Source organism: Miscanthus floridulus, chromosome 1, assembly GCF_019320115.1.
Source record: "Miscanthus floridulus cultivar M001 chromosome 1, ASM1932011v1, whole genome shotgun sequence".
NCBI classification, from domain to species: domain Eukaryota; kingdom Viridiplantae; phylum Streptophyta; class Magnoliopsida; order Poales; family Poaceae; genus Miscanthus; species Miscanthus floridulus.
The window spans coordinates 201,991,749-202,060,392 of NC_089580.1; the positions used below are offsets into that span (position 1 = coordinate 201,991,749).

Consider the following 68,644-nt stretch of genomic DNA (forward strand, 5'->3'; position numbering starts at 1 on the left):
GGACCAGCTCGTTCGTTCTACTCTATGCGTGGTCTGGTCTATAAAGAATCTAGTAGCTGTGACTGTGAGCTGTGTGTGGAACAACGAGGTGGCGGCTGTCCTATCCTTTATTTATCTGGCCCCCATGCAAGGTTGGCGGCGGTTGAGTTGAGTAGCCATGGCCGCAGCATGACGTGCATCCAACCCTGAACTTCTTTAGCAATATTTTTTGATGAATAAATAATATTTTTTTCTCATAATAAATTAGCATAAACTAAATTTTAGCGAAACGAATAACATTTCATACGACAGACAACCGGACTTAATTTGGCGATTTTATACATACACCAATGCAAATTCGTGTGAAATCAAAAGGACTCGTCGGATTACTTATATGTTGAACATTTAATTTCATACAACATTTCATAACGGGCGAGCTGTAACATTGACTCTTCTGCAGCTAAAAGTTACCACAACGTAACTGTTGCTCGTCTGCTCCTAGCAGACCTGCGTCTTGATGAATGGATCAAGCATCTCGATGATGCATATGCAGATGCAAACCGGCCCCACCACTATCTCACTCACATCGATCGATCGCCTCGCCTGCCTGGAACAGGCCATCGATGGCTCCGTTCGCTTCGGTAAAAAAAAAGCCGAAAATACTATTCCAGCTAAAAAAAAAATAAATAAAAAATACGAATTATAAGAGAAACGAACAAGGCCTATCACTACTTCCCTTGTTTATTAAGCCACCTTGGTAGCTGTCTAGTTAGTTAAACAAACACTACTACATAAAGTAGTTGGTAATAATATAATAAGAGATATGCTTTTTTTTATAATAAGAGATGTGCTTTGTTGTTGTTGCTTAGAAAACCAAGTATACTTTGTTGAGATGCTCTCTCTACATATACGATATACCCTAGCAGACCTTTATTTGCTCGACTTCCTCTATATATCGACCAGACGACCACCTAGCAGCAGCTAACTGTTTGAGCCATCCCCCTCCTCGTGCCAGACTGCCCAGCCACCACACCATTCTTTCTCTAGCTCTCTAAGCTAGCGTACGTCGTGTCTTAGGAGTAGCTTGGAGGCTCACCTGCTGCTGATTGAGAGGAGGAGACCCATCTGAATCTGACTGAATTCAGCACCACCAGCTAGCTAGCAGAGATAGATGGCGGCGGAGGAGGCCAAGAAGGTGGAGGTGGAGGCCACCAAGGACATCGCTGAGGAGAAGGCCGTCGTGCCGCTGCCGCCCCCGCCCGCCAAGCTTGCCGACGACGACTCCAAGGCCATCGTCGCTGTTGTCAAGGGTACGTAACTAGCTACAGTACCATCCTTGTTCGTTCCTTCTCGTTCATCCCGACAATACGATTTCTTTTATGTCTGCTGCTTTGCACTAGCTGCTAGTAGAATATCTTTTTCTACAAAAAAGAAAAGGTAGGAGCTTTGTTGGAAATCTCCCCAAACCAAACTTTACAAAGATCATGCAGGGAGCAATTTTTACCTGACCATTCTTCGTCTAGCCGACTAGGTTGAGAGAGGGGAATTCCAGAAAAGCAGATCGATTAGTTTGGCTGTTTGGGGACAATAAGTTCCCTTTATTTCCACCGTACTGCTTTTGAAGTAAAAATGAGACAAACCAAATAAGAAGTTAACATAAGAGTGTTGCTGCATATGCTCGTAAATTTTAATTTCTTTGGCAACATGGATCAGTTTTCTTCACAAACTGCAAACCAAGATCATTCAAATTAATGTGATGCCTAGAGGATCGGAGGTAGGAGAAGCAGCACCATCAACCGAGCACTGAGCACTGAGAACCAAATAAGCCTTTTCTTCTGAAAATTTCTGATACGACTGCTCTTTTATTTGCCAGACGCTGCTGAGAAACCTGCAACTATTGGAGGTTCAACTGAAAGAGGTAACCAACAAAAACAAAAAGGATGCTCATCAAAATTCTCAGTTTATTTAGCGAACAAAGAAAAAACAAGAATTCTAGCTGGTTCAAACTCATTACACTCATCTCGCTCCATTCATTCCCTTTTTCTTCAGATGCTTATCTCGCGAAAATTGTATCCGAGAAGAGATTGACTCTGATCACCGCCTGGGAGGAGAGCGAGAAGGCGAGAGCCGAGAACAGGTAAAAGGTCTCTCTGAGCTATATTTATTTGGGAGTTGCTTAAAAGTAAGCATCGAGCTATATATGTTTAACTGTCAGCTGCTTAAATAAAAGCAATAAAAATGGATCAAATCACCAGTGATGCGTGCTACTCGAACGGGCACATCACTCCGTTTCGTTTCGATGGGTGAGAGATACCATCCCACTATATCTTACGACGCACTCAAAGCACGATGAAACGAAAGCACACCTTTCGATCGTCTCCGCCGCATGCAGGGAGGATCGATGCAACTGACCTCTCAACCACACCAACAGCATCAGCTCGTACTTTGTGTCTGCAACTAACTCACTTGCTTCGTTTGCCTGCAATGCAATGGTCCATGACAACAGGGCCGCCAAGAAGCTTGCCTTCATCACGTCGTGGGAGAACGCGAAGAAAGCAGAGATGGAGGCCGAGCTGAAAAAGATCGAGGTGAGCTGAAAAGAGGGAGGTGGACGATGACAAGTCACCTATTAGCTAGTATTGCTGCAGGTGCAGCAGAGTTTGTTATGGTGGAAAGCAGAGTCGTTAGTTAGTAACTGACGACGACGTGCATGGCAATTGGCAGGAGCAACTTGAGAAGAAGAAGGCGGCGTACGAGGAGAAGCTGAAGAACAAGCTGGCGATGCTGCACAAGACGGCGGAGGAGAGGAGGGCGCAGACGGAGGCCAAGCGCGGGGAGGAGATCATCCTGGCGGAGGAGATGGCCGCCAAGTACCGCACCAAGGGCGAGGCACCCACCAAGCTCTTCGGCCTCTTGAAAGCCTAAAGAAATGACGATGTGATATACGTATGCTGGGAACAACTGTTGCTTGTAGATGTGGTGGAATGCGTGTTTTTGGCGGTGTGTTCATGCATGTGTATGTATCTGAAATGCCCTTGGTGTGTGCGTGGTTGTTTCTGTTGTATTGGGAGGCTTTGCTTGACATCTGGTGGTGCAGTCTGTAAAGGAATTGTGTATAATTAAGCATAGGAGGAGTGCAGTGCCGTGGAGAACTGGAGATGGATACCTTTTGTTCTTTCTTCTCAATTCTTATGATGCGAGTTTTGTCAGTTTGAGAAACTGGTTATGCGTTTCGCATCCGGCAGATGTAGTCTTCTGCTGTATTTTCTTTGTTGGATGGAAAGACGCCACAGGAAAGGCAATGTCCTCTCTGAAGACTTCATGCAAAATTCTGCGAATTGGGAACCTGTATTTTCATCAGGCGTCCTGTTTCTTGCTCCTAATCTTCAAGTGCACTACGGAAACATTTAGAGAAGAACTTTCTTTTTCCTTTTGAAACGGTCGCCAGCAGATCTACCGAACTTGTACTGATGTAAGAGGGATCAAAAGGCACTGTGCAAAGGAGGACTCGAGTAAAAAAAGGAAAAACAACAACAAAGGGCATTTAGAGAAAAACTTGCTGAAACATAAGTAGGTGTGCTCACTGAGCATATGTCACCAGCTAGCCTGCAGAGAAACAGTGAGAAAACACTCACCCTGTTCGGCTGGGGCTGAAACGATAGTATACGATCGTGGATTATTACTACTGGTTGGTTTGGTGTGAGAGAAAAATACTGTTCTGGCTGAAAATTTACGATCATTTATGACCAAACGAACAGACTGACTAATGGCAGACCAAATAAACAATTCCATCAGGCCTAATCTGAAAGCAAGAGGGAGGCAAACCTAGGGAAGGAAAGCCCCCTACGCAGAAGTGGAGAACTAAATGACTTATTCAAATGATATCCCCACACATTGCTCACTCTGGGAAAAATTCATTGCCAAAACAATGAGTTTCCAAACTAACCCTCAAAGTGGATAGAAAATTTATTACTCCCAGTGGCTTGATATTTTTTTTTCGAGGCCAGCGGCTTCATAATTTGATGCATTCTGTCGGTGCAGAAAGTGACCAACTAGTAAATATTTGTAGTTTTGCTGTACGTTGTGATCGGAGGTGGCCTAGCACTCAATGACACAGGATTTATACTGGTTCAGGCAACGTGCCCTACGTCCAGTCGGGGTCGGTCGGCGACTTTATTCCTGAGCCCAGGTGCTCAAAGTCTGTAGTGGGGGTACAAACGAGAAGGAGGAAGAAGGGGGTGTACAAGAGGTTCGGTCGGCTCCGACCGGAAGGGTCGCGGTCGGAACTTGGTGGTCCTACGGTTGTAAGGGGCTGATGTCGTTCTAGTGAGTCTGGTCTTGAAGAAGTCGATCTCCCCTGATTGGAGGGAGCACATCCCCTTTTATAGATGAAGGAGATGGCTCTTTATAGGTGAGAGGGAGAGAGTACAGATATTTCTAAGTCTTGCTGCCTACGGTGATGAAAACTGGATAATGGTTGAAGCCTCCCAATACTGTTGATGTCGCTATAGGATGTTAGATGTGCACGGGGGGTCGAGATATCTTCTTCGGAAAGGATGGACGCCGGTACCTGCAGAATACTTCTGGATGCCTAGTGGCATGTGAGGAGCTGTGCTATGTTCACTCGGTATGGCAAATCCTGGAGCCCATACCGCAATCGATGTCCAGAGACACGCGGAGGGCTTACCATATGGGAGTTTCTAGCGGCCTCTACAATACTTTGTGTCAGGGTGGCTGCAGAGCACTGCTTCGTGCAGGGTATGGTCCCTGGTACAGTGGTGTTGACTTGCGAGCCATGCCTTGCCTTTCTCCGCACGCCTTCTGGTTCTTTCCGAGCGGGCGTCCCCGGTCGGATGGTCCCCAGTCGGTTCTGGCGCACCAGTCGGAGAAGAGAGGTGAGCAGGCTTCCCGCGAGCCCCAGTCGTGGGGTCGGAGTCACGAGGTCGGAGTCCGAGGCGGTCCTCGGGTCAGGCTTTCCGAGTGGAGGCCGTGCGGAGGCAGCCGGGGCCTGACGCTAGCGCTCCAATCGGAGAGGCCGTTCGGAGCTGGCCTGAGCTTGAGCTAGTGCTCCGGTCGGAGAGATGGGCCGAAGGCGGCCTGGGCCTAAAGCGAGTGCTCCGGTCTGTTGGTTTTAGACTTTCGGGCCGGTCCAAAAGAAAGAAAGGCTGTTTTCCTAGGGCGAGCCCTGGCGTGGAAGCCGGTCCCCGAGGGACCCCGGGTTTATGAACCCGACAGGAGCCCCCGAGCCCTCGAGCGATTCGAACAGAATCGTTTGGGGGATTTTTGTCTTGCCAGCGGGTATGGGCGACCGCACCCACGGGTGTAGCCCCCCGAGCCCCAGGTGGTTTAGGCTGAATCGGTTGGGGTGTTGTCTCAGCAGGCATTTATGCATGTTTTTTAGTTTAAGACGGAATTTTGTTTAACCATGGCGTCGTTGTGCAGCCGAGGTGTTTTTAAGCGCGGGGATTGGATTGAGACAGAACTTAACGATCCCAGCGTCGGTGCGCACCGAGGATCGGATGAGAAAGTTTTTAGTTTTTGAAACAAGCCCTGGTGTCGGTGCGCGCCGTGAACGGAAATAACTTAGTTTCAGGCGCAACAGAGTTCGATCTTTGGCGTCGGTGCGCGCCGTGGGATCGGGTAAGGTGGAGTCATGAGTAGACCCAGGCATCGGTGCTCGTCGTGGATCGAAAGAGTTAGTTTTAGTTAGTGAAGCCATCTGAAGCCGTTACGCGAGTTAAGGAGTCGCGGTCCCAAGAGCCGTAGCCGGATGTCGCCGATCCTGTCGACGCGAGTTAAGGAGTCACGGTCCCAAGCCGTAGCGGATGTCGCCTATCCTATCGACGCGAGTTAAGAAGTCGCGGTCCCTAGCCATAGCCAGATGTCGCCTATCCTGTCGACGCGAATTTGGAGTCACGGTCCCATGGCGTTTAAACCCCCGAGCCTTGTCGGCCCTTCGTGGGGGTTGTGAGTCGTTTTTACGCTACCCCATCCGGTTCCTCACAATCGGAGGGGCTGAGTTTCATCGCCTGTCCCGATCACTCAGGCTCGAAGACTAGCTCGGTGAGCTCGCTAACGGGTGTGATCGAGTGGAATCCAGGTCCATCGTTCGTGATGGGGTCGGCATAGCCCTCTTGTGGCATTCCACTACTCCTTTACCTATAGCCCGATAGATGTCTAGGTTGTTCCATAGACTGACCCGGGTGGCCTGACAGCCTCCCCTCGATGGAGATTCTGTGGGCCTAAGGGGTTCAGGATCGAACGAGAAGGTTGAGATAACCCGGTTTGCCAAACCGAGCGAAGGCCGCACGGTGCTTATCTACGGTTTTCTCCCCTGGCTCTGTTTGGTTGCTCATGTCGAATGAGGAAAGCCACCGCTTCGTGGCGCAACACGGAGCATTTTGGTGCATTTCGTCGCACGTGCGATGCTTAGTTCCCGAGCCCTTGGGCGGTTCATGCCCTAACCGTCCGGGGGGTTCAGGCGTATGAGATAAATGCGCGTATGGATGTATGAATGATTTGTAATAAAATAGAGGGGCTTTGATGGTGTTTTACCTTGAAGACTGGAGCGACAGGGTTCGAAGAGCTCCAGTTGGAAACTCTCATCCGAAACCTGCGCTTGTCAATCGTGGATTAACTCTCGTGTGAACAGTTTTATATTTAATGAACACATGCTCACCTTAATGGCCTGAGAGACAAGGTTTAGAGAGCTTCAGTCAGAAATGTCCGACCAAGACCCGTGCTCGTCATTCGAGACGAAGTCGACATGGCCCGCATGGGGCATCCCTTTGCTTCCTTCCTGTATCTCAGGTGCTTGTCCTGAGTGAATTGATCGACTCAGGAGGCCGGTTGATCTATCCTGGGTGACTTGATCAACTCAGGGAGGTCTGATGGTCTCTTCTGGCGAAGATTCCTCGCTCTTCCTTCTTCTTTCTCACCGAGAGTGCCTGTACGCTGCGGCAGTTCCTAGTTGAGAGGAAGAGTGAGCGAGGGGGAGGACTTACGGATCCTTTTGCAAACCTGGAGCGTGATGTCGGATTGGAGGTGAATGTCGCCCCGGTCTTAGCCGAGCCAGATGCCACGTCGTTGGGAAGTGAGCAGCTCGAGCCTTTGTCGGTTGCACCATCGTCGGATGTCGCCAGGCCACCCTAGTAGCATGTAAAAATAATAGTAGTTTAGTGGAAGCGGATAGTTTTAAATTTGTGGGGGAAGCCCCCGTATAAAACGTTCGTGTGCTTAACAGTTTATAATGGTATTTTGTTTTCTGTGATGGAGTCATTCCGTTCGGGGAAGCTTATTCCCTTCTATTCCTTAGTTTCTCCTTAGCATAATTTTGTTTTAAATTTCTTTCTATTTCATACCTACCCGTTTGTTCCGTAGGTCGCAACTTTGCGAACCCGGGGCGTGGCCCACGAGGCTCGCCCGGTTGTAGCCGTAGGAAAGGCGGGGTGCAATCAATCAGAATGTTCTAAAGCAAAGTTACGTAAGGTAAAACAAAGAAATAAACTACCCCCTCTTTAGGGTAGGAAGGAATTTTCCATACAATAGTAAACAAAATAGAGAGGTAGTACTCAATATTTGTATATTTATAGAGCCCTCGAGCGACCCGGGTTGAAAGCGTTCGGGCGAGGGCGCTCTTACAGGAGCATGTGCTTTAATTGAAGGTGTTTAGACCGGTTTCTAAGGGGAAAACGACGTAGATGTTCAATGTTCCAAGTGTTGTTGAGAACATTGCTGTTGTTGTCCTCTAGTCGGTAGGTGCCCGGTCGGATTACTTCAGTTACCGTATAGGGTCCTTCCTAGGGTGGAGAGAGCTTGTGTTTTTCCTTTGTAGATTGGGTCCTTCGTAGCACGAGATCACCAACTTCGAGAATCCTTCCTCTGATCTTCCTTTCGTGGTACCTGCGGAGGGTCTATTGATAGCGAGCGGAGCGGATGACGGTTGTCTCATAGGCCTCTTCGAGCAGATCGACTGTGTCTTGTTGAGCTACCGAGGCTCGGTCACGATCGAAAGCTTTTACTCTCGGTGCGCTGTGGTTGAGGTCGGAGGGCAACACAGCTTCCGCTCCGTAGGCCAGGAAGAAAGGTGTGAATCTTATGGATCGGTTTGAGGTCATTCTTAGGCTCCAGAGGATCGCTGGGACCTCTGCAACCCATCGCCCGGCGTGTTTGTTGAGTCGGTCGAAGATGCGCGTTTTGAGTCCTTGGAGGACCATGCCGTTGGTGCGTTCGACCTGACCGTTAGTTCATGGATGTCCGATCGAAGCCCAATCGATTCTGATGTCGTATCCATTGCTAAAGTCTTGGAACTTCTTCCCGGTAAAGTTAGTCTCGTGGTCAGTGATAATATAGTTAGGAATGCCGAATCGGTAGATGATGTCAAAGGAAGAATTTGACCGCCTCTTTCGAGCGGAGATTGGTGATGGGCTTGGCCTCTATCCATTTGGTAAACTTGTCGACTACTATGAGTAGGTGAGTAAAACCGCCTAGACCTTTCTTAAGAGGTCCTACCATGTCGAGGCCATAGACCATGAATGGCTAGGTGATTGGGATGGTTTGGAGCTCTTGTGCTGGTAAATGGGTTTGCCGAGCGTAGAACTGGCATCCTTCGCACCTATGGACGACCTCCTCTGCATCTCATAGTGCGGTGGGCCAGTAAAAACCTTGGCGAAAGGTTTTTCTGACCAGGGACCTTGGGGCCACATAATGCCCGCAGATCCTGGAATGGACCTCGAGGAGGATCTATTTTCCCCGGCTGGCGAGGACGCACTTCATGAGTACTCCTGATAGACTCCGTTTGTAGAGTTCGTTACCGAGCACGATGAAGGTCTTGGCGCGTCAAGCGATTCATCAAGCTTTGGTTCTTTTAGGTGGGAGAACCTCCTTGAGGAGGTAGGTGAGTAGCGGTGCTCGCCAATCGGTTTGATCGAGTGCTAATACAACGACGTCCGCAGGTGACGTCATTATAGAGGTACTGGGGTCAGAGCCCTCAAGCGCCGGCTAGCTGTTGGGGTGCGTCTAGGTCAAACCTTCCAGGATGCGGACAGACGGCTCGTGGGCGTCGTTGATGAAGACTACGTTCGGGGGCAGATCTCGCCTGGCAGCCAGTTTTACGAGGAAATCGGCGGCGTCGTTGTCCCTTCGAGGGACGTGATGCAGTTCGATTCCCTAGAATTTGTCCTCGAGCTTACGCACCTCTTGGCAGTATGCTGTCATGAGGGGACTTTTGCAGGAGGATTCCTTCATGACCTGATCAATGACTAGTTTCGAGTCACCGTGGACGTAGAGTCGCGTAGCACCGAGCTCGATAGCGATGCGTAGTCCGTTGATAAGGGCCTCATTTTCTACAGTGTTGTTTGAAGCAGAAAAGTGGAGGTGGATGGCGTAGCGGAGCCTACTCCCATCTAGGAAGATCAGAACCACTCCAGCCCCCGAGCCAGGTGCCATTATGGACTCATCGAAGTACATTGTCTAGTACTCGTGGGAGACGTCCTGGGCCGGTAGCTGGACCTCCGTCCATTCGGCGACAAAGTCCGTGAGAGCCTGAGACTTAATCGTGGTGTGGGGGTATACCTGATGTCATGGCCCATGAGTTCAAGGGCCCACTTAGAGATTCGTCCCACGGTGTCACGATTGCGGATGATGTCTCTGAGTGGGTATGAAGTGATGATTGTGACTTCGTGGTTGGTGAAGTAGTGTAGGAGCTTCCTAGTGGCCATTAACACGGTGTACAGGAGTTTCTGCACCTAGGGGTATTGGACCTTGGGGTCGGTAAGCACTTCTCCGATGAAGTATACAGGTCGCTGCACTTTGAGCTGGTGTCCTGGTTCCTCCCTCTCTACGACCAGGGCGACGCTCACCACATGGTTACTTGTCGTGGTGTAGAGGAAGAGGGGTTCTCCCTGCTTGGGAGTGACAAGGACTGGGGCCGTCGTTAGGAACATTTTGAGGCTTTCGAGAGCCTGCTGGGCTTCCTCAGTCCAGACGAAGGCGTCCGTCTTTTTGAGGAGCTTGTAGAGCGGCATCCCCCGTTCACCGAGCCAGGAGATAAAGCGGCTTAAGGCAGCTAGGCAATCGGTGAGTCTCTGCACACCCTTGACGTTGCGTATGGGGCCCATGTTGGAGATGGCCACGATCTTTTCGGGGTTGGCTTCGATGCCGTGCTTGGATACAATGTATCCCAGCAGTTTTCCCTTTGGAACCCTGAAAACACATTTTTCGGGATTCAGCTTGATGTTGAACCTTCGGAGGTTTATGAATGTCATGGCCAAGTTTATGATCAGGTCGCAAGCTTGAGCCGTTTTGACCACTATGTCATCAACATAGACGGCAATCATTGGTTTTGGCCGCTCGGCCTGATCGGGCTGGTCAAGCGGGTCGATTTGGTCGGCGAAGCATTGCTGCATGCACCTTTGGTAGGTGGCACCAGCGTTCTTTAGGCCGAAAGGCATGGTTATGTAGCAATACGAACCATATGGGGTGATGAACGAGGTTACGAGCTGATCGGACTCTTTCATCGTGATCTGGTGATAGCCTAAGTAGGCATCCAGAAAGGAGAGGATTTCGTAACCCGAGGTAGAGTCAATTATCTGGTCTATGCGTGGTAATGGGAAATGATCCTTTGGGCACGCTTTGTTGAGTCCAGTATAATCGACGCATATTCTCCACTTCCCGGTCTTTTTTCTGACCAGGATAGGATTGGCAAGCCAGTCGGAATGGAAGACCTCCCTGATGAACCCGGCTGCCAGGAGTTTGGCGATTTCCTCACCTATGGCCCTACGCCTTTTGTCGTCGAAGCGACACAGGCGTTGTTTGGCGGGTTTAGAGCCCGGGGTAAGGTGTAGTGCATGCTCGGTGACCTCCCGGGGTATCCCTAGCATGTTAGACGGCTGCCATGCGAAGACATCACGGTTGTCGCACAGGAAGTCGACGAGCTCACTGTCCTATTTGGCCGAAAGCTGGGTTCTGACCCAAACTGTCTTGGTTGGGTTGGTGGGATCGACACCCACTGCCTTGGTTTCCTTGAGCGAGCGAAAGGCCGTCGAGGAGGTTGGTTTATTGCAGTTTGGGACTACAAGGGTTGACGACTCCCCAAGCTGCAGGAGCTCAGATGAGTTGACGACCGCGGTGGCGAGCTCATAGTGCTCGTGGTCACACTCGAAGGCGTGTGAAAAGGTGCTACTCACTGTGATGATACCGTTTGGTTCCAGCATCTTCAGCTTAAGGTAGGTGTAGTTGGGGATCGCCATGAATCTTGCATAGCATGGCCGCCCCAAAATGGCGCGGTAGGACCCTAGAAAGTCTACCACTTCGAAGGTGAGGACCTCCGAGCGGAAGTTGGCTCAACTGCCGAACATGACGGGCAGATTGATCTGTTCGAGTGGGTATGCCTGCGCTCCCAGCATTACCCCATGGAAGGGGGAGCCCGCCGGGCGGAGCTCTGATCGGGGGATGCGCATGGCATCGAGGGTGTCGACGTATAGGATGTTGAGACCGCTGCCCCCGTCCATTAGCACCTTGGTGAGGCGCTTCTTGCGGACAATGGGGTCAACGATGAGCGGGTAGCATCTTGGTCTCACGACGCAGGAGGGATGGTCCCTCTAATCAAAGGTGAACGGGGATTCTGACCAGCTAAGAAAAGAGGGGACGGTCGTTTCAGCGACGCATGCCTCCCTATAGCGTACCTTGTGCTGGCATTTGGACCAGATGGCGTCGGATCCACCAAAGATCATGATGCACTCCTTGGGTTCAGGGAAACTGTCCTTGTCCTTGCCAGTTGCGCCACCCCTCCTGACTATTGGCTCCTTGCCGTCCCTCTCCTTTGGCGTGCCGGCTTGTCGGAGGAAACTTTTGAGGAGCTCGCACTCCCTTGTAGAGGTGTTTGACGGGATAGGCATGATTGGGGCACAGACCATCTATGAGTTTGTTGAAGTGGTCAGACGGTCCCTATTGGGGCTGCCTAGGTGCACGATCAGCTACGGCGATCAACGCGGTATCGTCCATCCGGCGCTGATCCTTCTTGTTCTTTTTGCCCCTCTGAGTGGAGGGGCTTTCATCTGGATCCGCGCGCTTGGGCTTGCCTTTGTCTTGGCCTCCACTGAAGACTGCTCCGACTACCTCCTCGCCAGAGGCGTGGTTAGTGGCGATGTCGAGTAGATCGCGGGTGGTGCGGGGTTTTAGGCAACCAAGCTTGTGGATCAAGGACTCGCAGTTTGTCCCAGAGAGGAAGGTGCTGATGACGTCTACGTTGACGACATCAGGGAGGGAGTTACAACGTTGGGAAAACCTATGGATGTAATCCCACAGGGATTCGCTGGGCTCCTGCTGACAGCTCTTGAGGTCCTAGGAGTTTCCCGGGTGGACATACGTCCCCTAGAAATTCCCGACGAAGACCCTCTTGAGGTCAGTCCTGTCGCGGATACTGTTATGTGGAAGGAATTCGAGCCATGTCCGAACATGCTCCCCTACGCTGATGGGAAGATATTGGATGATGAAAAAGTCATCATCCAATCCTCCGGCTCGATAGGCGAGTCAAAAGTCTTCAAGCCAAATGCCTGGGTTTGTCTCCCTAGTGTATTTGGTGATATTGGTGGGAGGCCGGAAACGATGTGAAAACGGCGCTCTCCGGATGCGCCGGCTGAAGGCCCATGGCCCCGGGCCCTCAGGGCTGGGGCTCCGGTCATCTAGCCAGCGATCGCGCCTAGGGCGCATTTCTCCGCTTCCCTCAATGATTCAGCCAAGGTCCGTGTTGCCTGCTGCTGTATGGTGGACGTCGTTACCGTGTTGGGCTCAATGACGGTTGCTAGCGACGCTACAAGCGTCCTGGTGTGGTCGATGTGGAGCAGGCGCCTAGTTGGACCGTGGCGCTGCAGCCACCCCCGAGCTGAGCCTGTCGGCTGCGGCAGCGAGCGAACAGATCGATCCGGCTGGTGCGTCCCCACCCCCCCGGTGGGGAGAGAGGGCGAGGGTCGGAGTCACGATGTGGAGCTTTCCACCTGGAGGTTTCAGTAGATTGCCCGCTCCTGAGGATCGACGGGCTCGAGAACATCACAGAGAAGCATTGCTACAGCAGCTATATTCTGGCTGGCCCGGGCGAATTGTGGGACATCGTTCCCTTTGCTCATGATGTCATGCTGAACCTGACGAGTGTGACCCCGGGCGCCACCCGCTAGGCCAGGCGCGTGGGGCGCAACGTGCTGTACCGATGGCGCTGGTGCAGACGACGGCTGATTCTGCCGTCGTTGTCGTAATTCCTCAGCGTGTGCTTCCGCAGACGCGAGGGCTCTCGCACGTGGGTCCGGAGGGGTGTGAGTCCGCACAGACTCCACAACCACCAGCGGTTGTCGCGGAGCGTCTGCCATAGCGTACTCTTGGGAGGGACAGTGGCGGGGCGCCACGTCACCGATGCTTGAACCGTCGCTCTCACCATCATCATCCGGAAGTTTGTGAGGAATGGCAGGAATAAAGCCCACTACTCCCACGAACTCGGACGTGAGGGGGGACGGTGCCAGCATCCTTCGGAGTCCCCGAGTGTAGGCGTCCGTGGAGGACGTAAGGCCGTAGGGGAACCGATCGTATGGCGTTTGTGGCGTGGGCGGTACATTTCCTCCGGGTGACTGGTGAGAGATAGTAAATAAAGAGTGAGTAGCACGCATATTACTTATAGTGGGGTTTGAGCAGAGAGTTTGCTCGGAATGAAGCGCAGATGCCGCGCCATCGAAGTCGCGCGTCCCGGAGTCGATGGAGGACGTTCCTCCAACGGGTGCCGGGTCGCGAGCCTCCTCGCGGAGGTGGAGTACGCCGAGCCGGTCGGCGACAAAGTCTAGGCTCTCGAAGCGAAAGGCCTGGAATGGCTCGAAGATGGGTGGAACCTGTATCCCGGCGGGCGAGACTACGGGGAACTCCAGCGAGCCAAAACAAATCGTATCGTCGGAGCCCGCCACGGCGGGAGTGGTGAAAAATAGACCATCCGATGACCAAAAGGTGTTTAACGTACAACATCTTCCCCATGGACGGCGCCAACTATCGGTGCAGAAAGTGACCAACTAGTAAATATTTGTAGTTTTACTGTATGTTGTGATCGGAGGTGGCCTAGCACTCAATAACATAGGATTTATACTGGTTCAGGCAACGTGCCCTACGTCCAGTCGGGGTCGGTCGACGACTTTATTCCTGAGCCCAGGTGCTCAAAGTCTGTAGTGGGGGTACAAATGAGAAGGAGGAAGAAGAGGGTGTACAAGAGGTTCGGTCGGCTCCGATCGGAAGGGTCGCGGTCGGAACTTGGTGGTCCTGCGGTTGTAAGGGGCTGATGTCGTTCTAGTGAGTCTGGGCTTGAAGAAGTCGATCTTCCCTGGTTGGAGGGAGCGCATCCCCTTTTATAGATGAAGGGGGTGACTCTTTATAGGTGAGAGGGAGAGAGTACAGATATTCCTAAGTCTTGCTGCCTACGGTGATAAAAACTGGATAATGGTTGAAGCCTCTCAATACTGTCGATGTCGCTGTAGGATGTCAGATGTGCACGGGGGGTCGAGATATCTTCTTCAGGAAGGATGGACGCTGGTACCTGCATAATACTTCTGGATGCCTAGTGGCATGTGAGGAGCTGTGCTATATTCATTCGGTATGGCAAATCCTGAATCCCATACCGTAATCGGTTTCCAGAGACACGCGGAGGGCTTACCATATAGGAGTTTCTAGCGGCCCCTACAATACTATGTGTCAGGGTGGCTGCAGAGCATTGCTTCGTGCTGGGTATGGTCCCTGGTACAATGGTGTTGACTTGCGAGCCATGTCTTGCCTTTCTCCGCACGCCTTTTGGTTCTTTCTGAGCAGGCGTCCCCGATCGGATGGTCCCCACTCGGTTCTGGCGCGCCAGTCGGAGAAGAGCGGTGAGTAGGCTTCCTGCGAGCCCCGGTCGTGGGGTCGGAGTTGCGGGGTCGGAGTCCGAGGCGGTCCTCGGGTCAGGCTTTCCGAGTGGAGGCTGTGCGGAGGCAGCCGGGGCCTGACGCTAGCGCTCCAATCGGAGAGGCCGTTCGGAGCTGGCCCAAGCTTGAGCTAGTGCTCCGGTCGGAGAGATGGGCCGAAGGCGGCCTGAGCCTGAAGCAAGTGCTCCGGTCTGTTGGTTTTAGACTTTCAGGCCGGTCCAGAAGAAAGAAATGCCGTTTTTTTGGGCCGAGCCCTGACGTGGAAGCCGATCCCTGAGGGACCTCGGATTTACGAACCCGACACATTTCATCATCTGCAGACTGCAGTTCATCGTTTCAAAAAAAAATCATCTGCAGTTGAGCACTCCCAAGAAGCCAAGATGTTGCGTAGCTCTGAATGCGCAGTTCAACAACTGAACTGAAGTACGCTTCTGCCACGTGAAGGCGTACTTCTTCTCCATCGAAGCGGGCAACCAAACTTGCTGTGCCGCCGCCCGCCACTCAATCCGGTAAGAAAAATAAACAGCGAGCCACTTGCCGTCCGCACCAGTTGGAATCGCCATTGCGGCGCCCGTGGGGCCCACCACGGCGCCGCCGGCAGCGCCACCAACCCCCTTCTCCACCTCCACCCTCCCACCGGCACTCCCCGCGCCTGCTCCACGACGCTTATGCGCTCGCCTCCCCCTGTCGCCGCCCACCTCCGGCGCCTGCTCCTCCTCTCGCCCTCCACCCACCTCATCATCCGCCGCGCCATGGCCTCCACCACCGCCGCCGCGCAGACGCAGCCAGGTGAGGGACCGAGCCTGCTTGCTTGCTTACATCACCCACGCCCAGTGCCTGCGGGCTATGGCTGACGCTTGGTGAGGTGATGACTGACGGCGGCGGTGTGTGCGTGTGTTTGGTCGGGCTTTCTTCTCAGGTGGCACGCCGCCGGCGCCCGCGGAGTACGACGAGGTGCTGGGGCGGCTCTCCTCGCTCATCACGCAGAAGGTGCGCGTGCACAGCGGCAACCGCGGTAACCAGTGGGACCTCATGGCGCACTACGTCAAGGTCCGTGGCTCCGTGCATTGAGAATTTATAAGATCTCCTCCTCCTACTGCCAGGGTTCTTCTGAATCGTAATAGGATGGTTGTTTGATTGTTCGATCTGGTTGGTATGAAATGGTGGGTAGATTCTGGAGCTGGAGGAGGCGATCGCGCGGATGAAAGTGATTCACGTCGCGGGGACCAAGGGGAAGGTAAACTAACTAGTGGCATCCTCGAGTTAGATGCTGTGTCACTTTTAGTTTGATCAGAAAGTTCAAATTTAATATCTGTACTGTAAAACAACAGCTAGGCAATCACGGCTAGGTTGGAATGCAAATGTAAACAATGTGAAGTGTTAAGCTTTACAAAAGTCGCAGTTTAATGCTATTCGTGATTGGTATCAAGATGTGATACAACCATTTCCGTATCTGTAATGGCTAGCATTGAACTGCGACTTTGTACAGTAGTAATAAGAAATGAGAAATGCTGAATTCTTTTAGGGCCCTGACTTGGCGTCAATTGAACAAGGCATTGATTGTATCTATCTACAGGGTTCCACATGCACATTCACCGAGTCAATCCTGCGATCATGTGGATTCCATACTGGGCTGTTCACCTCACCACATTTGATGGATATTAGGGAGCGATTTCGGCTGGATGGGTAATTCTTTTTCCTACTGTTCTTTTATCTTATATACCTGCATCTGGTTGTGGTGTTGACAACAGTAGATCCTATGAACTTCCAAATGATTTTTTTTTGTATGCAGATGTGTTGTGTCATCTTTCTTATATTGTCCCTGTAAGTAGGTGTTATGAATTTATGATCGCACTGACCCTAGCTCCTCCTTTCTGACGGCATCAGGGTTAATATTTCTGAAGAGAAATTTTTGAAGTACTTTTGGTGGTGCTGGAACAAGTTGAAGGTAAGTGTCTTGATTACTCGTTTCATATAAAGCGGTCTGTGCTGGATGCCTAGTGCCTTGAACTGACAAAGCAGAAACCACAGAATTGATTCCATCAGGAACTTTTTGCATTTGTTCTGTAACCTGTCTGTTCTCATCATATTGCTCCTATTCTATATAAACCGGTGGATGATGAGGTAAATGGGCTACTTCCAGGAGAAGACTGATGATGATATTCCCATGCCAGCCTATTTCAGGTTCCTCGCATTGCTCGCATTCAAGATATTTTCTGCTGAGCAGGTAAAGCAAATACAAGCATTTCCTACTCTTTCTGCCTTCTTTGGATGATATTCAAGATGCTAAAGTCATTTTACATGCATGACGCCGTGTTAATATGTGATTTTGAGGTACACATTCACGCATCTATCACATATATGCTCTTCTGACACTCGGAACTTACTGATTATTCATACCTTATGAGCTTCGCTGGAATCTGCCCAATCATTTCCCCCATCTTTTTCTGACTATAACAGGTAGACGTTGCTGTTCTCGAGGTTGGCTTAGGAGGGAAGTTTGACGCAACTAATGTGGTATGTGATGTTCTATTGCAGTAATATATAACCGAAGGTTGTGTATAAACTCATCTTGAGTAGTCAAAACCCAGAGTAAACTTGAACTGTGCCGTTTTAGTCCTGAAAAATATTGCATGCTTATTTTTGTGAGCATCCTTGTATTATATGCAAAAGGATGGACTAGGTCAATTTATATGCTTGCTTCTTGTCTAAGATTCAGTGTCAACTTGACTTTCAAAATGGTTGTGTGTTTAAATTTACCTTGAGTTTCTTCTGGGCTTTCTGACAGCATTTATATTACCACTGTTATCTTGAACTATCAAAAATCAAAGATCTTGACTGGTCTCTAAATTTGGGTGTCTGCAGGTTAAAGAACCTGTAGTTTGTGGAATATCTTCCCTTGGATATGATCATATGGAAATTCTTGGTTAGTCATGTAACTGACAGTTGAAGTACCTCTATCATTAGGTTCATGCTTTCAGTCTCATCTTTACTTTGTTGCCTGTGAGCAGGGAATACGCTTGGAGAAATCGCAGGGGAGAAGGCTGGGATTTTCAAGGTTTTTTTAGTTACTTTCCTATAAAGCTAGTCAAATTATATAGCCAATTTTCTTACTTTTCTGGTTCTCTTGTGTCAGAAAGGAGTTCCAGCCTATACTGCTCCACAACCAGAAGAGGCAATGACTGCTCTCAAACAAAGAGCTTCGGAGTTGGGTGTATGTCCTATCATCGATTCCATTCTTTCTTTTTTGGTTGCCTCTATTCTAGCCATGACACTTAATGCAACATTGGTTTCTGAAGATCTCTCTCCAAGTCGCTGATCCTCTGGAGCCCCATCACTTAAAAGATCAACATCTTGGACTCCATGGCGAACATCAATATATAAATGCTGGCCTTGCAGTTGCTTTGGCTAGTTCGTGGCTTGAGAAGCAGGGACATAAGGGCAGGATACCACTCAACCGTACTGTAAGTCCTTTCAATCATGTTGCTTTTCTAAAAAGAAAGATGGTATGACAATTTGTCCTGCTATGATGGAATTCAGGATCCCTTGCCAGATCATTTTATTAGAGGACTATCAAGCACTTCTTTGCAAGGCCGAGCACAGATTGTTCCAGATTCACAAGTGAATTCAGAAGAGAAGGACAAAGATTGTTCGCTTGTTTTCTATTTGGATGGAGCGCACAGTCCTGAAAGTATGGAAATATGTGCCAAGTGGTTTTCCCATGCCACAAAGGATGATAGAAGGCTAACATCTTCCGTGGAGCAGTCTCAGACATCTAGGTCTCAAAAGGTATGTCTCATGGCATATCTGCGCTTTTTTTCATGCTTCAATTGACCTGCTTTTGTGTGCATTACATCTTACAGTAGGTTCCTCCCTTATATAAAAATATTATTTTGGAACTGATTTTGCAGATCCTTCTGTTCAATTGCATGTCTGTGAGAGATCCGATGAGACTGCTTCCTCATCTCCTGGATGCATCAACTCAAAATGGTACCTTAAAATTTTTCATCATCGCCTGGAAAATTTCCCTTGCAATCATTCACCATTAATTAATGTGTTTAATTTATTATCTCAATTTGTTTAACGGGAACCAAATGAATTTACTGCCCACTCGAGTTCGAGTTCTGTGCGAAGTTACTGGTTTATTTACTGTTGATTTCACTTTCAAGTGCAACTTTTCCAGTCCTAAGTTAAATGGGTGCATTCATTTTGGTCTAATTTTGTCAGGAGTCCACTTTGATCTAGCCCTATTTGTGCCGAACCAATCACAATACAACAAGCTTGGTTCTAATACTTCAGCACCTGCGGAGCCTGAGCAAATCGATTTATCATGGCAGTTGTCGCTCCAAACAGTGTGGGAGAAGTTACTTCAGGAAAAAGGTTCTTGTGAAATCTGAACCTGATTTCTTTAGCCATTTATGCTGCTTTTCTTAGTGCCTTGTATGTTTTTTCCCCTTGAAACAAGCATTATCTGGTCTGAATATAATGTAACACTTGCAAGTAAATGGTGCAGGTATAAATACTACAAAATCTAGTGATACTAGTCAAGTTTTGGAATCACTTCCACTCGCAATCGAGTGGCTAAGGAGACATGCCCGAGAAAACCAATCTACTTCTTTCCAGGTAAAATCTCTCATGAGAACATAACCTTTCCCTCGCAGAAATCTGCATATTGATATTTGGCCGAATGTTTGTTGCCTTTCATTGCCCATGCGTTCATAACTAACATGTGTATACCAAGTCATCAAATGCTGCTTCAAGTTTGCCACTGTTGTTATTTTGTAACCTCTGTCGCTCTTTTATCCTCTCTCTCTCAGGGGTCTTGTTTATTTGCTCCTTTTTCTTTTAAAACACAATTTAGGAACTATTATCTCGTTTTTCTTTTTTGGTATTTTGTTTATCTAACTGCCTTCACACTCCGATGCTGACACATTTTGATCTGATGATGGGACTGAACTAGGTGTTGGTTACTGGCTCCCTGCATCTCATTGGCGATGTCTTGAGAATAATCAAGAAGTGATACACCGCTCGAAGTTCAAACTGGAACCGGACTATGATATCTCCCAAGGCTAACATGATTAGCAAGGGCAGAAATTTCAACGGCTTGCTTATGATGCCTAACCAAGCTGCGAGCTTCTTGTGTTTTCTGGCCACTGTCTCCTTTCACCCAGGAAACCGCTGTGCCCATTCTTGTAAAGGCATGAAATAGGATGATCGTGCCATCATAGAACATAACTGGGAATTTGACATGAAACTGGGTCAAATCTGTATACTCACAAAAAATAAGAGCGCGTGGGTTTTCTTCTGCAAATACAAAGTCTGCAAAGAAACCAATCATTCTTCTCCAGAGTAAAAAAGAATTCATGTTGTGATGATGTATCATTGTTCTCTCTCCCTGACGGAAAACTGATGGTCCAACAGTGTTTTCCCTGTACCACATCCGTGTTTTCCTTGGGGCCGGTCACTTCCGTCTTCAGACCTTAACGCTGACCTGACCATCTTGTTGATATCGCAACGATACGGCCCAACAGTGTTTTCCCTGTACCGCATCCGTGCAAAACCATCTTTCCAAGCCCAGCTCCAGCCACAATTCTGTTAGGCATGGCATGACACTGGGTTTCGCCGTCAGTGTCAGCGGCGACCTCTGAACCCTTTCGATTTCGATTGCTATCCGGTGTCCGCACCAAGCCAAATTGGTGAGGCAAGCGCACGCCTGCCCCGGTGTCTCGTATCGCCTCAGCAATTCAACCGCAGCTCCCCCTGGGTCTCCCTCCAGATGGCCGAGCTGGATTACTTTCTGTGCCGCTCTTGTTGTCTGCACCCGCGTATAGAAACTCTTATTCCGTTGCCTGTGTGTGACCATGACATCATCCAAATGTATTATAAACAGTAAACTTACTAGTATAAGCTACAATTAATAAACTACTAGTACGAACTACAGTATCATAGAAATCCCGTCAAGTGATGGTTTTGACTTTGGGCTAGCTAAGCTAGGACACCACCATCCCTAATCCCTTGATGCATTGCACTTGCACGCTATATAGCACAGCGACTGAGAAACCAACACACCTCTGTTCAGAATCAGAAGACTCTCTTGCCATCTCCAACTTCCTCGGCTTGTCTGAAACCATGGGATCGCCACGACAAAGCTTCGTCAGGTTCATGGTAGTAGTACTCACAGTCTCGCTCCTGGGAGCAGAGCTGAGATGCCTGTTCTGCCACGGCCGGCGGATTCCGGGCTCCGAGGTGGCTATCACGGCGCACGACGACGTCGAGTCGCCGCCGCTGCCTCCGAGGGGAGCTCAAGGACACTACTCGCCGTCGTTCTCCAGCAAGCACGGCCGGCAGAGTCCTCGCTGGAGGCGCGTGCAGGATCTGTCCGAGTCCAAGAGAACTGTGCCGCAGGGGCCCAACCCGCTACACAACTGAAGGCTGGACTCTCGACTCTGAAGATTCTGGGCTGAGCAACGAGAGGCTTTTTTGTAAGTAGAATTGGCTGGCATACATGTACTGCGCACCGACCATGAGTAAAAGCAATACAGTAGCGTGATTGTTACTACCTTGTCACTGGCACTTTCGAAGTGTTGTTTGCTCTGCCAACAAGCGTGCATGGTCGACGGCGAGTCAGAGCAGGTGGTTGTGGTTCCATCCATGTCGTCCGCTCGTCTGCTCTGTAGCGAGCCGGGAGGTGGTGGGTGGAGACCTGGAACGCCAGCCACGGTGGCTGGCCGGCGGCCTCCGTCCTCCGGTCGTCGGGAGCGGGGTCCAGACTCCCGGGCACCCGAGCGGCAGCGGGCGCGCGGGTCACGCACGGCAGCCCTTGCGTGCGAGAGGCGTCTGGCCGGCCGGCGGTGCCGGATTGAATCACGTGCCATGACACCATCCATGTCAATCCACTGCTAACCGTGACTGTACAGTACAGATGCTCTTGTTGTCTTCATCCGCATAGGCATAGCTACAAACTCTCCGTTGGCTCCTGCCCCTGGCCGTGATGACGACAGGAACCAGTGCTCTTGCGGCTAGCTTCTCCACGTCTCCTAGCATAGCCGTGATGCACAACATGAGGTGACTCGCCATTGCCAACTCGCCGTCTCTTGGCTTCTCGAAACACCTTTTCTTTTGGCTTTGGGTTTCAGAGCTTCAGATGTTGTCAGGTTGAAGGTACCCCTGATCAGTCTTATGATCCTGAGAGCAGAGATCAGGAACAGGTCCCTGCCATGCCGGCGGATTCCAATCGCCGCCCGCGGCCCGCCAAACAAGTGTTTCATGGACAGCAGCGACGAGACGCGCGAGTACACGGACGGAAGGGGACGCACGCCGGCCACGGCGCCGGAGCCGAGGCCACCCACAGCATTCAGCCGCTCCTCACTGCTCGCCGCGCGCTGTGTGTCCTGACCGGTGTTGGTGCCGTTGAGACGGCGCCGTCGATTTGGTCCCTGTCAGCGTACGGCAGATTCCGTTGCTTCGTTTCGGCCGCAGAATTTATTTTGCTCGCACGGCCACACGATTTTTCTGGACAACGCACGGGGCAGGCACGGCCGGCCGGTGTGCGTCGATCGTTCTCCGGCGTCGCATCGTCCAGCTCTCCGGCCGGTCTCTTGGAGGATGACGCACGGCGACCACCGATCACCCGACCGCACAGTCACGCCAGCGCCCAGCCCAGTGGTTGGCAGCCGGGGACTTGCCATGGCTCTGCCCAGGAGACAGCCATCCGAATCGATGCCACGGTGGTCGAAACCGTCGGCCTCCGGCGACCTTGCCGGCGGACGGCAAGCCGTTCCGCGTTCTCCGCTTGCTCCCCGTTTTAATTTTGACCGGTGTGGCCACGCAACGCAACGCAGGCTGGCCAATGGCAATGCAGGTTGTCCGCTTTGCTTTGTTTGCCGTGTCATGCTCTGCTGCTACTGTAGTTAGCAGCAGTCAAACTGCAAACACACGAGAAAATCCAAGAGGAGGTGCACGAATTGGGTCTACACTTCACATGACTGATGACATCTGTTCTAAGTGAAAAGGTAAGAGATGCAGTTGATTCACACAGCTTGGATTGGATCAGGAGCACCTCTCAGTTAAGCACTTGGCTTGTAACATTCATGCATTCACAGGAACAAGGAAATGTCTGTCCACGCCCACGGTTGGTTTCTCGATGTGGGGGGGCAGAACAGAACTTGCGTGCAGACGGCCCCGTTCGCTTCGCTGAAAAAGTAAGCCGAAATACTGTTCCGGCTGATTTGTTGTGAGAGAAAAATACTGTTCCGGCTGAAAAAAAAAACAAAGCTGAAAAGTACGGATTATAAGAGAAGCGAACAGGGCCTGCGGCAAACAGTAATATGAGATGGAACTCCCAGCAAGATTATCTGTGTTCATCTGGAGAGGGTACACCGGTCTTTCTTGTCCAACCTGAACATTCCACATTTCCACTGCAGGCTTGCAGCAGCTCAGAGAAAAGTAGACAACCGACCACGTAGCAAACTCAGAGTAGTCAGAGCAGAATCCCAGTCATCACTCGGTCTACATCAGCTGGTTCCCCACGGGGTCAACGGTGAAATGCAGGTGCAGAGATTTCTCCACGATCGGGTGGAACTTCGATGCCCACATCTGCAACTCACAGGCCAAACACACAGGTTATACTTATTATGGAGATGACAAAGACTAGTAGTAGTCCTATGGAAGAGTGTGGATTCAGGCAATGGCTGTAGTTTGCTATCCTACTTCAGTTCAGAGTTGGAATCCAACCCTGCATGTGTGCACCATCATTCTGTATGTACCTCTATCTTGTATTTTTTTTTTAGTTTTAATTTACTCGGGTAAGTCGAATGTGGTATGCAGGAAACTCAAGATATGAAATACATTTGAGCAGAGTTCTTACATCCTTGTACTCCGTGCTCTCCCTGAACAGCTTGAAGTCGTCAACTGCATGATACGACAAATTGAGTAAGCAACCGTAGCTCTAACATGCTGCTAACTTATACACAGAGATTCTGACTTATGCATAGGATGAGACAGAACTTATAGCCCACTAACATGATGGGAAACGGATTACTGCAGCATGATTGTATCCATTATCCGGATGATCCAAACAGCAGCCTATACAAAATAGAAGTATAACATTAGAAGCAGTTACTTGAGATTTTGGAAAAAAAAAGTATTGGTAAGAGAAACTGCACATGTTAATAACAATGTATGTGAAACAAGATAAACAGGTTATATGTCTTCAGCCATAGCAACGTGTACAGCAAATTCACAATCGCAGTGGCAATGTGACAGAAGAACCATAAGGATATCATGTTGTCTTACCACAGGTTGCCTGCACAATAAAAGAGCTGCATTGGCTGATCAACTTCTGAAGAGAAGCTAATGCATCCTCCGTTGCCTCTCTAGATGCAGTCTTAAAGAAAGATATCAGCAGCATAAACTCGACACCATAGTTAAAATCCTGCCACAGGAACCAACTTTTCTGTTTTAGTGCAAAAATGGACAGTGGCACATTTTTTCCATAGCTAAAGAATGGTATCAATTTACGCCAGGATAAGGTAGCTTGAGTTACCTCTCCCCTACGAAAGAGAGGTATAATGTCATCTTCCACCTCGGACTCGAAATCTACAGAAACCGAGCCCTGTAAGTTATCCAAACAGTGACTATCACGGTGCTATGACCATAGAGAATCAGTATGGTGTAAGAACCGGAAAGAAGATTACATGCTGAGGCGTACATAGGAAACAGGTTTTACGTGCTCATCAAGAACTTTCGAATAGTATGCACTGCTCTGGAACTTTGCAATGTCTTCTTTCTGCTGAAAACGCATGAAGACAGCGTGTGTGAAATTCTCGCTGTTGGGGTCCTCTATGCGGCCTGCATCCAATATATCACAAATACCAAATTGAAGTTTATACTTATTAACTGATTCGGCGGTTGAAGTGTATATAAGCCTAACCTAATGAGACTGCGAGGATCCCTCTCATCTGGTATTGTGATGTATATAGGTAGTCCAGCATATCTTTTTCTTCGGCATCTGAGATGTTTGGCTTGGCTCTAAGCAGAATAATGTGCTCCACAATCTTTCTGCAAAGTGTACTAGATCAGCTGTATACTACAGCTCTGCATAGTCCAGGGTATGAGGTGACAGCAAGCAGAATTTAGAACACTCATTGTAAATATGATACTTTCAGTGTCAATTTCTGCGCAACAATTTTACAGTTTTGAAGTGATTTGGTAATGCAGCACTTAGAAACCACTCACCTTTTCTTCATAAGGCCACCAGAATGTGCACCGTTGCTGGATTCAAGCACACCACGAGTGGAAAGAATCATCTTCTTTCCAGTCCCCCACCATCTGCGACCTACACAAACTCAAGGGACTTCAGAATCTATATTCAACATGCATACACTTCAAAAAGAAGGCCAAAGCTGAGATCGAGAACTCACATCGGTCCAAATTCTGCGCAGATAGTTGATGCAACCTAAAGCAGCTCCCAACAGGTCGTATGATGTGAGGCACCTGGGCTGATGCCGGCACAGACATCCTGACGATTCAGAGCCTGGAAGCTTTAGCTCTCATTGTTGCCACACAGGTTTTTATGGTTTTGGGTGGAGTTGTGGTATGGTGGTAACCGTGAGCAAAAGCAGGATCTTTTGGGTTGGGTGCACATAGTGCGGCAGGGCATCCTCTGTCCTCACCATCAGTGGGTGGTTGGAGCTAATAGCACTGTCCTTTTCACAGCTCCACAATTTCAGATATTTTTTTTGCAACAAAGATACTAGATCTCTCATTGAGAAATAGAAACTAGTATCAGAGCTGCCAGTGCCACAGAACTGCACCAACACTTTGATCACCAAACGGTGCCACAGAATTGCACCAACATCAATTTGCATGATCACCAAAGGAGATTAAATTAAAAAAAGGGCGTACCCAGTGCAGAGAGCGGGATCGCTCTATGCGGGGTCTGGGAAAGGGTGTCAGTGGCAAGCCTTACCCTCGCCTGTGCAATGCGAGGAGACCGCGACTCGAACCCGGGACCTTCCGGTCACAGGCGGTAAGACTCTACCGCTTGCTCTAGGCCCGCCCTTCAAAGGAGATTAAATTAAAAGTAGCCTAAATTAGAGTGACATGAGAATTACACCAGTCGACCTTCAAATTATTCACAAGTTTGATCACAACGAACCAAAACAATAAAGATTCTAAAAAACTACAAACGCTGGATGGACTTGACGGACTCTAAGATCCTAACATACTGAAAGAACAATGAAGAATGTTCGCCCTCCAAACCATTTCTGTGGTGACGGTTGCTCCCAGCAAGATTGTTACAGGGACTTCCACCAATCACAAGATCAAAGCCGCCAATTCTTCTAATATATGTCTCGATCCTCTCAGATGTCAGTGTCTGCACATCATTGATCTCAATCAAAGTACCGGTCTGTGTCTGATCCCACCAACTCCTCAGAATCGTCCTATTGACCTCAGACTTCTCTACTGAAATAACTGTCTTCATGTGTATACCAAGCCTATGGAGAGCTACCTCTGCTCCTCCAATACCAGAGAATAAAGACAGTACATTCATGCCTTGTGGGTACATATCCTTGAGGACTGAGAGATGGTAAGCAACAGTATCAACTTGAAATGAATTTCCTAGAGATCGATACCTCTCTGTCCTGCTGATACCTCTGGTGTGATCCTTCGGAAAGCCGAGTAGAAACTCCATCTCATCAGGCTCTAGAGGAGCAACCTTATTTAAGCCAACCCAAGCGAGATTCCATTTCCTACACTCCTCCAACACCAACTTCTGAACTCTTGGAGGAGGTGGATCTGAACTGTTTGTAAGGGTTACACGAATCTTCTCTAACAGTTTTGCACTAGACACACAAGTCTGGAGGCAATTGAACTGTTGTCTTGTGTCCCATGATGGCCACCACCTCTTGGTACGAGGAAATGCTGCGGATATTGTCCTTGGAGGTTTAGGGAGGAGAGGTGACCTGTTCTCAAGTGGCAAATTGTGTATATAACCTCTTTTCCTGGCAGCAGCACAGAAGTACTTCGAGTCCACAAACTCCGGCTGAATATCATACAAGAATCTTGATATGATAGTCCAGACACCTTTTGGAGCAAGAGCAACATTCTCGTAGTAGAAGTATGGTGGACCCATAGCTTGTGAAGGTAGATCTCTGTTCACTGGTCTTGGCCACTGATCTGGCAAGCTCAATCCAACCATTGGATTTGGGAGCGGCATGGGTTCATCAGCGCTACCATCTAATGGGCCTCTACTTCCCTGTGCTTGACCTCCATATCTCTTTCTCTTTTTTTTGTTCCCATCCATGAACATTCCCTTGTTTATCCCTCCATAGGAATTATCCTGCAGTATTGCAAACACAGTTCCATTATCAGACCATTAAATTAGAACTAAATCTTATTGCAGACTTGTACGGACAGTTCACCTAAGACGAACCTCATAGTCAGACAAATTGCCACAGTAACCATCTCCTGCAGTCTGTGAAGCATATATTGAATCCACCAGAACAGAAATAGATGCATCCAGCCCTGAGTAATTTTAAACCACAGACGACAGTGCATGATCAGTGAACAGGGGCATTTGGAGCATACTTTGACAAGTTCGAATAATAAAACTCTGAAGATTAAGTTAAAATAAAACAGGGACAAGGACAGAATCTGAGTGGTACAAGTTGCATGAAACATGCAAAAACAGTTTTATTTGACAGCAAGAATCAACCATTCTAAGTTATCTCAGTTCAAGATTGCAGCCAATTTACGAGTTCCAACATACAGCATTTGAGGAAAATTCTCAAAATCCAGAGATAAACCAATAGAAAGTTTGACATAAAATTAAAAATGGCAATGTTATTATTCAACTGATTTATTCTATATAAGAGCATATCCTACTTTCAAGGTTGGAAATTGATGTTTATTTTGCTCAGGATTCTAAAGGCAAACAGAGGAGCACGGAACAAAGGTTCAGAGAGCACACCGCATCTAGTAATAGCCAGTGCAGCCTCGTCTTCAGGAAACCCCATTTTAACTAAGGAATCAATTTTGTCGTCCTTATGTGACATCTCATGTAAGAAATCCTGTGAAGAAAGCACAGGAAAGCACTGAGAATACAGTTGACAAGCTACATAAACTAGCATTGCAATTACCTTCTCCAAAGGACAAAAACAACAATTCTTGTAATGTGTTAAAAAATGGGAAGTATCATAACTATGGACAAGTTAGGAAAACAATTAGCTTTTTTACTGAGAAAAACAAATGTAATGTGTAAAAAAAATGGAAGTCCAGCTGTAGTCCAATTCAATCAACTCTCAGCTACATGAAGTCACATGCCAAACACCAGAAAGTACAATGCAAGTTCAATGTTAGAGTTGAACAGCAATGTTGTTGCACTACAGAGCCTCCAATTCTCAGGATCAGTGATCGATTTGCACAAGTATCAGAAAGGAAATAGATTATAACCAGTGGCGGAGCCACGTTAAGGCCATACTGGGAACATTTTTTAGTCTCTGTGCTCAACTCGCCTCTGTTAGCATACACTACTGCAGCTCCTCTCTTTTTTGTCTTTTCTTTTCTTCTTAAGAATAATCTATGCTAAGCATGGGTAATAGTAGCTAAACTGAACATGGAAGTAGTAAACAAAAGGCTTGGGTAATTGCGCCCCCCCCCCCCCCCCCCCTGGTTTGTGGTCACGCTCCGCCACTGATTATAACCCATAACTAAAGTTTTTTTTTCGTGAATTAAAACAGTAGGAGAGAGTGCTATTACAGGGAGGAGGGGGTACAGCAAACTTAAGTACAAAGAAATGAATGTCATAAGAAACTCATCATTCACGATCCACCCACAATTTTGGAATTTCATTTGTTAGTCCATGGTGGCGTCTTGTTCAAGAATGTCACTAACACGAGAGTTCTAATCATACGCATAAGATGAAATGCAATAGTTCCAAGTTTATGATTGACACAACTATCTTGCTTACCATCTTACCGATACGATTTTCTTACAAAATTAAGGAATTTGGTTTCATGGGAACATGCTGTTTTGCCTAAAAGAACCCAGCTGTGCCAAAATATAAGGGAAAAAACAAAGTAGAATGGCTTTCTAGTACAGCTATGTAGCTAAAAGCTGTTTGAAAACCAAAGGAACAGGTGCAAGTAAAAGTAAGGAACCTTATGGTTTTTTTTATTAGTCTACATACTGGATTAACATTAAACAAGTTTCATGCAGAAGTATATATGATTGAAGCAAACTAAATACATAGCAGGTTTCTCAAAAGAATAAAGTAAACGCATACAGTCACCAAGGGGGCGCATCAAAATACCTCGTCTCCAGAATCATCAACAGAGTTAGCAACCCTGGTGCTTCTCCCACCAGCATCCTCATCATCCCAGTTTCCTAGAATGTCATCATCATCACTATCGTCAACAGTTTGGGGGACACAACCAGAAGCAAAGCCGTTATCCACTTTGAGGTCATTGCCTAGTTCCTGCATTTGGCATCACTTCGTAAATACAAATCCTCTTTGACACCATGCAACAGCATCATCAAAGAATAACTAATAGAAGCATGAACACAAATGAATACCTGGTAAGTAAGAAGAAGCTCAACTAACGAATCTACTCCATCATCCCCTGAAAGAAAAAGCAGCTGTCAGATAGAGTATATAAAATCACCTAGAATCTAAGTAAATGAGAAGAAATGGGTTATTAGCTAAGTACCATTGTCCTTCATAGCCTTCAGAACAATCTCTTCTGCGAAACCCATGTCCATATACTTCTGAACCAAAGAGGCAGATGGCCCAGCCTTCCCATTGCCATTAGCAACCTTAAAATCAGCCCCACGATCAAACAGAAACATTACAATCGTAGCCACTAGAAACAAGGTAACAGTAACATTGAGAGTATTCATGTCCGCTATACACTGATCATGATCCTGATTCTGTAGGAGATTACCATATATATCCACCCCCACCCCGGCCAGTTTGGCACAAGTGGTTTGAATACCCCTGAGTAACATGAACTGAAGAACAACTAGCTACTGAGTTCACACATTGCTGCATATGTATGGATCAGTTAGCTGGCTTACCTGTGTCGATGGACCTGGATCATCAGTGTTCGCTGCTGACAGAACTGACGGACCAGCGCCAGCAGCGTTGAAGCTCGCTGCCTCCTCCCCATTGCCATCACTATCCCATTCGAAGCTGTCACTGCCATCACCGTCGCTAACCCAGTGCTGTGACACGAATTAAGAACTAAACATCAGGCACATCGACCAACAATAGGACCAAACCGCCATCAATCCCGAAATAGCATCCAAAATGCAAGCTCTAACTCGATCCAGTGTTAAGAAAACCCCAGCGTTGAGCAGCAGAAAGGAACAAAACCCAACCTCGAGACATCAGAGAACCCAATCTAACGCGCGGAATCACCGTGGCAGCGGACCAGACTATTAGTATCAAGAATTCATGGCGCGGGAGATCATCCCTTCACAATACATGGAAGGGGACAGAGCAGAGGAAAGCAGGGGACAGAAAGGAAAGTCTTACCGCCATTCCGGAACCTTCTCGAAGGGGCTCCGGGGGATACCTTTCCCTCGATCCCTCGCGTTTTCCTCGGGCCTGGAACGGCCGGAAGCTGCGGCGACGGACCCGAAGACCCCGGACGCCGTGGCCCGGAGCACCGTCTCTCCGCCCTCCGCTGACCGCTCCACAGCCTCCCCACGTACTACCTCTGCCGCATCTCCCTTCCCGTGGGGGCGCTGGGACTTGGGAGGCGGTGGCAGAGGAGGAGGAGCAGGAGGCCGCGCCGGCGACAGGGCGGCTCTGCCTGCCTCCACCGTCTCTGCTTTGCCCGCTTTAGACGAGGGGGGGGGGAGACGGCGAATCTCCAAGCAAGTCTCAACGAGAAACTCAGGCGCCGCGCCCGCCAAACAGCACGAGCAATGGGCACATCGACGGTCGTACACCACTGGCATGTGGGGACCGCCTCATGCGACCAGGGCTGTCAGCGAGAGGGTGCGGCATTGTCAGTAACCACTAGGCCGGTACGTGTAAGCGGTGAAAGATCCCGTGTGGCGGCTGGTCAGTGGTCATTCGTATGGGGAGCATTTCCCGATGATAACAGAAGCCGGTGGGGTCTAGGTTCGGGGTTCCATTCCGAATTTGGTGAGGCACACGGCCGGATGCAGAGTCACGGCGCAGCGCAGATCACGAGATAATGAGAAGAGAGATAAAAAACTGCTTTTACGTGACGGTGACGGAAAGAACCAGCCAATTCATCTGCCATCCATCCCACAGCATTTAAGGCACCACAGCTGTCACGCACATAGCGTGACAGCCGTGGACCGTTTTCACCTAATTTTATAATAGGAGATGTTATTAAGTTATTTAAAGCATTGTAGCTGTCACGCATATCACGTGACAGCTTTTAAGGCACCACAGATATTATGATCATCTTTAACCGTTTCTATATGAATTTTATATAAAATATATTATTAAATTATTTATTATATCAAATAAATACTTTAGGTTATCTTTTATATAATATAGTTTCATAGAACAAATAGAGTTAAATACATTGGCAATCCTTAAACTCATGGTCCTGAACATTTAGGTCCAAAACACTCAAAATTAAAATCTATTCCAAAGTCATGACTCGCGGGTTCATACCCCCTTCGGCAATTACCACGGCGAGACCGACTCCTTTTTTGATGCAGTGGTGGGCACCGCCGTCAGAGAAGGAGGCGTCCCGCCTTTGCAAGCGGGCGTGATTGGTCGTAGACCGAGCCAAGAAGCTGGGTTGAGCTTATGCAAGTGGTCGTGTTTGGTTATCTTTGTTATTGATCTAATATGAGATGTGATTGTGTTTGGTTGCATGCATGTATCAGTTTTTTTTTTTGTCTGACGCATGGGTCTCTGTATCCTGGGTGAATCAAGTCATCCTGCATCATGAAGGAAGGAGAAATCTAGAAGACAGAAGCGTGCGGGATGAAGAAGGGCAAACGATTAAAAAGATGCAGGCAAAAGATACGAGTAGGGCAACCAAACACGACGTAAGTGTACTGAGGGATGCAGGATACCCCTTCAACACCCTGGTTTCGCTGGTCTGAAACTTGGCTGAAACTGGCTGAAAAACACTGTTCCGGCTGAATTGTTGTGAGAAAAAAATACTGTTTCGACTAAAAAAAGAAGTCGAACAAGTCGAATATGAGGTAAGCCGAACAGGGCCTATGAGTCCATGTCGCCGCTAGAGGAGGAGGATCCATCGTGTTCGATCCTGCTCCGGCTGCGGTTCCTGATCGAGGAGACGAGTCTGTCACGCTCAGGTCCTGCCATGGCTCCGGTGCCCGAGTGAGGCAGAGGGCAGGTGGAGGCAGTGCCGAGAGGAAGGAGAGAATCAATGGGATTTTCTCCGCTGCTTACTAACAGCCGATCCAGCGGTCAAGTTGAAACGAGGCAGGGAGACAATAGCTTTTAGCACGACTGAGAGGAGAGAAGCGACCCCCAACACAACAGGGCCGAGATCAAAACGATGGTGATGGAGAGCAGGCGACGTCTTCGGTGCCTGGTGCGGCTCAATTATCTGCTCTGTCGGCCTCGTGTGCCCCGCCGCGTCCCGGCGAGCGAGCGGTCGCTCCGTCGCGCCAACCCAGTGAGCAAGCACGACGTGCCTCTACCCTCGCGTCCCAGTTAGCGGGCATCACTCGACCGCGCCACCGGCTGTGTCCCGGTGAGCGCATGCACCGCCCTGTCGCGTCCCAGGTAGCGAGCGAGATTTTGATACGTGTATAATTAAATTTGCGTTATCTTTCATGGAATCTATTTTCATACGAAAGATATTAGTGATTTATCGATACTCCCTCGGTGCACAAATATCTATCGGATGCTAATCTCTTTTATGAATCCTAAATTGTTTTGTAAAATGTCATGGCTAATTCAAATATTTAGAATGTTTTTAAAAGAAAAGTATTTCAGTGATTCGAAAGTTAGAATCGGCCACACGGCGTGCATGAGTGCCTGCGAACTATACAGGGTTGTTAAGTGAACAGGGTTTATCGTTGTCAACCATTCATGTGATTTATTCTCATGCGAAAGATATTAATGATTTGTTAAGGGAGCGTTTTCCTATGCTAATACTAGAAATCAGCAGGGTTCCGGATTTTCCTTTCAAATATGGGAACTTGGGAAGGCACACGAGTGAGTACAGAGTTGCAGTCGCAGACTCGCAGCATATACGTGTCAGTGCAATGCAAGTGGGAGAGGAGAGTTTCCGGAACAATAGGGAAAAAAGGGGAAAGAGAGAGAAAAACTGTCTTCGATGTAAGTGGGAGGAGAGAGAAAAGCTGTCTTGGTTGTGGTGTGGTGGTGGCCTAGAGAGGGACCCAATGTATTTATTATCATAGCTGTCACGTACTACATGACGTGACAGCTTAGACTATTCTTATACGATTTTATATAAAAATAGTAATACAATATTTATTATACCAGTGGACATATGATTTATTATTATAGCTGTCACTCACTAATACGTGCCAGCTTTAACCTTTTTTTACACGGTTTCATATAAGAGGTGCTATTAAATTATTTATTATACCAATCATAAATAAGTGACATTTTGATACGTGTATAATTAACTGTGTTATCTTTCATGTAATTCATTTTTCATTAATGATTTAGTAATACTCCTTCCGTCCACGGATATCTATCCATGCTAATCTCTTTTAAGAATCTTAAACTGTTTTTATGAAAATGGCATGGTTAATTAAAAATTTTAAAACATTTTAAAAGGAAAGTATCTCGGTGATTCGAAAGTTTAGAATCGGCCACACGGTGTGCATGATAGGCTGCGAGCTATCGGCATGTTCGCTGGTTGGTTTCTAGGCTGGTTTGGGCTGACTGGTGCTAGTTTATTGTAAGAAAAAAACATTATTGGCTGACTAATTTGGGTTGGCTGAAACCAACAAGCGAACAGACTCTATGTTCATAGTTGCAGCCACGGCAAGTGCTAATTCTTCGTTCTTGTATGAGCTAGTTCGAAACCAGAACAAGACCCTCTGAGGCTAGGATCCAGGAGTAAACTTCCGTTCCGTACCGAAATCTACCACGGATAGAGAAGTTAATAGGCCATTCGAATTTCACGGCACTTTTTTTTAAAAAAATGAACGAACAATATTTTTCTCTTACAACAAATTAGCCAACAATACTTTCAGTCATGTCTTATCAGCCAAGAGAAACAGAGCATGTAAGCAGAGTTCTGTATCAAACAGTAGCACCTCTTTAGCGCTGGAAAAGCTGCTCTAGAATTGTATTTTTTTTTCCCTGAATGGAGAAGAATACTAATCTCTCCGCCCCTAAAAACATACAATTCTAAAATAATATCATATCTTAATGTACCAAGTTTAACTAATTATAAATAAAAAAATATGATTATTTATAATATTGAATAAATATTATTAAATTAATTACGAAACGTATTTTTATAACAAATTGATTTAGAGTCAGAAATGTGACTACTATTTACCAGAAACTTTGTTGAAAGTGAAACACTTCAACCGATATGCGTACCATAGTTACCTCCTTTCCAGGCAAGAGGCAGTACTACAGTAACATTTGTGTGGTGGAGATAGAACCAACCCACCTGACATGACAAGATTTGCGTGATAGTCTTTGACTAGTCTCACATGTTTTTGTCTACTCTCTCCGTCCTAAAAAGACTCCAATGCACGGCAATGCACGGCAACCAAGACAGATGTGAAATTACATAAATACACCTTCAACGAGTAGACCAAAAGTTCCGTGTTTCTTAACTACGGTGCGGCCGGTCACCTGTGGTTCCTGGAGTACGCTCTATGAGAAATGGCTTAGCAAGGAACTCTTTTTTAATGAGTGGGTCTCACGTACCCTAACAACTGCAGTTTTTTTTTTTTTTTGACAAATTTTGAACTTCAGGATGGGACGGAAAGTACGCAATTCGACATCTTGGATAAGTCAAACTTTTCTAAGTTTAGCTAAGTTTTAAAAAAATATTGCCAATGTTTATGTTTCCAATTAGATTTACTGTAAAATTATATTTCATAATTAGTCTAATGATATTTATTCGGTAACTTTTGTAATTTTTATAGATTTGGTAAACTTAAAATTATTTGGCTCCTCGAAAAGTGATAATTATATTCCATTTGAGATAGAGGGAGTAGGAGATTATATTGTTTGTTTTTTCTATTCATAAAGTTGATGTTTTGATATGTGTCTAATCAACTTCGTTTTTGTTAATCATTCATGCGATTCATTTTCCCGTGAACGATTAATGATTTATTAATACTCCCTCTGTTTGTAAGTATTTATTGTTTTACGTTAGTTATAATCAAATCTCTTTTGAGTATTTTATTAAATTATTTTTAGAAACACACACAACTAGTTAGCTCCGGTGAAAACTGTTTAGAAGTTTTTTGAGAGGTAAATTAGCATTCGAACAGATCTAATTAAGAGCAGAGCAGGCATAGGACGTGTCTACTGTTTGTTTCGCTGAAAAGCCAGGCTGAAAAATACTGTTCGCTGATTTATTGTGAGAGAGAAATATTGCATCATAACTGATAAAACAAACGAACAGGAGACTGTCTTTGCCTCTGGGCGACACTGTGCCTCGCGTCTACACCTATATTTATACCTATATATACAGTTTTTTTCTTTAGTTATTTCCACATCCGGCTAGATCGTGATTTTGCCAACGTCATTGGAGACGCCTAAGCCCTAGCCAGCATCTATATTAGATTTCCTCCAATGTTATTTTATTCCTCGGCCTAACCAAACACCATGAATGTGCCAACGAGGCCAACATTGCAAGAACTCTAATAAAATTTTGGCATAGCATATATGCCTTGAGAAAAAGATTCATGGGCCCTTGAGAAAAAGATTCTTGGCCATTCATGGGCTGTGATGGTAGGAGAAGAAAAGACTACATGGGCCCACATGCTATAAAAACAAAGATTAACTACATCTATGCGACTATAAATTGAAGGCACTAGCGTCTCGACGTCACCATCAACGCGTCTAGACGCAGTTTCTAGTCCTAGCCAACCGAACCATGGCCTAGCTCCTGGTCCCAGGCCCACCAACGGGAGCATCCCATCTAAGCATCCCCGCGTAACATAAAAATGAACCGAAGCGCTACCTGTCCACGTGACGTAAGGGGAGAGCGTACGCTCGCGTCCGCGTCGTCATCCCCGGAGCGTCCCCTCGGCCGGCCCCTGACGCGCCCCCTCCCCTGTCTGAGAAGTATGCAAGGCAGCAGAAGGCGCGGAGGAGACACAAGTCGAGGCAACATAATGTGAGTAGGGAGATGCAACACCCGATCTACTTTTAAAACATCCAGATACAACACTTGTAACACACATCTGAAGACAGATAAAACATTTGAAACATGCGTCCGAAACACTTAAAAAAACACATGAAGCACTTGAAAAACCATTGCAACACATACGCAATATCCAGATAAAACACTTACAACATATATGTGAAACAATAGACTAAACATTATGAACATATGTTTGCAACATAAGTGTACAACCATTGCAACATATACGACATCCTAATCTATTTTTGCAACATCCATACGAAACCTTTGCAACATACCTCTAAGAATAACTGAAACACTTGAAACATACGCTTGCAACATGCGCTTTCAGCGCAATGTCACCTTGCTGCTTGGATGAATGGAGCTCGTCGTTGTGGAGCTCAACCCCGGCGTGGAGCTCGATGCTACAGATTATGTGGACGTCGTTGGTGCGGAGCTCCCTCGACGGCACGAACCTTGGCAGTGGCCGCGGCAGGCGGATGGAGCGCGGCCGCGACAGGAGGTGCAAGTCCAGGCGGGGAGGCACGTGGCGCGGGCGGGGGCGGGGGCGGCTCCGGCGAGCGGGAGCGCGCAGCGCAGAGCGGGCGTTCGACACGGACGGGGTACGCGGTTGAATGGATGAGGATGAGCCAAGTCCGGACGGGAGTCACCGACGGACGCACATAACATATCATTATTGATTACATATTCAATTGTGGGCATTACCATTTCTCTAGAGCTTGAAATATGCCATTTTGTATGCTTACTGTAGACATGCATACAACTTTCCATGTAGTCTCCCTCCCTCACTCTGTTCTCCTCTCCGTCTCTGGTCGGACCTTATCGGGCTCGCTGGTGCACTACGCTCGCCAAGCCCGCATGCTCGCGGCAGCACTCGCCGGTCGGACCCACACCACCGCCCGTCGACTCTGCGCTTCCTCGCCGGCCTGTCACGGCGATCACCTGCTCGTTGTCGCACCTCTCCGAGTTCATGTCGCGGTCGGTGCGCCTGAGCACGGGAAGGGCAGAACCTAGCATGCCCGCCTGCCGCAGCAGCCTGGCGATGAGAACGCGAGGCCCATGGTCTCACCAGGCGAGGGCGTGATAGATGACCCGTGCTGCGCTCTCGATCGATGATTCGTCGTCGTTCCGTGTATAAATCAGAAAAGGTACAGAGCCAGTTTGCTGCTCGCGTGGCAAGTGCCGCTGAAATCAGTGCACCGATCAACATCATGCACATGCAGTCACGTTGAGACGTGATGATGAAATCAGCATTGAGTGGAGCTCGGAAGAGGCCGGCCGGGCCACCACCCTTCCCACTACAGGAATGAAGTGCCACTCGCTCGTGCCCATGGATCACGGTAGTTTTGTGCACTGAATTCACCCAAAAAAAAAATTTGTGTGTGCTAAGGGCTAATTTGGAAGAAAAGGCACACCCAGGAATAGAAAACCTTCCATGGAGAACTAAATAGTTATTCAAATTATTTGTCCATGTATTTCCCACCTTGAAAAAAGTCAGGGATCCTAAGGAGACTTGAGTTTCCAAATTAGCCCAAGCGTTTAATTCCCCTGTTCTGTTGACACACATTTTTTAGGCCTTGTTTCCGAATTAATGTACCATCCTCTCGTATCCGAATTAATATATGTACCATCTTCTCGTTTACTTTTTTAGTGCACGACTTACGTATGTACGATCGCTGGAAATTATATATTCGTCTCGTTAGACTGGTTGGAAAAATGACTGATGCTGATTTGTTATGAGAGAAAAACACTATTATTTTGATGAAACAGTACGGTTGATAAGTTTGATTGGAATTAAACCGCATGGGGAGAGCAACACAGCTAGCAAGCCAATTCAAGCATGCATGAACATGAGTATGTAGGGCATGCGCATGCATGTGGATCGATGTGATGGATTGTGCGTGGGAGACGTCGATCGAGAGCAGTAGAGCACTCATCAGTACTGCACGCAATCTGATCGATCGATGCAGGCATTGTTGGGTTGCTATCGCGCGCGCGGCGCCAATGCATTGCATGCAACTGATGACCGGCCGTGACTAGCGCTGCTGTTGTCAGTCAGCTGCCGCAAGCATGCACATATATAATGCTGCGTCTGCGTGCGTGCTCACACACGGATGATAAAGGATCATATCCGCCTGCAATCTACTACTTAGTTTCGATCGATCATGCATGCTGTGACACAGGAACACGACGGTCGTGAAATTTACTCCACACACACACACACACACACCAGTAACTCCAGGTAGATTACTGGTAGGTAGGTAGGCTGTAAATATCGATCTCATCCCATGCGGATGCAGATCGCCGCACGTCGATCACACCCTTAGTACTGTATATAGCTATATATACAAATTTATTTATGCGTGAATGATCCATGGTCGATGATGAATGTACGTACCTTGGTGCAGGGGGTGCGGTTTGCGATGAATGCGACGGCGGCAAAGACGCCGGCGTTGACGAGGGCCCACAGGCAGACCGTGAGAAGGATACGGTGAGTTGCGACAGGCGGAGGAGTGTTCGCCGCCGGCATGACGGCCACCGGTGGCAGTGAAGCAGCTGCTGCTGCAGCAGGCTGGTTGTTGTTGGCCATGGCCACGTACGTAGCCCTTGTTGTTGTTCACCTGCAACCAGACACGGATCGACTACCGGACAGTTTCAAAGGGATGGGACGGGATCACATGCACGGCCGGCCGGAAGGAAGTGACCACGATGATGGACTCACCTGCGGCTGCGGCCCGCGACTCGGAGGCGCCGGCCTTTCGTTGCTTGGAATTGGATCGCCGGAGATCAACTGCCGCGATGGCGATAGGACGGATGTCGTGATGTCGTCAGCAGTAGTAAGCAAGAAACGAAACCAAATGAAAGAGGATGATGATCTCCATCGTATCGAGGTGATCGAGAAAGCAAGAATCAGACGATGACCTAAGGAGATAGATGCTGGCCGGATGGACCGCCGGAGGCCCGGAAGAAGAAGATGATGAGAGCGCAGTGGGAGGCGTGAGGGTTCTGATCGATCGGAGGGTGTACCGTATAGCTCAGCTCTGATGTGCGTGGGCGGCCGGCGCGTACGCGTGAACGTTCACAGCCTACCCACCGGCCACCAGTAACCCCCACCAGCAGCAGCTGCTTGATGCACTAGCTATATATGGCAGCTCTGGCGTTGCACTGCTCGACACGCGTACGCGTCGGTGCGACGAACGCCATATATGATCCATCACTACTTTCCCTAGCCACGCGCTAGGTATTACTACTAGCTGCTGGCTCCATATATAAGTGCAATTAATCCTGGAGGAATCTCAAATCCTGCTAATACAAATCCCTTACTACTTTGCAAGTTTGCATTATACTCCTATGAATTGTTACTGTCTACCAGCTGCTAGCTCATCGATCCATCATTCATGCATGCATGAGCTAGCACTACTCGAGGCCGCGGCAAAGAGCCCTTTGCACTCGGCAAAGGCTTTGCCGAGTGTAGCACTCGGCAAAGTCCGCTCGGCAAAATTTTTCTCGGCAAAGGGTCTTTGCCGAGTGCTTTGGCGACTTGTCATTCGACATTTTAGAGATCACTGCCCAAATTTCAGCTTCAGTGAAGGACATAGCGACCCATGAGCGTGCTACTCTGGTGTGTCTGCAGGAGATAAAGCTCTCCGTCATTTGTAACTCACTGGCTTATGAAATACTGGGATCTATGTTCGACTATGACTATCTACCATCTGCTAATGTAGCCGGAGGTGTCTTATTTGGCTGGCACCGAGAACAATGGGTGGTTTCCCAGGCGGATAAACGTCGCTTCTTCTTATCGGCTAATGTGGCCAAGACAGCAACACCACAGGACTGCTGATGGCTAATTGTGGTCTATGGGCCACAGGCTGACCAGGAAAAGGTCGAGTTCCTGGACGAACTGCGTTAGTTCAGGACGACGGCTGATGGACCATGGTTGCTATGTGGGGATTTCAACATGATTTATAGAGCAGAGGATAAGAACAATGATCGCCTCGACCGTCGTTGTATGCATCGTTTCCGGGCATTCATCGACCCCGCCGAGCTGGAGGAGCTCCACCTGGTCGGCAGGCGGTTCACTTGGTCTAGTGAGCAGGACCACCGACTCTGGAATGGCTGGACCGTGTCTTCGCCACTGCAGGCTGGTTGCAAGCACACCCAAATCATGTCCTCCGGGCGCTTTCCACGGACTGCTCCGATCATTGTCCACTGCTGCTGATGGCAAACGTGGTGCCTTGGGCAAAAAAGAGGTTTCGGTTTGAACCTCACTGGATCAAATTCCCGGGTTTGATGGAGGTTGTGGAGTCGGCCTGGTCAGCAACTCTGTTGCATGCTGACCCGTTATACTGGATTACAAACTCAGAAATGTGGCACGGGCGCTGAAGAGCTGGAGTGATAAGAAGATCGACAGTGTGCGGATACAGTTAGCCTTGGCCCGGGAGGTAATCATACGTCTGGATGTGGCTCAGGAATCCATGTCGCTTTCTTTGCAGGAGTCGCAACTTCGTAAGTCGCTGAAAGTCCGCGTGCTCGGTTTGGCATCCCTGTTACGTACGATTGCCAGAGAGCGCTCAAGATTGTTGTTTCTGGCCGAGGGTGATGCAAACACCAAGTTCTTTCACCTCATGGCTTGCCATAGAAAACGCAGAAACTTTATACGGTTTCTCCACGTTCATGGCAATGAGATTGTCAGTGACAAAGGAATGGCTGATGCTCTGTACCAATACTATGACAAGTCCTGGGCACCATCTTTGTTCGCTCCCGGAGATTCCACCTTGGGATTATTGGGCTGCCATCGGTGGACCTATCCATACAAGAAGGTGATTAGAACTCATTGTAAAACAATTTTGCGACAGTGGAGCATCAGCTCTCAGAGCGTCAGGGACGACGCACGACCCCTGCGTGGCCTGTTCCGAGGGAAGAGCTCGGGCATTGCAGCTTGCTTCGTGGACGAAAGCGGCTCCTGGAAGTTTGCGTGGAACCGTGTTGCGATCGCAGCATCCGGTGTGTCCTGAGCTTCTCTGCTGTTGATTTGTCCATCGACCAAGCAGTACCCGTCTAGCTTGCTTCTCAGGCACTAGGTCGCGGTAGGCAGACTTTGCCGCCAACCGATCGCTGCGGCGCGGCACCGTCTCCAGGACAGGCCTTCTCGTCGACCTTGGGCGAGGCGTTTCTGTGATCAGCGGCTTCTGGAGTGCTGCCATGAACTCTGTAACAGGCGGCGGACCCGTAGCCGGGGCATTAGCGACGGCCGTAGAACCTGAGTGGGGTCCGGGGCCGCGTCTGCATCGGCGTACCCGCCGCCGGCTTCCCCGTTGAAGCGGTGGTTGCGCGGCCACGGCCTTGACCGATCGCCGCCGGTGAAGTGCCAGTCCGGATTGTTGCTGTCATCACTGTCATCATCGGGGCCCTCGTCGCCGGAGGAGGTAGTCCAATCTTGGACCAGGATGATCCGGATGCGGGCGCGATAGCGAAGCATCGGCAAATCGGAGTGAATGATCTCATGAGCACGCAAGAACGGCGGTGGCTCGACGACGAATGGGACCTCCGGCTCTGGGATCCCGATCAGCTTGTCTCCGGGTATCAGACTTGGGTGGATGCACCAGGCGGCCACAACAAACTCACGCCTGTCCTCGCCGGCGACGGTCGACGGCGCCGCGACGAGATTGGCGCAGGAGGAGCCGAGGATTCGCTCCGCCGCAGGGAGTCCCCAGATGTGCGCCGAGATGCCCTTAATGCCGATCAGCACTTTGTACCTCAGCGATCCCGCGGACGCCATGGACTGGCGACGCCATCGCCGCCACAGCAGGTAGAACGGAGTCCCGATGGGCACTGGGCCGTTGAGCACGCCCTCAAGGTCATTGCGACTGTAGAATCGGACGAGGAAGTCCTCCGGGGCATAGCGGCTGACGGTGAAAGCCTTTGGTGGCAGGCGGAAGAAGGACTGGAGGTGCTCCCGGACCTGTGCCGGCGACACCGGTGGGCGGTTGCCCCCGACCAAAGCCACCAGGGCGAGCGACGAGAGCGCTTCCTCCGCCGCGTCAAGCTCAGCAGACTGGGGGAAGATGATGATCTCGGACCTCGGGCGAAGCGAGACGTGGCCAGGAGGAGGCGGAGGTGGTGGCGACGGAGACGGCGGCTGCGGCGACAGGTCACGCCGCGGTGGAGGCGACGGAGAGTGCCTGGAAGGCGAAGGCGAGCGCGAGGGCGCCGGCGATGCGGCCTGCAGAGGTGTGGACGACTCCGCACGGCGGGCCTTCGTCGTGCGTGGAGAGCCGAACTCGGGGGCGCAGACCGGCAGGACGGAGGTGTCACGTCCAGTGGAGCAGGAGCGACCCGACACCGTCCTGGCCGAGGAGACGTATCCGTCAGGCCGACGAAGTCGCCGCCTTGGGGGTTCCCGGCGCCCGGGGTTGAGATTGCCGGAGGCGGGGCGCTCGCGCTTGCAGTTCCGTGCTCGGTGCCGAGAGATGTGGCAGTAGTAGCAGCACGACGGGAAGGTGCACTCCGCGTGGACGTGGTCGCCGGAGAGGCAGTTGAAGCATTTGCCAACAAACTAAGGCGGCACTGGCCTTGGGCGGTGAGGGCGCTCCTGCGCACGACGACGCCAACGCCGCCTGCTCTGGACGAGAGTGTAGCCGTCCGCGTCCATGGGCGCGCTCATCCGGGGGACGTGTAGGCGTGGCCCCGAAGGCTGGTGGGCGCGGCGGTGCGACGGTTCACCGCCGCACGGTGCCTGAAAGGTGCAGAGGGCTGACGACGGTGGCCGTTGCCGGAAGACGGACGACGTGGACGTGGAGACGCCCTCCTGGCGTAGATGTCCTCCCGGGCCTGCCTGCGAATGGGTGACGGCGACCTCCTTGCCGGGTGGTGCGAGGTAGGGCGCCGGGCGTCCGCCATGAAGGCAGAGGCAGAGGCACGACGGCAGCGAGCGCGCCTAGCACGGCCGCGAGGAGGTGGGGCGACCGCCTTCCCCTTTGCTTCGGCGGCGACCGGCGACGGCTCATCGGATTCCTCGGAAGAGGCCTCGGAGTCGGTGAGGTAGATCCGGTCCTGCGGCTTCCAGGAGGAAGGGCCCGCACCCTGAGAGGAAGCCCAGGCCTAGGCGACGACCGCCGCGGCGGCGCGGGCGAGGGCGGCCTCAGCAGTCGCAGCGAGGGGCGGTAAGTTCGGCGACATGTCCCCAGCCCCCTCGAGCTCTGAGGAAGACAGGGGCGTTAGTGTACGGCGACGCCTGAAAGGCAGCCGGCGGGCTCGGGGGTGGACGACGGCGCCTGGGTGGCCACCGGCGGGTCTTGGAGGTGGACGTCGGGGCCGGAGTGGCCACCGACGGGCAGGGACGGGGAGAGGAGAGGAGAGCGAGGCGAGTCGTTAGCATGAAAAATAGGAATGCGCTAAGGCAATTTTTTTTAAAACATAGTATAAACGCAAATAGTCTCCAGGTATGTACACTCCCCCTGCCTCTACGAAGACCTCCGAGAGATAAAAGCATTTGTTTGGTTGGGCTTTTGACTTTGATTTTTGGTCTTAAAAACTAAAAGTTTAAATAAAAAGATTGTTTTTGGAGGCTGTTTTTTTTTTAGAAACAGCTGCTTTTTCGTAGTATATTTTTGAAAGCCGGTTTGATCCTGTTTTTGGCTTTCTACTTTTCGAAATTGATGGAATAAAACGTTCTTCTATAGTTGTTTTAAAAGAAATAAAGATAGAAGGTATATTTTATACTTATTTAACCAAATAGCTTTTAGCTTTTCTACAGCTCACAGCCCACAACAGCTTTTCCATAGCTCACAGCCCACAGCAGTTTTTTTTCACAGCCACGGCTCAACCAAACACACCCAAAGTCGTCTCATGTAATAACTATGAAAAAGGAGCATGCGTGTTGAGTAAAGAATTGAACCCGATAGGTTCCACCACCACAACCAACATAACCTTCCTCATGTCCGACTCTTCTGCAGCCTGTTCGGTTGACTGGTTCGTATTATTGCTGGTTCGTAAAGAAGTACTGTTAGTTGGTTTGTGTGAAAGAAAAATACTGTTCCGGCTGGAAATTTACGATCATTTACGACAAGCCACAGCCAAACGAACAGGCTGCTGATCTATCGGTATATATTTATTTTGGTTTAAAAAAGGGCGTAAATGCACATTAGCTATATGTATGTGTGGTTTTGTTATGGTAGAAATAGCGCTATGAATTTTTCCTGAGTTCGTTCTATTTATCGACTGCCCAAAGTAAGAGTTGGAGCGGCGCATTCTGAACCGAAATCAGGTTTTATTTGCTCTTGTCATTTCTCAGCACAAGATTCTAACTTTTGTTTCGGTTGCTTGATTATATTCATTGCTTTGTTTTTCTGGTCATCGATAGGGAAGAGATGACGACAACATCGACACTATTAGGAAGCGGTTCCAAGTTTTTCACTTCCAGCAGTCAACTCTACCTGTTGTTCTGTTCGCTTATCTTATAATCCGAGCCTGTTTTCTCAGTCGGAATAGTGTTTTTCTCATACAACAAACCAACCAGAAAACAATGTTTCGACTTATTTTTTCAGCGAAGCGAACGGGCTAGTGGTCTGGTTTTTATATGAAACTTGGGGGAGTGGTCTGGTTTTTATATGAAACGTGCACTGTGCTAAAATTTGTAATTTTGTGCTAAAATATGAACTATAACTAACCTAATCTCACTTAATTAAAAATTACAGGCATTTTTTACATATCGCTTTGTACTCTATGCAGGTCGATGGCTGAAAATACTGTTGGTTGATTTATTATGAGAGAAAAATATTGTTCGTTTGCTGAAAAAGTGCGGCTTATAAGCCAAGCGAACATGACGTATATTTGGTCAACTGACCACCACTAAGGTGCACTCACATTCATGTTCTCTCTTCCAATTGCAGACGCGCCAGACATGATCCTGAAAGCCTAAATGGTCTATTGTAGGAACAAAAATGAGTAAATGACATCTTCGTTCTTAAAGCATCAACATCAAACTATCTTAACTCCGTCCGTAGATGTAGGTTAAATATAAATTATCATGACTAAACGGCTGTTATAGGAACAAAAATGGCTAAAAACATACATAAAAGAGATTCAATCTAGTTCCTTGAATAAATAGTCTGAGATAAAATTAATACAGAAATTGCTTAACTAACGATCGATCGAACACTCAAACGCAGAAGCGACATTATTGAAGCAAAGCAACACATAAGTACAAGACGGTAATAGTACATGGAACATTCTACAGATCACGACAGATACAATTGAGCACGCATGCCAGCTGCTTTTTTATTCAGAAGATTCAGAGGCGCACGACGTCCTGCATGAAGTCTTCTACGCACGACGGCGGCCGCCGCAGCTGGGCGAGGGCTCCTCCTCCTCCCCGCCGGCCGGGCCGGCGACGAGGTGCTCGTAGGCGACGCCGGAGAGGCCGGCGCCGACCATGGGCCCGACCCAGTACACCCAGTGGTTGCCCCAGCGGTGGGAGCCCACGACCGCGGGCCCGAACGCGCGCGCCGGGTTCATCACGGCGCCCCCCAGCACGCCGCAGGCCAGCACGTTGGCGCCCGCCAGGAGCCCCACGGCGAGCGGCGCCGCCACCACCGCCCCGGCGCCGGCGCGGACCCTCCGCGTTTGGTCCATGACCGTCACGAAGTAGGCGTGCATGAGCCCGAACGCCATGGCCGCCTCCAGCACCGCCGCCTGCCATCCGCTCACGCCCCCCGCCAGCGCGTACTCCGGCAGATGCTGCGTGAACGCGCGCGTGCATGCACCAAACGAATTAACGAAACATGTGTCTGTCGCGTTAGTCTAGCTCGCACAAGGCAACAGTACGTTATAGGTAGATGTTTCAGTTTGTCGACGGATCGAGCACGTACCATGCCTCCGGTGGCGAGCCTGAGCACGAGCGCGGCGGCGACGGCGCCGAGCAGCTGAGCGGCCCAGTAGACGAGGGAGCGGACGAGGCAGATCCGGCCGGCGAGCAGCGCGCCGAAGGTGACGGCCGGGTTGACGTGGCCGCCGGAGATGTTGGCGGCGCACGCCACGGCGGCCGCGAGCGCGAGGGCGTGCGCGAGAGCCACCGCCACCAGACCGCCCACGACGCCGCCCTTGTCATGGCGGTGCATCCTCCCTGCGCGCGGCACCGGCACACGTGAGGTTAGTTACCACGCACAACACAACAGGCACACCGTACCGCAACGTACCGAAGGAGAGCGTGGCGCCCTCGGCGGCGAAGACGAAGATGGCGGTGGCAAGGAGCTCAGCGGCCGCGCGGCGCAGCGTGGCGGGGTCCGTGGCCGTGGCCAGGTGGCCGACGGTGAACCGGCGCCGTACCTCCCTGATCATACTTATGGCTGCCAGCTGATCTACCTAATAATTAGTCTGTCAGGCTAACTAGGTAGTTACGGATCGGATTATCCGACTGCCTGGTTTTACTGCCGGCGAGCTAGCCGCCGCCGCGCTCTTGCTTGGATAAGAGGCTTAGGGCGGGCGGCGAGGGTGCTTATAACGCGGGGATGATCAGAAGAGACGACGGAGCGTCACGTTCGGAGTGTGCACCGACGTGCCGTATGCATGCGTGCGTACGTGGTGCCTCGTCAGTCACACACCGTATCATATCCGCCGTCGGAAGAATAAAGCAAGCAAAGCACGGCCGTCGATGCACCTGCATGCGTTTCGCCGTTTCGGCATCAGGCAGTTCCTTCTTGTGGAAGGCCTGATGCAGGCTTTTGTGTGTCGTTTTGGCCAGGACATCAGTTGGTCAAAGTGGCTTTATTTCCTCCTCTCGTCCCGCTCTCGGGTTCGAATATTTTCGTTGGTTGATTTCTGGGCCGATAAGTCTGACTGATGCTGATTTGTTGGAAGAGAAAAATACAGTACCATGACTGATAAGTCCTGAAATCAACAAGCACGTTTGATCGGATCGGAGCGGTTTTATATTCGGCCGCCTGCACTATACAGCACTCTGTGTGCTGCCTTAACCTGACGTGGCTAGCTGTCTTTGATGATGATAATACTCAATGTTTTGCTTTGCTTTTTTTGTGCTTTTTAAATCTTCAGCATTTTTATAGATGTCATTTATTTTGTAGCGAACCTGTACGCGTGCGTGGACACGGCCGGTTGAAAAGCGTTTGTACCACCACGTCGGACGTTTATCTAGCTACTAGAGAGTTCTTTGGGCGTTGCTCCTTTTTTAAGAGAGCAGGTCATCGATCTCTGCACACGAGTACGAGAGGGTGAATTTGCCGTCCAGTGATGAACAGTTTTGGGGCAGAAATTATATTGTGTAATCACAAGTATATATTGTGTTGTTGTGTATAATGTAGTGTTTGGGACGTGGGAATGCCATGGCCGTTGTGTACAAATTAAGAACTGCAGTGCGCCTTTCGGCTAAGTTGTTTAGCCCCAAAACATTTTTCCAAAAAAAAAATCGAGGAAAAAATTGTAAATTTTTAATTTGAAAAGTAATATTTATCATGTAATTTAATAGCACATAAAAAACAATTCACAAAGCACATATAAAAGTAAGGTTTTAAATATGGAAGTAAATTCAAAAGCACTCAAATCATGCTCCAATTCTTTGGAGATGCTTGTGATGCACATGCTTAACATATAAATTAAGATTTACATATAGGGATGAGAAGCACCATGTTTTCTTCTTAGGAGCCACAAAGTTGGTCTTCGATCGGTTTTCCCTCCATTATGTCCACCCTAGGAGGCTACAGGACCAAGCACGTGAAACAGTGCAACAACTACGATCTTCAGTGCGCCCTAATCAACATTGATTAAGATGCATATATGACATGCATTACGGAGAAAACTATATCAACAGCACCACGTTTGAATTCATATTCCAGCTCGGAGAGCACCAAAGAGATCAATAGACGCAACACAAGCACCCCCGATTGGAATGCATAAACTGGAGTTCACCCTTGCTTCCTCTAGGACCGGAGACAACTCATGCAATTACACAGAAGTAGCTAATAAACTCGGCGTCAATTTGATGCCCACGCTTAAATTCCCCTGGACTAGGGTGCAGGACTTCTTGCAAAGACGATCTATACTCGTCCTCCTATGCCCGCATGAGAATTTTTCAATTGGGCAAGGACCTTGGACAGAATGACGCGAGCCACAAATCAGGCAAACACAGTCATCTACAAAACATAGGACTATTAGGGCAAGGAATAGCTACTGCAAGGTATGAACAGAAGTCAATATTTTATCACGAAGCTGAGATACATCCTGTGAAAAAAGAAACAAAGAGATATACATTTTCCACTCCGACGTTTAGCCCACCAAAGAGGAACGCCTAGAAACCTGTATGCTTCATTAACTGGTTCATCGAAAATACATGGCATAAACCAACATATATATCAGGTTGACTGAAATCCTACAATACAATAGCAAACCCAAGAACATCATTTGAAAAGAAAAAAAAATGAAACACAAAGGCCGCTTCTCTTATAATCCGTCTTTTTCAATGTTTTTCTCTCACAACAAATCAGTCGGAACAGTATTTCGGTTTGTTTTTTCAGCGAAGCGAAACTTCACTGGGAAGCACCAAAACTTCTATACTTGGCCCACCTAATTATCTGTTGCCTCGTACCTACCACGTAATTGTCTGTTGTGCCATTAAGACACTCCAAAGTGCACCTTAGCAGCACAGAAATTAAAAATAAAATACTCATTGCTCATCTAATCCCCTATGTATCTCAAAAGTGCCAGAAATTTACTGGCATTAATCTCAAGGAAAATGAAGGTGGTGTTGGTCTTTCTGAGAAGTCATCGAGCCCTACATCATCTTAGCTTAGCTCAGGAGCATGACAAAAAGTGTCATGTTCGTTTGGACTGGTTTGGCTTATAAGCCATGGCTGAAAGTATTGTTGGCTGGTTTGGTGTGAAAGAAAAACACTGTTCGTTGGTTGATAAGCCATGGCTTATAAGCCAGATACGAGCAAGCGAACAGGCTGAAGTACATCAAGAAGGCACATATTGATCAACTGTTTCTGATAAAAAGATACAGTCAAAATTCAAGCCCTCGAATATAGGGTCTACAAAGTTTGGAATTGTAACTTTGTAAGGGTGTGGTTCTTATGAAGAAATAAAAGGTGAACAACACAAATGAATGCTAGGCAGCTGCAAAAATGATTCCATTAAGCTCATTGATAATCATTAATACTTCAAAAAAAATCTTTATTTTTGGTACGAAGGCTTCAAACAACAATGTAGAAGGTTACGGTAACATAACTTCTTCTTTTGCAGTATCCTTTTCTTTTGGTGCGAAACATATTCCGGTATCAAATTTACACAATAAAGTCTCTCAAGTCTTTAACAAAAACTACGGCCCAGCCCTCAAATGTAATGTATTCAAATCTAGGACAAAAAAGGGACTGTTTATAATATAAAAAATAAAAAAGTGGGAAGATGCAGCAGACAAACTATCCCTCTCATAAATAAATTAAATAATAAAAAGCTAATAATTTGCCAGAAATCAGCGAATATGCCCACAAAGGCACGATACAAGTGCTTGACAAGGTTTATAAGTCATTGAACCTCACGAGCGCTGGTACTACTGGACGCATAGACCAACTAAGCAATACAGTCAATTCCAATGGAATTCCCAGTGTCTTATGAATCTAAGCTAAGTATTATTGTCTACTAAAAAGACATCCAGCTACAGTGTATATACAAACGATCTTTATTAAAAAAAACATGCTAGATAGACAAGGCATGATTTTTCTTAAACAAAAGTATGAGCACAAATTCATAGTACATACCTAAGGGTGCACATGTTACAATTCCACCATGATAAGGAGAACCATTCATCTCAAAAAAGAAGAGGGTCGGCGGCCCATATAGGAATGAGAAGCACCACGCTTCCCTCCGACGAGCCACAAAGTTGCCATGAGTCCAGACTACTCCTGATGAACAGTCTGTTCCCGAATTTTCCATCACCTTTTCAGAAGCGAGTACGTATTCCAAGCCCTGAACATAGTCAGATGAAGAGAAGCAATCGATGAACATGCTGTTGAGAGGCGTCAGAGCATTTATTTGATCAATTCTGATAGAACATGAGTTAGAAACATCACCGGATGCCTAGCATTGTAGTATTTCAAGCATTGTATTGCAGCCTGCATTTGCTGTCCTTGAATTTCCAGTACTTCGGGCCACTTTCTCTGGTAATAAGGGTAAGCAAATTTGAGGAATAAGACAGACAAGTGGGAAGTGATACATGGTAGTACAAGGGATGAGGGTAAACAAATCTTAGCAATCAGACAGACAAGCAGGAGGTGATACATCGTACCTAGAGTATATAGCTAGAGTGTATAGGTGGCATGTAGAACAGTGGAGGTGACAAACTCCTCATTTGTCAAGGTAAAACAATTATTCAGACAAAGAGTAGAACTTTCGATAAACCAAATTGGCTAAGAAAATCTTTATTTTTTTGGCGATCGTGCAAAGCACGTATTTCATTAAGCAGAAATGAGTTTTCTTACAAAGGCGGGGCTACGGTTACCGAAGTCCGAACCGGCAGACTAACTCACGATTGTGATTACATGGTAAAGCTTTGGCAACAGAGGAAGACATCACTGATCACAGTAATGCCAACAGCGACCGCAACTGCTTGTATCCGTCCAAGCACCAGGCGTCAATCTCTTCATGAATGAGCACATCCATTTGCGCTGCAGACGTTGCCTCCCTGTTGAAGGTCCTCCCATTTTGGCTAAGAAAATCTCAAAGAATCCACCTCGTACCTAGCTCGTGCAACTTAATAATCTCTAATCTTAGCCCCAACAGCATATGATTCTTAGTAACAACATGGGATTTTTAGCAATTCCTGGTCAGTTGGGGGAACTAGATCCCGTCAGAGAAGAGCGATCGCTTGCTAATAACCAAACTTGCAAAAACTAGCCATCTTATCTTAAGGGAAAAACAGAAGCTACAGTAACAATTCCCTAACGAGTTGGTTGAAGAGATGTTGGTCTATGGACTCGTAGTAGTCGACCTTCCTCCTCCACCTCCAGCGGAGATAGATAAGCCATTCGTCCACCTTGTAGAAGATCCAGCGCAGCAGATAGGCGACTAACCAGCACACATGCCCGGCGGTGTTGATGAGAGAGGGTAGGCGATTTTCCCTGCGCATGGCCTGCGCCGCTTCCAGATCGCCGTCGTCGGAAGCATCCGTCACCAACGCCGTGCCGGTTGCCATCAAAGCTTGCCCGCCCAGCAGCTGTCAGCGCCGCGTCGTTGTCGTTCCCTCGCCGTATCCGCTCCCAGCGGCGCCTGGCTTACCCTCGGCCAGTCGGACTCGGACCTCGGTGCAATGGCGGCGTCTCCGGCTCCGTAAGTAAGCCATACAATGAGTGGCCAATTGGGCTCACAATTTTGTAGCATGGTCCACGGGCACCTATTAGGAACGTGATTTCCTGTGACAAAAGGTGGGGTGCGGTTGACACATCCAGCACCGTTTTCCTCTGACGAGCCACAGAGTTGGTACGTCCGGACGTACACCTCACTCACTCGCTCCCGTATCCATTTCCTCGCTTCCTCCTCCCTTTGGCGTTTGCGCCCCACGCTTACCCCAATACGTGGCCGGCCTCCTCCCCCACCTGCACCCCCACTCTGGCGTCCTCCTCTTCCACCCCGGCGGCGACCCTCCCCCCACCCTAGCGTCCTCACCCACCGGGAGCGCCCAATACTCGTGGATTCGGTGGCCCTCTTCCTCACCCCGGCGAGATCCAAGTAGGCCGATCCCTCCCCTACCCCAGCCGACGGTGCCCTCCCTAGATCCAGCGGCGGGCATGCGGGCGCGCACCATCCAGCGAGCCTGCGCCACCACACTTGCTCACCAGGTAGGCCATGGCCACACAACGATGCTATGTTTCAAGTATTTCTGGACGCTTTTCAGACATGTTGCAAGCCCATTATTCAATTGTTTCATGTGGATGTTGCAAAAGTAGATCGGGATGTTGCATATACTACAATGGTTGTACACGTATGTTGCAACTGTTTGTCCTCAATGTTTCATCTGTTTTTTATACACGTATGTTGCAAGTGTTTATACACATGTCTCAAGTGTTTCATCTGTCTTCTTTTGTATGTTGCATATGGATGTTTCAAAAGTAGATCGGGATGTTGCAATGGTGTTTCAACTGTATGTTCCAAATGTTCTATCTGTTTTAGACGTATGTTGCAAATGTTTTATCTGTATGTTACGAAAGTAGATCGGGGCGTAGCCGTGGGTCAACCCACACGTGGTTTTCCCCGTGCCATGCGGGGCGTGGGGGCACGGGTCCCTGCGACGTACGCGGGCGCGGGTACTGAGGCGGGATGCAGGAGCGTCGTAGGTGTCGGAGCCGTGTTCGGATGCGACGTCCCGTCCGGACGTCCGGGCATACCGGTATGTAAAAGACTTGTGTATCTTTATATTAAGGAGAAATAGTTAAGATACATAACACGCCATTGGGCACACTATGGGGGATTTCAGATTTTACAACAAGCTCGGCCTCGCCTACAAGTTGCATCACCTCTCCAGAAGCTAATAAGTACATGTTCGAAGAATCGAAGCCCTCTGAATGGTCAGGTCCAAAGAAGCAATGGGTACGCGGCATTTTCAACTAATGATCAGCTTAATTGACTGATGATTTGATGAATGATGGGTAGAGAACTGGTGATTTCTACCTCTCGTTAAACCAAACGTCTCCCAAAATCTCAAATTCGATCACCTTGGAGCCTCGTATGGCTGCTTTAATCCCGGAAATTGGATTGGATGAAGATAACGTGAGAGTTTGAATTTGAATGAGTGTATGTATGCTGCGGCTGCCGGAGCACAATTGAGGACAAATCGAACTTGTTAATGGGGTCCATCTCACCAATATGTTGATTAAAACTTTTTCTGGACGCCGGTTCAGAAAAGCCCCTATAGCTCAGTGGTAGAGCGTCAGTCTTGTAAACTGAAGGTCCGTAGTTCGATCCTGCGTGGGGGCACTTTATTTTACCTCATCCTTTTTTAAATGTATTTTCCCTTAAACCGGCTTATTTTTACTATGTCACTGCATTTACACACAAAACGCCACTGCATTTTTTTTTTCACGAGCGGGGTTTAGCCCGTATTTCATTAAGAAGGTAGGACTCTAAACGTTACATATCGGCACAATCTCATTAGACACCGGCAAGATTGACCGTGCGACGAATCTCACTGTGTAGATATCTTAACAATCTCACTGCATAGATATCTTGTCAATCTTGGTGCAATAATCTGCCTATGTTCATATAAATTCTCATATTCTTCTATTGCTCATCTCTTGGCCAAAAGTTTTATGCCATTTATTTAGGCATTTACATGCAAAATGCCACTGCAAAGGTACATCGCCAAGCTTGGTGCAATAATGTGCTTGTGTTCATATTCATATACATTTTCGTATTCATATATTACTGCGACGTTTTTTCCATAGTCGCTTTTCATCTTCACTTAACGCCCTTCGTTCAGACACCCACCTATGTGATAATGAACAAGTATCGTTGGCCCATTCCTATGCACTCTACGTTTTCTCTCTTTCGTCAAAGCCCCCTATTTTCGAGACGTTATATATTATATTTGAAACAATAATAATTAGCTAAACACACCAAACTTGTGCAGTGATTCATATAGATCAGATAAAATTCTCTATATTATGTTGTAAATATCAGATGCATTTGGATTGATGCCCCGCGGCGTACAATCAAGTAGTTGATTCCTAGTCGTCCGTGTTTTGCTCGGCCGAGTTTGGGCAGCCATCGGTATAAACGTGGCCATAGACATAACATTATGAAAATAGCTATCTAAAAAACGTCAGTAATATGCACGCCATGTTTCGAGTCTTCTTAATTTGGCATAACTTTTGAGCAGCTCCAGCTTCATTATGTTCTTTTTTTTTGAATTTGGGTGACTTTTGCATTACTCATGGCTGAAGATTCTTCAGCAGCAATTAGTAGAGCTTCAACGGTGAATAAATTGGAGCACGGCCAGCCCATCTGCGTGTCATTGGCCTACGGCTGCCTTTCACATGGCGTTTTTTTTACTGCTCAGTGCTTATCTATAGTCTTACCGGTCACTTGCTGGAAAAGGACTCATGAGTCTGTCAATTAAAAATATGTTGCCTGTCACCAGGCCACGCCGCCGCTCCGTCTCGGCTCGGCGTTGCCCTGGCTACCGGCTGCATCGTCGTCTCCGCTCCACCCGCCCGCCTCGCCTCCTGCCGGTTGTTGCCTGCCCTCTCTCTTTTCTTCGTCCTCTAGTTCATCGCCTCCTTCCGCCCCGACGGACCAATCGGTGGCTACCCCATCATCTACCACGGGGACGGTTCCTTGGGCCCTAGCGGATATGTATGCTCATCAACGATGCCCACCATCCCCTGCTTCTCTCCGCCTCTTGTTCATTCGAGTCCCTAATTCCCATCTTTCTCTTCTGTGTTGTGTGCGATGTGGCTGCGTGTGACCTGGGCGGTGTGCTTGCGAGCGGCACGGCACGACAGTGTTGTGGCTACCGCGCGCGGCCTCTGGCAAGTGCCACGGTACGTAGTTACCGGTGATGGATCGCAGCCCCTATAGTGGATTGCACTTCCTCACACCAGCAGCAACATCGAAATCCAGCAACAGCAGCTCGAGGGCGGCCACATCAGACACATGCTCCTACCTCACCACCGTGCGGCCGGTGGCAGACGGAATCAGGGAACGCCCTGCCTAATCGAGATCTCCAGCTACGAGAGGCTCGAGCCGGTCTACCACCACCACCAGGTGCTTCAGCGATTTCTCTAGATACACTATTCTTTCTCGGCATATCTAATGTATTGATCTACATGCAGCATCTATTGCAGGCTATTTCAATTCTGACTAGGTGCGTTAGCTGCCATTAACATAGTTTTAGATCCTGTGTTTGGTCTTTGATATTTCATACTACCAGACTAATTTCGTAATAGCTCTTACTAATCTGTACAATATGCTCCACTGAATAGATCCAGAACCTTATTGAAAGCTCAATAGGGCATTCAGAAATGGTTAGGATTGTTGGTGTTTAAATGGATGTATGTAATATTGCACCTGCTTTCTTCCATTCTCAAACCATTGTGCAACACTACATAAATATTCTTGCCATACCCGTTTATGTTAGATGATGTAGCTTTTTTTCAAAGATCTGTAGATGCTCGAACTTCATCTCACCCTATGTTCATTGAATTGGTCCTATGTTAATCTTAACAAGGAACTCCTGTTTAGTAAAATCTTAAATATGGAAAGACGTAGGCTTACTAGAAAATTCTCACCGCAAAGATTCGTCGTTCCTTTCTTTGGTCTTAGGAGATATAGCCTTACTCAAATTTTATTGCTTTTGATATGAACAATCTTCTGTAGTATCGAATGCTTTTCAACCAATTTATTTACGGAGATGCACAACTGCTGGCAAAACGCTCAGAGCAATGTCAATGTATGCACGCCATGTCTTCAAGTTCAGCAGTTATTTTACCTTTGCAGTTAAAGGGTGGTATATATTAGCCAGACCTAAAATAAAATTTCCTCTTCCTAACACTGTAGTCTATACAACCCAGTATTTGACAACTATATGTGCCCAACCTTAGATACAAACACATGTTTATATTTCTAAAGTTATATTCCCTCCAATTTTGAGTTAAGATTCAGTCTACTTTCTTTCCATACGGTCATCACCAAGCGATGGCTATAAGATTTAATCATATTGCCATGGAGAAGACCAGGCATTCGGCCTTCATGTTGGCTTTAGATTGATGAAAAAAGGAAAAATTTGTAGTGATGTTTCCCTTCAGTGCTGCTACCATACGCATACTAGCTGCGATTTACCGAAAGCTTGTGACGACTGAAGCAAGTGTTTCTCATTAACAACCTCAGCATTAGCTCTGTGTGATTACGTGTGATTTCTTGATTTTATTTATTATGCTATCTAAGATGCCAATAAGGCAATGGAGAGTTATGTCAGAAGCAACTTCCAAAAAATACTATGTTATAGGTGAAATATGTATCTAGTCCAAAAGTACCATTAGTAGCTATTATATTAAACAGGCAAATATCATGTGTAAACCGGACAGTCCTTGTGCTCTTCAAACCACCTAAGGGTGAACTAGATAAGAGAGTGATATCCTACACCATGTTCGCTTGATCGTATCAGCCATACTTATCAGCCATGATACAGTGTTTTTCTCTCACAATAAAACAACATCAGCCGGCTTATAAGCTACAGAAACGATCAAGCAAACAGGGCACTAGATGCCTTATTCATTTCATTCTCTTTCTTTATTTGCCAATGTAAGACTTAATTATGCTTTCCTGACTATGTCAGCGATAGTACTGCAAATGGATATGCTAAGGTAAATCTTTGTTATATACGATGTGCTTCTATTGACATGCTTAGATCGTTTCCATAATTTAAACAGCATGCATATGAATGGATTTTAAATAGGTATGTATCTACGTTGGAGTGCTAATGGTATCCCTGTATGGGCTGGAACAAAAATAGATAGATCAGTAAATCCAAATGTTGCTCTGTGTTATCATTTTCTTCAGCAGGCTGAGTGTCAATGACCCTGTGCGTCTAATTTCATTGCCAGTGTACATAGGTTCTTGACAAAATACAGTTATTAGTCCCTGGTTATCTCTCTTATATTTGTTATTGTGCACAACTACAATAAACTTCATTGCTCTTGTGATCTTATGGAAACCACTAATTTGCAGCCAGAATATGGAAACCATTGATTCTTAGTTTCTTATTGATATGTTTATATTTGCCTTTGCAAATTACAGTACTAAATTGGTTAACCAAAAGGAAACAACCTCTAGTCCAAAAACTTTCCCATTGTGAGTTGCCTCGATTTTCCATGTCATAAGAAATTAAGTGAGGGCACTCATGTATGGTTAGTATTATTGTCGCTCTTTTGCGTACCTTCGCTTTCATATTAGTTCCCCCTTTTCAAGTTTATATGATCAATATGATTTTATTGCTTTTGTAGCGTGCAACATCAACAACATGTCTAATTCCGTGTAACATTCACATCTCTAATTTGGTAAGTATATGCCTGTTATTTACCTGTGCTTCTCACCTTTCTTTTTGGAATTTTGCAGTAAGAAAAATAGGACTCGGTGCCTCTTACAACCTGACAAACTAGACAGTGGACTTATAGAGAAGATTACTGTGGACATGGATGAACAAAGGATACATTAGAGACATCATATGTTTTTTTTCAAGATGATCCTTTGTTGTTGTTATTTTCATGCACCGATTTAACATGTATGTTTAGAACTTTAGATGTTCCAATACGTCATGTATTGTTTGCCCACAAATACTTCTTTTTATTCAATTTGCAATTTTTTGCGGTTCTTTTACATATATGGCTGGCCATGTCGTGCGTTCCCAATATTTTTGGTCCGCTGCACATGAAACCATCTTGACTCTAATCAGCAGTTAGCTAAAAAATTGTTTACGCCTTTCGGCAACCTTCTATTGTGTTTAGTTTCAGCTTGGACTAGGGCGGGCGCAGCGGAGCGCGCCTCCCGTCCTAGTTACATTAATGTGTTGTGGAAGTGAACTAATAGCAGTCTCGGTTCCTTCAGCACAACTACACCCAAATAGCTACCAATTCCTGGGCAACCTTGTTACAATCTCTAGAAACTGAAGAACACCAAATGGGTACACGAGAACGGTTTCACTAATAAAGCATCAAAGAGTTAAAGCTGTCTTGACTTGAGCAAATAAAGCCATGACTTAGAGCATCTCCACTAGATTGAGTAAAACTAACCCATTTCCCTATATCAAGCAATAGAGAGGATTGAAGCCAAAGAAACATGCTCTCAAAATCCCGTTTCCAACACTAGTTTTTCTCAATCCCATTTCCCCCTCTCCTATCACTGACGCCTTAGGTCCATCGAACCGTGGAGCAAGTGCCACTGCCGTGACGGACCAATGGGCGGACGCCACCGTGCCATGCCGAAAGCTTAGGCCCCGTCGTGCCGAAAGCTTAGGCTGGTCACGACGCCTTGTTGCCGCTGCCACGCGCGCTGGGCGAGCAACTTCTAGCCATGGCCGCTAGATGAGCACCGTGAGAGAAGAAAGAGAGAAGACTAAGAAAAAATAAGAGTGCTAAGATTGACACGTGGGTCCTATGAAAATAAAGAAGATGTATTTTCTCTCTCTGTTGTAATCCATCTTCTCTATTTTCTGCAATCAAGTATTCTCAATCTCTTAGTATTAAGAGAATGAGGAAAGAGGATCGAGTTCTTGGACCTTTTACGGGCAGTGAAGCCATGATTTTTTGTTCTCTGATGAATTCCATAGGGGCTAATTGGTTGCTCCGAGCTCGGTCATCATGAAGGCCCCATCCAGGCTCTTCGTAGCCCAGCTAACACCGTTCACCCTCCTGTGTTTGGTTGCACTTGAGGCTTGCATACTAGATGACTTCCTTCTCGTTTGATTGCTAGCATGGAGCGTTAAGTGGTATGAAGTTGTGCCCCTAGCTCTGTTTGGTTTGCCACATGGCAACGGGTTTGGGCACCAAGGTATGGTTTTGGTGAGGTTACCACACTTCTTAGGAAAACAAGCAAGGCAAAGGATTTGTTTGCCTCAGTTCAATGTGCCTTTTCATCGATAATGACCTTGGAGCATCTAATGACAAATTTGAACCATACAACAGTCCTGACATATAATAGTTAACAACATTAGGGTCACGGTACCTCACAAGATCATTGTCATTACAAGTTTGCATGACACATTTTGAGCATCATAGGTAGTTGTAACGAGCAAGAACGAACCACAGGAGCACCAGTAAGAAAAAAACAGCACCACAGCCACAACAAATAACATCGGTGTGTTCCTAACCACCTTTGGTGGAGGCTTGACAAAAACTTTATCATCTTCACAACCCATGAACTCCAAATATGATGCTTCTACTTCTTCTTTGGTAGGGAAGCTCTTGTAGTTGTTGTTTTTAAAACTAGTTACCTGGGCATTACATCTAGCCTAGGTTGCATATATCCCAGGAACCTTGCCGCGGTACACAACATACCAAGCCATGTGCCCCTTAAAAAACACATAAAAGCAAGTATAAGATGTTGATAAGATGAGGGTTAGTTCAATCGATTTGCCTCGGATTTAATTGCCTTTTCATTTGACCTTGAACTTGGAGCTTAAGAAACATAGACAACAACAAACCTCAAACAGATAGTAGAAAACCAAGATCATGACAGGCATGAAACCATGAGAGATGTCTAGCCCAGCCATCAAATCATCACAACTGCCCAACTATTGCTTGGGCATGGATGTCTCTCATGGTTTGATGATAGCCATGAGAAGCATAAGTAGAAGATAGAAGAAACAATGCTCCAGTACCTCACAAGTCCAAGGTCATCAGTGTGCATAATCCATTACTCAAACTGGCACTGTTATCTTCATAGGCATGAAAAGGATCTCACAATTGTATCAGCCTCAGTCAAACTAGAAGTTAGAAACATACCATGAGTACGACATTAAAGATCTATGGTTTGGATGGAACCAAATCATTGATCCTCGATGCCTCACCGATGAGGTGCTTTAAAATGATAGTAAAGTAAATTGGTTGACATCATAGGTACAAAAAAATACAGGCCTCAGCTAACTGCAAACTAACTTATGATCATCTTGCAAGCTAACTGCAATCATCCTAGGTGGCAAATAAGAACACAAATTGCTAAGGCAAGTTTATGGCTATCATGGAAGCGTGTGATACGTCCATCCTAGCCATCCGATAGGCATGCCTACAATAGTTGCTTGGGAATGGACGTATCGCATTGTTTGATGACAGACATGAGAAAACACAAGAAGACAATAAAGCAGCAACATGAAGAATACCCACAGCCACCTCAGGATTGCTATAGTTTGCATCATTAGCCAAATAGGAACTCCAATAATAAGAATAACAAGAACATTAACAGCATCTAAAATGTCTCAGCCCAATAAAGCAACAATCCATCAATGGGTGTTAATGTCTTCACCACATAGACCACACAGCCTCACATCCATCACCATGTTTCCTATGCTATACAAAAATAACAGGAGCCTTGGTCAGGCTTGTAATGGAGTCTTTCATCACCACCACTGGCTAGAGCTACACCACAAAAGTTAACTATAGCATAAGACAATAAGCATGGCTATTTGCAAAAGTGTAGAGGCAAGCTCAGATACATCTAAGGAAAGTAGGTAGAGCTTAGATAGGCCCTGAGCCACAAGATCTTATGTTCCTTGGTCATTTGCACAAAGCACAACCCTTCTACTTTGTTCTTTAGCAGGTAGACAAGAGCATACATCAGTGCCTCCTACTCATAACTAGGTGCATTCATCACACATCCATAGAGATACTAATGCACCTCATTATGTTGAGGAGCCTTCAAGGTCTCTCCAACAGCCTTAACAACCTTAGTCATACTAGTCATGAGGTCAACCTCCTCTTATGTTAGCCTCCTCCTCTTCCCACCTCTTCCCTCATCAGAACCCTTAGAGCTCTGCACACCAGTGTTAGTTCCCTTTCTAGAATCAGCCTCATTCCCACCCAACTCAGTAATGTCCTCCTTAGTATCTAAGTCACCCTAGCCAAGGTCAATAGGTGTGCCCAAAGGATCATTTGAGGCCATAGCAAACCTACCTGTAGCTTGGTTTCCACCAAATATAGCCTCCATCTGAACATAGTTCTCTAAAGGAGTGTTCAAGAACTTAGTATCGACTGGGTGGTCCTAGTTAGTCAAACAGATAGAAGTTAGACAAGCAAGGAGGAATAGACTAGTAGAGATGGGACAGATAGAGGTGTGACCCAAACATGTTGAAAGGATCAAGATGCCTAAGAGGGGGGTGAATTGGGCTAATTCTAAATTTCTTTGCAATAATTAAACCCTACGGTTAGCCCACTTCACCCCTTGTGCCTAGAAAGTGTTTCTAATATTCTACCATACAAAAAGTCTTACAACCTAAGTTCCAATCCTACTCTAGCATGGCAATTCTATGAATATAAAGACAAGAATTGAATTGCTTAAAATAAAGAGAGAAGGAGAAATACGGTGATGTTTTGCCGAGGTATTGGAGAGTCGCCACTCCCCACTAGTCCTTATTGGAGCACCCGTACAAGGGTGTAGCTCCCCCTTGATTCGTGGAAGGATCAAGTGCTCTCTACCGATTGATTCTTTGATACTCTGTCACGGTGAATCACCCATAACCGCTCACTTGAGTTGGGTCATCCACAAGCTCCATCGGATGATCACCAAGCTCCCTATCACCACCAAGCTGTCTAGGTGATGACGATCACCAAGAGTAATAAGCACGAACTCTCACTTGACCACGACAAGCCTAATGAGAAGGGTGGATGCACACTTTGCTACTCTTGCTTTCACTAAGGAGGGCTCTCTTTTGGATTCTCAAATCTCAATCACCTCACTAGGACTTTGCTCTTATTGGCACTCTCAAGGGTGTTTCTCAGCTGTTGAAATGAGCAAAAGTACCCCCTCACATAAATAGAGGAAGTATTTATACATCCGTATTCAAAACAAACCGTTATGTGTCTCTACGGGGTGACCAAATGCTCTGGTCAAGTTGACCGGACGCTCCGATCACGATATTCCCTCTCTGGAACCTTATTGGAGTCGACTAGACGCTGGCACCCAACGTCTGGTCACTCACCTCTCAGCGTCTGGTCATGCTAGATGATTTCACCTTGATCAAATGAACTGACCGGACTCTGTGCCAGCGTCCGGTCACACCGGAACCAGTGTCCGGTCAGCATTTGACTCTCTATTCACTTCCATCCCGCAATCATATGTGAATGAAGTTTGCTCCAATTGATGTAAAGGCTATTTAGGAGCTATCTAGTGCTAGATTTGACAAGTGTGCATCACACCTAACCCACTAGACTCATCTAGGTTAAGCTACCTGTCCATACCCCCCTTAATAGTACGGCCAAAGAAAAAACAAAGTCCTAAACTACTCTAAGTGTCTCTCCAACTCTAAACGATACTTAGAACTAGTCCATCCTTAATCTTATCATTCATCCTTTGAAAACTAAAATGATTTCCATCGTAGGGGCATGATAACCATGATTGCCCAATCAATCTCTATTACCATGACCTAACTTAATTGCCTCTACAAAACACACATTAGTCATAGTAATTACGTATTATCATTAATCACTGAAACCCAACTAGAGGCCTAGATGCTTTTAATCTCCCCCTTTTTTGATGATTGATGACAATACCACCTCAAATATGTGAAAGAGATGAGGTTTTCAACATGCTTAGTTTATATAAGCTTTTGACAATAAGAACAAAAGAGTTAGATAAGCTTATATGACCCAAGCCAATATGATGTACTCAAAAAATATAAAATAAGCATGAGTACAAGTAATTAAAGCTCATTTGCATCGGAGTAAAACATGGAAGCAAAGCAAATGAGCATAACCCAAGTGATATGACATAAATAATTCAAAGTAGAGAGCACACATGTCACATATCACATAAATATCACGATCACATAGATATTACTATCACATAAATATAGTTCGATGCATGAAAGTAAATACATAAATGCATAATAGTGTATCACATATAAAAAAACAAATATAATAGATAAGCTAAACTCCCCTAGATAAGTCACTCCCTCTAAGTCTAACATACTTGATCCCTCTCCCCCTTTGGCGTCAAACACCAAAACCTAAGGGTCAGTCAGTGGGGCTGTAGCAGACGAGTCGGACGCTGAGGTACGATGAGCGAGCTAGAACTATGTTCCATCATCATCTGATCCTAAGCTCTGAGCAGTTTGATCCTCTATAGCTGGAAGCGATGCTGAAGCGATCTAGGTTGGATCAGGGACTGGTGTGGCCTAAGACTCTGTAGGTATGACTATAGTAGGTGGCTCTGATGATGCAACTAAAGAAGGGAGTGTATTTGTAGTCCCGGTAATAGGTGCAACTGTGGAAGGACCTAGGACATGTAGATATGGCATAGTCGGTTGCCCTTTCAACTCACTGAAGATAGCACCAAGGCTCCTGGAAACTATGGTATCTAGCGCTAGCAGCGAGGAAGTTTGAGCCAGTGTGAAGCTTGTCTGAAAAGGTGTGAACTGCGGGGCTAGCACTGGCGAGGCAAACCACTGGGACACTTACTTTGTAGGTGAAGCAAACTGAGTGGCAGTTTGTCATTGACTCTAAAGCCCACTGGGTTGTATGACTAGAGTCATAGAAGTGGTGGTAGGCTGGCCAATCTGGGGTGAAGGCTGTGGCGGTGGAGCCCTAATAGCTATCACAACATGCCACATAAGCCCGAGTAACTACTGCTGCATGAGAAGCTACTACTGATGCATGGCCTGCTGCTGCTGTATAGCCTGCTACTGCTGCTAGATCGCCTACTACTGTCACTAAAACTCATCATGTCTGGTCTGAAACTATGCGAAAGTAGCAGTGGTCTCCTGCACCTAGCGAGCCTGATCCTGCCTTATCTGCTCAAGGATAGCAAGTAGAGTGAAGTATGTCTATGGTGCAGGTGGAGCTAAACTAGAGCTACTGGCCTCATGGTCATATTGTCGTGGAGGCATCTAAGGGATAGCCTGGTAGTCATCATCTGAGCTGTCACTAGGGTCACTCTCGACCATCCCCTCTCGCTAAGCATCAAGTTGCTCCACCTATGTAGCTGCTATGCCCCTAATGGTCTCATCCTGCTGGGTTGCAGTCTCTAGCATCTCTGGGCGACGGCGTGGCTGGCTAGGTGCCCTCACTGCACTGTGGCGAAGCATCTAAGTCATGTTGTATGCAGGGAACTATGTAGTAGCACCACTATACTCTGCTAGCATCTTAGGTGGCCTCACTATAATTGCTCTGTGAATCAAGAATATAATCCAATGAGTATAGGACAACTGTTAGTGACCTCTAAACCCCTCTGCAATAGTATCCTCCATCTCAGATAGTAAGAGATCCCAAATATCAAAGATAGTCTGCTGCATTAGGGCATTCAGTAGCCATAACTGAATATGAGTCAACCCCTCACGATATCCCATCCTCGGAAGCAGGGACGAAGCTAAAAAATTTAGGAGGGGCTAAACAACGGCAATTAGCAAGAAAAGAGGTTTAGCAAATCTCAGCCCCTCCTACCTGTACATCTACAACTAAAATTTCAGACGACGGCTCTACAGGGCTTCGCTTGCTCGCAAGCAGTAGGGGGGGCTGGAGCCCCCCTAGCCCCACCGCTGGCTCCGTGCCTGCTCGAAAGCAGTATCCTCCTTATGATCGCATCAAGCACTCTAGCTATAGGAGTGAGGTCACTGGGTGTCCTGCTCGACCCCTCGCTAAATGACTCTGTGAAGCAATGGTAGACCAAATCTGTAGGAGGCACCATACTACCATGAGGGCATCTGGAAGGCGCTATCTGTCCTTAGCAAACCTCATGTAGCCAGACAGGCTACTCCTAAAGTCTAAGTATCTCCCTGACCCTAAAGCTCATCAGCCTGTAATCTCTGCCTCTGAATACAAAGTGTATAAATATGTGCTGTGGGTTAATCCAAAGTGTAGCATAGAACTTAGGATCCAAGATGGAACATATAAGCCTATCCGTCCGAGTAAGTTTGTCAGCCCTAGCAAGTAAGATAGGTAAGGGAGAATATACTCTCCAGTTGCTGCTATAATTGACTCAATGTTGCACACCCTTTATGATCTGAATGTAGCCCCACTGTTAAGATATGCATGATAAAAAATCCTCCTGCAGTGGTGTGTAGAAGCCCTCTGATGCACCCTTATCCCGCCTCGACGAAAACCACTCCTCAAACTGCATGAACCTAAGCTGCTGCACCTGCTTGGCCGTGGCAGCCCTCAAGTCCAGATGAGTCACTAGAGGCAGACCCTATGGTCTAGGAGGCGGACAAGAACCCCTCCGCTGTGTCTCTACCCTCGGTGTCACCTGGGTATGGGTACAACTAGAGCGGCAAAGCTGTGGTGCTGGCTCTCCCTCCTGAGTCTGCTCTGCTGGCTATGGCTCCTGCTGTGACTCCCTCAGAGGCTGACTCTCATCAATAGCGACATGCCATCCTCCAACCATGGTTGTCCTAGCTAGACCACCATGACGACGCTCAACCTTCTAGACAATGGCCCTCTGAGCTGGAGAAAGCTAATCTACAATCTATACTCTACTCCTAGCACTTCCTGCCTCTGCACGCTCTACGACGGCTACAACTGCAGCTGCTCTGGCTGTATCAGCATCTAGATACTTATGCTTCTTCATTGCAAGCTTCTTTGTCGCCTTGCCTTTCACATCAGTAGGCAAGCGAGGTGTGGGCCTTAGATCCTCATCACCGGGACCACCTCTGATGTTCTTGACATGAGCCATCTAATGGAGCTGAAAAGAACAACTGCACTTGACAGGAATCAACTGCCAACTGTCACTTCCGAGGATTGGCCTCGATCCATACTCATGAGCTTGGCCCCGAGTTGACTGACAGCTACCAATGAGACCTCAAAAACACCGACTCGCTGCACGTTAGAATAGATTGGATATATGAATAATTATAATATATCTAGAGATGTGAAACCCTAAGAAGCAAGCAATATATACGAAATTGGAAACGAGGGCTTGCTACCTAACGAACCGGCAAATCGAAGAACAAGGAACGGATCATGGAGAACCACTAGGTCGACACCGTGAAGCTAGGGTTAGGGTTCCGGTGAGACAATGCGATGCATTGATTTGGGCTGGTTGCTTGCACTGCTGTGGATCTCGACAGCGGCTCAGGCATGCTTAGATGGCTCTGCTGTGGTGGGCACAACGACACGGGAAGGTGGCGCAGGCAGAGGTCATGAGTGCGGTGGCACTAGGACACAATGCGGGCAAGCTGCGGCGGCATGGACGTGGTGGCGCGTAGGACGTGCGGTGGTGCACGGGCTTAGGAAGGCACGTTGTGGCGGTACGGAAACTACGGGGAGGCAGAATGCAGCGCAGCGGCTTGGCTTGGGAGCGGCGAAGTCAGCGCGGGGATGGCGGATTCATGGCAGATGCAGGTTAGGTCTACCGACGGTGGCATTATATGGTGGCCCTACCCATGATAGAAAAGGAAATGGAGAAAAGAGTTCGGATCCCGCATGATTTCTACTGACCGGACGCTCTAGTGGCAATGACCGGACGCTGCCACCCAGAGTTTAGTCGATTCTAGAGAGGTCTAAAACCCCTAGAATCATGACCGGACACGTCCGATCACCACTAATCGGACACAGCCAGAGTCCAGCCCAACTTGTCTCCTTCGTCTTCGCTCGACCGAGCATAGGAACGCCTTCTAATCGGACGCTGGACAGCAGAGTCCAGTCACTCCTTCACAGCAAGGTTCACCTCCTATGAACTGACCGAATGCTGGACGTCAGAGTCTGGTCACTCTTTTCCAGCAAATCTTCAAAGTTCCTTCGCGTTACTTGTTCCCAATCGAGTCCTAACTTTAATAAGATCCAAATAAACACTAATTGGGACTGATGTGAGTGACCTCTCTCAAACCCTCAAAATTGTCAAAATATTTTACCTTAGGCTATAATTCTTTTTAAGAAAATAGGCAATAAAAGGGTGATTGAAGAGAAACGACAAAACAACATTCATGCATATGCAATGCAATACTTGAAAGTAAATTTAGTTGTTTGTCAAGTTTGATCCAAGGTTAAGCTTCTTCACTCGCTTTTCAGCGATTATCTTAACCATGTTAGACAAGCCCTATATGCATTACCAGAGATGAAACATGTTGTACATTATAATGCAATGCAAGGGACAACAGAAGCTCATTTTCTAGTAAAGTTACTAAAATCAAAAACATTGAGCTCATTCCACAATCGACAAAAAGTCACCTCATCTAGCGGTTTAGTGAAGATATTCGCCAATTGATCCTCGGTCCTTACACCTTTTAATAAAATATCATTCTTTGCCACATGATCTCTAAGAAAGTGATGGTAGATATCTATATGCTTGGTGCGAGAGTGTTGAACCGGATTATTTGTAAGTTTTATCGCACTTTCATTGTCGCATAAAAGAGGTACTTTTTCTAGAACTACACTATAGTCTAGCAAAGTTTATTTCATATAAAGTATTTGTGCACAACAAGCACTCATGGCAATGTATTCTGCTTCAGCGGTGGACAAAGTCACACTATTTTGTTTCTTAGAGAACCAAGACACAAGTGATCTACCAAGCAAATGGCACCTTCTAGATGTGTTTTTTCTATCAACTTTGCAACCGGCATAATTCGAATCGGAACAGCCAACTAATTCAAATATAGCTCCTTTGAGATACCAAAGGCCAATGCTTGGTGTGTGCTTAAGATACATAAGGGTTCTTTGAACGGCAATCAAATGAGTTTCCTTAGGATTAGCTTGAAATCTAGCACACATACACACACTAAACATGGTGTCAGGCCTAGATGTGGTTAAATATAACAAGCTACCAATCATAGAGCGGTAGAGAATTTGATTAACCGTGTTACCTCTCTCATCTAGGTTGAGATGTCCATTAGTTGGCATTGGTGTCTTGATTGACTTACATTCATTCATCTTGAATCTCTTAAGAAGATCATTTGTATATTTTCCTTGAGAAATGAAAATCACTTCTCTCATTTGCTTGACTTGAAAACCAAGAAAGAATGTAAGCTCTTCAATCATTGACATCTCGAACTCCTTTGACATCAATTCATCAAACTCTTTGCAAGAATCTTTATTTGATGATCCAAAGATGATATCATCAACATATACTTGACAAATGAAGATATGTCCAACGGATAGCAAGTTGAAGCTCAATGAAGCAACATATAGCACATTTGAGATTGAATGATCATTTGATATTGCCACTTTACCCAATCCTTTAACCTTGCCCTTTGAATTATCTCCAAATATGATTCTTTCTTATCCATCTACTTCTTCATTTAGTGAGATGAACATACGAGGATCACCGGTCATATGTTGTGTGCAACCACTATCAATAACCTAATGACTTTCATCGGTCTTGTAGTTCACCTACACATAAGAGATCAAGCTTTAGAAACCCAAACTTATTGAGGGCCCTTCACCTTCTCAACAAGTGACTTTGCTACCCAAATTTTCTTAGGCCTATTCTTATTGGGAGATCCTAAGAACATAACTTTTATGTTTCCACTAGAATCATTTCTAAGCATTTAATGAGCATTGAAAGGAAAAGGTCTAGCATGCTTGGGCAAGGGTTGTGATGGTGGAGTTTGGCACTCATGGACAAAGTAGCCTTCTTGTCCACACTCAAAACACTTATTTGGCTTTAGCTTTTGTTGTTGAGCTTGAGCCTTCTTCTCTCTATTTGCCATGTATCTAATGCCACTTCTATCCATCTTCACGATGGTGTTCATTAGTAGCTCAC

The 68,644-nt window shown here is 47.5% G+C and overlaps 7 protein-coding genes, 1 non-coding gene and 1 pseudogene across 10 annotated transcripts; 3 read left to right on the plus strand and 6 right to left on the minus strand.

Moving 5' to 3' along the window:
- The first annotated feature begins 925 nt into the window (after positions 1-925).
- LOC136509499 (remorin-like) lies at positions 926-3,165 on the plus strand. The gene is made up of 5 exons (XM_066504277.1): positions 926-1,289; positions 1,853-1,897; positions 2,029-2,116; positions 2,486-2,567; positions 2,704-3,165. The coding sequence occupies exons 1-5, from the start codon at positions 1,151-1,153 to the stop codon at positions 2,902-2,904; spliced, it is 555 nt and encodes a 184-aa protein (XP_066360374.1). The 5' UTR covers positions 926-1,150; the 3' UTR covers positions 2,905-3,165.
- A 12,266-nt stretch (positions 3,166-15,431) lies between these two features.
- On the plus strand, positions 15,432-20,282 carry LOC136450645 (folylpolyglutamate synthase-like). Its single transcript, XM_066451197.1, has 16 exons — positions 15,432-15,692; positions 15,823-15,953; positions 16,075-16,140; positions 16,480-16,589; positions 16,791-16,851; positions 17,047-17,130; positions 17,364-17,420; positions 17,769-17,829; positions 17,915-17,961; positions 18,040-18,117; positions 18,203-18,367; positions 18,444-18,692; positions 18,815-18,893; positions 19,131-19,283; positions 19,417-19,526; positions 19,864-20,282. The coding sequence occupies exons 1-16, from the start codon at positions 15,572-15,574 to the stop codon at positions 19,921-19,923; spliced, it is 1,632 nt and encodes a 543-aa protein (XP_066307294.1). The 5' UTR covers positions 15,432-15,571; the 3' UTR covers positions 19,924-20,282.
- A 2,577-nt stretch (positions 20,283-22,859) lies between these two features.
- Positions 22,860-25,564, minus strand: LOC136450655 (stress-response A/B barrel domain-containing protein UP3-like). Of its 2 annotated transcripts, none has more exons than XM_066451207.1 (9): positions 25,325-25,564; positions 25,140-25,248; positions 24,835-24,962; positions 24,613-24,752; positions 24,448-24,516; positions 24,198-24,336; positions 23,925-23,987; positions 23,770-23,813; positions 22,860-23,498 (listed from the first exon to the last, which is right to left on the minus strand). In XM_066451207.1, the coding sequence occupies exons 1-9, from the start codon at positions 25,419-25,421 to the stop codon at positions 23,412-23,414; spliced, it is 876 nt and encodes a 291-aa protein (XP_066307304.1). In that variant the 5' UTR covers positions 25,422-25,564; the 3' UTR covers positions 22,860-23,411. The 2 variants fall into 2 exon arrangements, with proteins under 2 accessions (XP_066307304.1, XP_066307313.1); XM_066451216.1 differs by having other exon boundaries at positions 25,140-25,239; positions 25,325-25,560.
- Positions 25,565-25,975: 411 nt separating this feature from the next.
- LOC136450636 (DNA (cytosine-5)-methyltransferase DRM2-like) lies at positions 25,976-30,816 on the minus strand. Of its 2 annotated transcripts, XM_066451186.1 has the most exons (8): positions 30,442-30,816; positions 29,982-30,128; positions 29,615-29,720; positions 29,481-29,527; positions 29,218-29,382; positions 27,877-27,976; positions 27,340-27,431; positions 25,976-27,246 (listed from the first exon to the last, which is right to left on the minus strand). In XM_066451186.1, the coding sequence occupies exons 1-8, from the start codon at positions 30,445-30,447 to the stop codon at positions 26,086-26,088; spliced, it is 1,824 nt and encodes a 607-aa protein (XP_066307283.1). In that variant the 5' UTR covers positions 30,448-30,816; the 3' UTR covers positions 25,976-26,085. The 2 variants fall into 2 exon arrangements, with proteins under 2 accessions (XP_066307283.1, XP_066307281.1); XM_066451184.1 differs by lacking the exons at positions 29,982-30,128; positions 30,442-30,816 and having other exon boundaries at positions 29,615-29,944.
- Positions 30,817-36,600: 5,784 nt separating this feature from the next.
- Positions 36,601-39,448, minus strand: LOC136470239 (uncharacterized). The gene is made up of 4 exons (XM_066468151.1): positions 39,427-39,448; positions 38,967-39,250; positions 38,643-38,865; positions 36,601-37,429 (listed from the first exon to the last, which is right to left on the minus strand). Exons 1-4 carry the CDS (start codon positions 39,446-39,448, stop codon positions 36,987-36,989), a joined length of 972 nt encoding a protein of 323 aa, XP_066324248.1. The 3' UTR covers positions 36,601-36,986.
- Positions 39,449-40,993: 1,545 nt separating this feature from the next.
- Positions 40,994-44,182, minus strand: LOC136470249 (uncharacterized). Its single transcript, XM_066468158.1, has 3 exons — positions 44,174-44,182; positions 43,471-43,638; positions 40,994-42,800 (listed from the first exon to the last, which is right to left on the minus strand). The coding sequence occupies exons 1-3, from the start codon at positions 44,180-44,182 to the stop codon at positions 41,424-41,426; spliced, it is 1,554 nt and encodes a 517-aa protein (XP_066324255.1). The 3' UTR covers positions 40,994-41,423.
- A 1,386-nt stretch (positions 44,183-45,568) lies between these two features.
- Positions 45,569-46,907, minus strand: LOC136470260 (aquaporin TIP3-1-like). The gene is made up of 4 exons (XM_066468165.1): positions 46,902-46,907; positions 46,441-46,606; positions 46,114-46,367; positions 45,569-45,982 (listed from the first exon to the last, which is right to left on the minus strand). Exons 1-4 carry the CDS (start codon positions 46,905-46,907, stop codon positions 45,569-45,571), a joined length of 840 nt encoding a protein of 279 aa, XP_066324262.1.
- Positions 46,908-48,194: 1,287 nt separating this feature from the next.
- On the minus strand, positions 48,195-51,279 carry LOC136509509 (uncharacterized; annotated as a pseudogene).
- Positions 51,280-53,152: 1,873 nt separating this feature from the next.
- On the plus strand, positions 53,153-53,224 carry TRNAT-UGU (transfer RNA threonine (anticodon UGU)). Its single transcript has one exon. It is a non-coding gene; the product is annotated as a tRNA-Thr (tRNA).
- Positions 53,225-68,644: the final 15,420 nt, after the last annotated feature.

Coding starts and splice junctions, on each gene's coding strand:
- LOC136509499 (XM_066504277.1), top strand. CDS start 1,151: ATGGCGGCGGAGGAGGCCAAGAAGGTGGAGGTGGAGGCCACCAAGGAC. Junction 1,898..2,028: donor TGGAGGTTCAACTGAAAGAG/GTAACCAACAAA, acceptor CTTTTTCTTCAG/ATGCTTATCTCGCGAAAATT. Junction 2,117..2,485: donor AAGGCGAGAGCCGAGAACAG/GTAAAAGGTCTC, acceptor CCATGACAACAG/GGCCGCCAAGAAGCTTGCCT.
- LOC136450645 (XM_066451197.1), top strand. CDS start 15,572: ATGCGCTCGCCTCCCCCTGTCGCCGCCCACCTCCGGCGCCTGCTCCTC. Junction 16,590..16,790: donor GAGCGATTTCGGCTGGATGG/GTAATTCTTTTT, acceptor TGACGGCATCAG/GGTTAATATTTCTGAAGAGA. Junction 17,421..17,768: donor AGTTTGACGCAACTAATGTG/GTATGTGATGTT, acceptor GGGTGTCTGCAG/GTTAAAGAACCTGTAGTTTG.
- LOC136450655 (XM_066451207.1), bottom strand. CDS start 25,421: ATGTCTGTGCCGGCATCAGCCCAGGTGCCTCACATCATACGACCTGTT. Junction 24,517..24,612: donor ACGTAAAACCTGTTTCCTAT/GTACGCCTCAGC, acceptor GATAACTTACAG/GGCTCGGTTTCTGTAGATTT. Junction 23,499..23,769: donor AGAGCACGGAGTACAAGGAT/GTAAGAACTCTG, acceptor TGTGAGTTGCAG/ATGTGGGCATCGAAGTTCCA.
- LOC136450636 (XM_066451184.1), bottom strand. CDS start 29,912: ATGTTACTCAGGGGTATTCAAACCACTTGTGCCAAACTGGCCGGGGTG. Junction 27,977..29,217: donor TTGATGATTCTGGAGACGAG/GTATTTTGATGC, acceptor CTTTCTTCACAG/GATTTCTTACATGAGATGTC. Junction 27,432..27,876: donor ACTGGCTATTACTAGATGCG/GTGTGCTCTCTG, acceptor AAAATTACTCAG/GGCTGGATGCATCTATTTCT.
- LOC136470239 (XM_066468151.1), bottom strand. CDS start 39,448: ATGGCGTTCGTCGCACCGACGC. Junction 38,866..38,966: donor GTCGCGGGCCGCAGCCGCAG/GTGAGTCCATCA, acceptor GTCTGGTTGCAG/GTGAACAACAACAAGGGCTA. Junction 37,430..38,642: donor ACCGCACCCCCTGCACCAAG/GTACGTACATTC, acceptor CACTGATTTCAG/CGGCACTTGCCACGCGAGCA.
- LOC136470249 (XM_066468158.1), bottom strand. Junction 42,801..43,470: donor GCTGCCTTTCAGGCGTCGCC/GTACACTAACGC, acceptor GTGCCGCCTTAG/TTTGTTGGCAAATGCTTCAA.
- LOC136470260 (XM_066468165.1), bottom strand. Junction 46,368..46,440: donor GGGCGCCACGCTCTCCTTCG/GTACGTTGCGGT, acceptor TGCCGCGCGCAG/GGAGGATGCACCGCCATGAC. Junction 45,983..46,113: donor GGCTCGCCACCGGAGGCATG/GTACGTGCTCGA, acceptor GCGTTCACGCAG/CATCTGCCGGAGTACGCGCT.